The sequence below is a fragment of the Rhea pennata genome, chromosome 6, assembly GCF_028389875.1.
Source record: "Rhea pennata isolate bPtePen1 chromosome 6, bPtePen1.pri, whole genome shotgun sequence".
NCBI classification, from domain to species: domain Eukaryota; kingdom Metazoa; phylum Chordata; class Aves; order Rheiformes; family Rheidae; genus Rhea; species Rhea pennata.
In genome coordinates, this window is record NC_084668.1 from 24479921 (window position 1) to 24552009 (window position 72089).

Below are 72089 nucleotides of genomic sequence, written 5' to 3' on the forward strand. Positions count from 1 at the left end.
TGAACGTGAGGGGGAATTTCTTCCCTGTGAGAGTGATGGAGCACTGGAACAGGTTGCCCAGAGAGGTTGTGGAGTCTCCTTCTCTGGAGATCTTCAAGGCCCGCCTGGATGCAACCCTGTCTAACATGCCCTAGGTGACCCTGCTGAGCAGGAGGGTTGGACTAGATGATCTCCGGAGGTCTCCTTCCAACCTTACTGAATCTGTGATTCTATTGGAGCCTTTGAATCTAGAGGTGAAGTTGGAGATCTTTTTTTCACGTGAGACTTTTTGAGTCGCTCTCCACTGGATCTTTCATTAAATACCAGAGAATAATACATCTAATCTCTAATCAGTGGTTTCATTTGCCACTTTCAGTAAAGTTTGGTGTTCTCTCTGATAAGATGGCAGATAAAGTAGCACATAGAGGGGTTTAATAAGTTGCAGCTAGGATTTTGGGTCAGTGCAAATCAATGTTGACCACAAGAAGAGTAGTTATATTATCTAAAGTTTACAGTAGCAAAAATGATGTAGGGAAAAAGCCATCAACTTCTGTGTACAGAGAGCTGGTTTAACAGAAATAGCTGACGAAAAATGCACGTTATTATCAATACCTAATTTCAGTTTCTACTCTTAAATTTGCCTCATAATGACACTCAATAACTCTCTTTCTTTTAGATCTCAAAGCGCATATACCAAATCTAAGCATTTGCCCCTTTTTCTCTAAATTGAAGATACCTGAATTGAACATTTTCATAAAGTCTTTTGATACTCAAAACACTTACACAAGCTTTATGTAAAAATATAGCAAAACACTACCTCCATTTGACCCATTTCTCAGTGCCCTACTCTATTCAGGGGGTAAAACTCCTTCTGAGAGGCACAAATGGAATCTAGGAATTCTTAATCTCAAAATTCAACATGTAATCCACTGACACAGCGTGGATCATATATTTTAATGGGCAGTGTACATAGATATAAGTGTACTACTGCAAGCAGCTAATGGATTTACTCTTTTAATGGAGGAAGTCTGGGCTGTTAATCTGAAGGCACTGGGTTCAAACCCTACTGATGATCCAACATAAATTGTTGTTTTATTAAGTAAAGACTTAAATATGATTGATATAATTTAAGCTATTTAATCTTCCATTGTAGAATGATTAAGATTCATCCATCTGTTCTATAATCAAAGATGTTAATAAAGTTATGAAGCTAATAGTATAACAAGTGTTTCTACTAATCTCAAATTGTTGGCATAGTTCTCATCTGGGAGCAGTGAGGGACACAGCAGGAGGAACAGTCCGTCTCTATTAGGAGTGATTAGTATAACTTTAAGCTATAATTACTTGGATACATTCACACAGGAGACTGCTACCCAGCCATTAAGCATCCTTAAGAGGATGATCTTTTGTACCAAAAGGTCCAGCAGTTTTTCTAACAATTGAGAAGTTTATCTCCACCAGGTGCCTGCAGGATGACTCATGCATAGGCAGTGTCTCAGATGGACTTCAACTTCTTTTTTCTTTTTTCTTTTTTTTTTAGTGGCTGACAATTAAAAGAAAAAGATGATATATCATATTGCCAAGCTTGCTCATTTAAAGGGATACCTAACGGTTAAATGCCATGACAATTTAACTAAGCTGAAGGCACCTTGTGCTTAGAAGAACATCAGCATATTATCTCAAAATGGAAAGGCAGCCTACTATCACCAAGACTAGTACTCTTAGAGAATCACGAACTTCGCAGTCTGTTTGACACTGACACTTTTTCAAGTGACCTGGAATGAAACCAATGGAAAACACATGAAATCTCAGAGGAATGTTTTCTATCCTGGAGTTTGAGAACTACATTCTTATGTGACTGCTAGGAACAATTCCATGCAGTATAGGTTTGGCAGCTCATGGCTATATTGATTAAAACAGCAAAACATTAACACTTTATACTTCATCATGGCAATGAATTCTCTTTGTCCAGTGCTAGTGTACGTTCTTCCACAACCAGTTCATGCTTACATATAGTTTGTCTAAGCATTCTTGGAAAGAGCACTGAGGTCTAAAAGTTAGGAAAGCCCTATTTTTTCTTCTTTGAAGGTAAGCAAGTAGGGAATCCAAGAGGTAAAACTGATAACTTCAGAACTGCATTTGTGAAATAAAGCAGGCTATGAGTCTGCAGCAAGTTAATACCACAGTGCATAGATGAAGAGTTTTGATAGTCTTTTCTGGTTAAAGAGTCTAGGGGTCAGTTTCAATTTTCTGAAGATAGCTCCTGAAGAAAAGGTGCTACTGCAACGTAACCATGTTTTGCTAAATGAAAAAACACTGAAGAAGGCTTTGAATGCACTTCTGTGATATTGCAAACAATCATGTCATTGTAACTGATGAATATTCATTTAAAATCATGCATGTTCCCCGTGCTCTGCTTCCCTTTGATGGAAAGCTATATAAAACTCAGCCTTTTAATGTGTTACATAGATCTTCTTCTAATTTCCCTTTTAAATCTCAGATTGGCCTCAAATGGTCTTTTCTTATCTAGCTCAACCTTTAAATGAAATAGATATTCTTTCTCTCTCTTTTTATTTCCTTGTTAGATACAAAGCCAATACCATATATCCTTCTCAGCTTTATTCTTGCTACCCTAAATAAGGCTTGTACAGCTGGAGCATGCCTATGTGCTGAAAACTGCAGAGACCTAGAGGTGACCTAAAATGTTTACAGTTTTACCAGGTCTTTTGCACTGGTGACTAAGAGCTGCGTGTATTGGCTGATGAAAGGATCACTTTCACTTCTATTGGTGCTTCTGATAAAATTCCAGATTATATCTGGAATTCTTTTTAAGCTTGCATTTAGTTTTACTGGATTTCAAACTGCCTATACAGTATTCCTGTCCTGTTCCATACCAAGAATGCCTCCCAACTTTGCATCAACTGCAGGGTTCATTAACACATCCATTTGTGGCAATGCCATCAGGAAAATATTGAGTCAACTCTGTAAAACCAATCAGTCTTTGAACTAGTATCATTCTTCCAATAGCTTTCCAATTCAGTTCAGCTAATTATCTCCTGTTTAGCCATTTTCTTACTGATCATTCTTTTGCCAATACTATACTAAATGTTTACATTAGGCACCTTACCAAAAACTTTATTAAACTGACAGTTCAACAAATTTTAAAGTACCAAGTTCACTTTGTGTAAAAGATGAAGATATGTCTATATTTGTTGGAAGCAAGAGTTTTTCTGAAGCACTCAAAGAGATAGTATTTTTACTCACAGACCCGTACTTTATTTTTCAGGTGTTCTACTTCTGCATTTTTACCTTTTCTCAGGACTGTACTCTACTATTTCTGGATTAGTTACTATAATTTCTATCTGCCACCAGTTACTTAAGTTGTCCCCTGCTTCTCTGACTTTATTTTATTCTCATAAACCTTCACCAGCGAAATTCCAACCAGCTCTGCTTTATTTTCAGTAATGACTCTTACCTGTGTTTCCATGGCAGGGGCTATTCTGTCAGTAACCTGCACTTTAAAATGATCTAAATAATTCCTTAAATGCAAAACCAGAAGCTATGACAAAGTCATTACATATTGGAGAAACTGCTTTTCAGACATGCTTACTCAATGGGAGAACAGAATGATTCCTGAATTCCAGAATTATTACCTCAGACAGCATTTCCCCCTGAGTGAAGCCCAACACTCATATATACATTCATAGGGAGAAATCTTTCAGTCTTCTTCAAGTACACAACAAAATTCTTTAATCCTTAAGGGTCATGTGTAAAAGGACAAGCTGTAAAGTCTTTATCTTGTGGCTGTGGGAGAACGAAGAGTTCCTGCCTAATTTGTGTAGCATTATGTCCGGCTCAGTAAATGGCCTTCCCTGTCTCCTTAACCTGGGGAGACCTTTTATAAGGCTCCAGATACAGAACTTTAGCACTGAATTCTTGGTTTTAATTTCAGAAAAAATATGTTTCTAGTCATCATGGCAGAGAAGAATCAGAAGATGACAATCACGTACTCACCTGAAAAAATAAAACAGAAGATGTAGAAAAAAGAACTCACGTTTGATTGCTCAAGTTAGAATTGTGCAATTAAGAAATAAAGATAACAATAAGGATAAGAAATGAAGAAATATAAAATATAAATATACAGACTCACCTAGAAACTTCTCCAATGTTTTCACGAGTTTGCTGACCTCTGACAGCTTAAAGATTTCTCCCTGTGAATGTTCACATCCTCAGAGTCCTTATTCTGTTTCAAGTTTTTATTTATTTTGCCTGAGAAAAGACTGAACAGAAAGTGACCGAGGACTACAGTTAGTTTTGATATCTTATTTACTCAGTACTGAGTTACTTTCAAAGAAAAAATATCCTTCTGAATAGTAAGTTTTTGTTTTTTTCCTGCTTACCTCCCTCTCTTACTGCAAGCTCCATCCATTATGCCCCAAAGAAGGTTTATCTCATGAGTAAAGAATGAACAGTCACCTAGGAAGAGAAATAAATGGGAAATTTTTTATGTCCTTTTCCACTAACTGTGGAGTCAGCAAATGGTACCTTGCATCATTCTATCACAAATCAAATAAATTTAGAATTCTGTAGTGATATTTTTTACATTTTACATTTTAAGTCACTTATTCTACTAACAATTTTTTATATTTGAAAATTCTCTAAATTGAAAAGTTTTGGTAAGAATGTTAAAATGAATGGGAATTAATTAGGCCTCCCTACTGTAAACAGGTAAAACAAGATAATTGCAATTCATGCAACATGTCAGCCACTTTCTCCTGTTCCACAGTAAGCAGCCAATGGGTCTCTTGTAATATTATGCAAGAGCCAAGACCAGCACACGCATCAAAGAAACATGCATGAATTGAAGTGGATAGAGTACAGAGTGTAACATGACAGTCAGGTTAAGCAAAGATACCTCTGTGGTGCCACTTTATCTCTACTGCTCTGTTTGACTGCTATTGAGAGAGAAACACTGTTTAAGAGAAAAAAGATGCTAATTCCACAAAGCTGCAAATGCTCCCTTGTCCCCCTTTGCAAGCCTGTGACAAAGTGCTATGTGTATATCAGGATTTTATCATAAATTTTCTTTGTATTTAGCTTTTATTATTTTAGTAAAACTAAAATTTGTATCAGGATACTGCAAACTTGTTATGTAAGGTTAAATTCAATCACTGTATGTCCTATCGGAAATAGCTTTTTATATAGCTTGCATCCCACATACTTTATCACAGGAACAAAAGCTTTCATAATTTCTTATCTATTTACCTCAATATAAGATCATGAAATGTCAAGCATTCTCTGGATCTCTGTGCACTGAGCTACGGTCTGGATGAGACCCTTAATCCCGAAGAAGACAAGTAGTCTAGTCACTACTCTGCTTAGTCAGAATGAGATTGTAGTCTTTTGTTCCAGCACTACTCTAGAAAATAAAAATAGAGTAGTTTATTCCAGAAAGGTCTTGATTCCCTAGTGCTTTCAGCAGAATCTTCAGTGATAAGTTTAACAGATCTCCCTGTTATTACATTCCCTAAGTTGTCTTTTAACTCTACAGGTTTGGGCTGAGCTAAAGCAGTTAAGGCTCATGGTCCCGTTCAGTGTGTGTGATTCAGCCAAGGTGACAATTTAATATAGGCTCTAAAAAGCCAACTGGTCAGCTTTACTACCTATGCATTGAGAAATCTCTGAGAATTATGGCCTCCTAAGTAACCAACCACGCTCTAAACAGTAATCAAGAATATTCAGTTCATTAGTAAACTTCTGGTTCATAAAGTAGTTATTGGTAGTATGAAACCTATTTTCATTTCATCAGACAGAAAAACTTCTTATTGCAGTGCATTACAATAACAGAAAATTTATCTATAATCACAGCTTCATGAATATATGTCAGAGCCATTCTGAACAGAAAAGTTGCTAATCAGCTTACATTATAAAAACTAAATATTGAAACAAATCACTGACCACTTGGCAGAGTTCTCACTTTATTTCCAAAAAGAGATTAACTGGATTCAAGGTAGGCTCACAGACAGACTATTCTAAATTGGACCAGAAATCATCAGCCACCTACAGTCTGAATTTGACCCCATTATATTAAACAAAGAGCCCTGAGAAATAATTGAGCTGGGAGCTGCAAAACAGCCTAAACCCCTGCTGGCTGACAGTGTCCAGCAGAGAACAAATGAACCCACTACTAATGCTAGTCAACAGCTTCTTCAGAGGATTGAACTTAACCTCTAAAGAAAAAAACAATATTCTGCCTGGTCCTTAAGCAACCAACGTGATGTAGAAAACTGGCCAAATTCTCAGCTAGTGCAGATTGTTAAAGTTCTTTTGAAATCAAAAGAGCAGGGACAATTTAGTTTAAGATCTTGTCATCTTCTCCTTGCAAATCTGAACAAGTAAAAAGAGCAGCAAACTCCAACATTATTCAGTGTGTAGGATTCTGCTTACTCATGTAGGATTTAGAGATGGTACAATTCTTTGGCAGTCCCTGGTGCAAAGACAGAGTGCCTAAAACCACAAATGCATGATTATCTTATGTTTTCATGCACACAAGTTGATGAAGCAGGGGTGCTCCTTTCCAGGCAAATATGTCGCCTCTTATGTGTCACTAGCTCATCAGAAAACACTGTCACATAGGCTATAATTTAGTCCTTCTGCAGTGATGGGAGCTGCCTGAGGTATGGAGGCAAGATTTTTTTTTTTTTTTTTTTTTTTTTTTTTTTTTTTTACTTTTGCATTTTTAACATAGCAGAAGATTATGTACCTCCTGCTCTAGAATAAATTGTGTGGATCTACTGCTATTTCTTCTATTTCTTTTGCAGGCATAAAGAGGAGTACTGTGAATCAATCTACAAACACAAAAGTGTTGATGACTTCTGGCTATCAGCTATAGCTGGTGACATTCATGCTGAAAGTTAATGGAATAAAAACAAGTTTCCCACCTAAATTAGCTGGGGTAGAAAGCCTAGCTGCTATGTAGAGAATTAGAGAATTAAAAAAAAAGAGAGAATTAAAGAAACCATTCCCCACTGAAAACCTTCAGCATACAGTGATTTTGTTCTGAAGACAGCATCTTCCAAAAATCCTTTCATTCTTTTACAGAAGTCAAAAAGGTAGGTAATTAAACCAGAACCTTAAGGTGCTGCTCCACGCAAGGCCTGGTCATGCCACTCCTGTGGTACTCGGACATGTGCCAGCCCTGGGAGCAGGACAGAACACAGAGCCCGTGTAGCAGTGCTTTCTGCTGAGCTGCTGGCTCAGGAAGGAGCAAAGCTGTCCTAGTCAAATGCCTGGTGACTGTACGCTGAAGGTGAGAAGATACTCCTCAACCTGGCACAATTTCAGACTTCAGTCCTTCCACCATAGGGACCTGAAATACAGGGTTTGCCTTGACAGGGTTTTACATTTGGGAAGCAGGTGAGGAGCATGGAAATCCTAGGTAGTCTGAATAAAGAGCTTCTATGTGCTGGAAGAATCAGATCCTCTTGCATTTTGCTAAAAACTCTCTCTGTGTTTAGAATGTAATGGTGAAAATTTTTTCACCATTAGTTTCACCACTGATTAGTTTAGCCTTTTCACGTTCTTTCAAATGGCTGCCTGAGTACAGGAACTTGCAGTTTAGTTCTGAGTTGCAGCAGTCTGATGCAGAGACTGCACATCATCCACAACGTACGCGAACAGTACACTGATAATTCTGGTACCACACAGCAGGTCACTCTGATTAGGACTCTTTTGCCATACATTGTGTTTTGTCTTTTTTCTGCAACTGATCAGGGAATCTCAGAATTAATTAAATCTCTTGATGCACTTGGACAGCTTGTGGAACAAGTAGTAAGGTATTAGAGACACTGAACTTGTTCACTTGATTTCATCTCTGTAACCTGAGCTCCAATTTAATGCTGTATCTCCTACCCTCCTGAAGATTAATTACTGCACCAGTTAGCAAGTCATCTCACCTTCTTTCATATGTGAAAAGTGTAAGTCATTAGAAAGGTAACTCAGGTATTATTCTAGCTTTATCTGTAACTGGTGAAAATTCAGTTAAAGATTTAATGTGTAGCACTACAGCACTTTTCTTAAAACCACCTTTGGGGCCAAGTCAAGCTTGATCATGTTACAGATGGAGGAATATGACTGACATTTAAATTCTGCTTTCAGTTGTCTCAGTATAAACACAGATACCTCACTCCCAATATCAAGTTTTCTGGATTTACACTTGTGTTTGGGAGCAGACGTTAATTCTTTGGATTTTTTTTTTAATATATAATAGCAGTATAGAAATGAGGGACTTATTGCTGGCAGGGCATTGCCGAACTTATCCCGTAATTATAGCATGCGTGTTCTTCCTACTACTTTGCAATGATCTGACACAGTGAAGGATGTATTAGTAGTTCAGAGAAACTGCACAATTATATCGTAGCATTCTGATTGCAAATACCACTGCTCTAGGTCTTGCATGTGCTTAAATAAGACAAGATATACAGAGAACTTGAGCAGACTCCATGTTACGATAACTCTGGCATGAGGAGGTCTGGTGCAAGACTACTAGTTGGCAGCAGAAATGTGTTTGTGCTAGAAATAGAATTCTGGCAGAGAAAGCAAGTACAACAGGCTGAAAACATAACAAGGCAGAGACACTGGAAAGCAAAGCAGTATAGACACCCGTCAGCCTAAGAATGATGTTTTCAAGAGGCTTTAGTTTGTGCACTGGAGAGTAACTTATTTGAAAAGTTAGTAACCAAAATAACATTAATTTCTCGGATACAGAGCCAAGCATGTTTTCCTGTGAATATCAAATCTTTTAAATCTCATAAATTTTCAGAAGTCCGTAAGAGGTGAAAATCTGCCCTTAAATACAGCTTGAGTTTAAGATAGTCTTAAAGGATTTAAGTCCAGCAAACCCAAACACTAGCCGCACAGAGAAAGGTGCATGTACTAGCCCAGGCGAACCTAATTCTGCATCATAGCTTCCTCATGGTCATTTCCTGGCTCCCACAGACTATAGCCAGTTTTTTAGATGACTACTTATAACCTTAACACTTACCACAATTACACACTTAAAAAAAAAAAAAAAAAGCCCAGCATTCCTTAAATGTAACATAAAGCCAAACAATATTGCATATTGCAACTGACAGCGCTCACTAAACTTGATCTCTTGCGTAACTGCATTAAGATTCCTATTTGTAGTACCTAAAATATGGTACTTATACAGTCTTTTCATAACACTGGCAACAGTGATTCTTTCCTTGAACCCGTTGTCCTAGAAAGGCCAAAAGTGGTTTCTGGATTTGTCCACTCGGGGTTAATGGATTTTTACAATAGTGGTTTCAGAATCCAATCTCCACATTGTTTCTCCATACAGCTCTAAAAGGACTACTTACAGCACTGTCAGGAACAAGTAGCTGATGACTCCAGGAACACTTTGAAGACAAGTATTTGTTTTCTTAAGTTTCTTAGGTTCCTTCAGTTATACCCCCTAAAAAAGAAAGACAGCAAGCACAAGCACCGCTGTCTGCTTTAGTAGGGCACCAGGTTGCCTGTTACAGACAACAAGCAACAAGTCTTGCATTAATTCAGATGTCCATCCCTTATCTTGACATCTGAAAATGGCACCTTCTGGCAGCTTCCCCTTTGGTATTGTCTTTCCTTTAAGGATGATGTATTGTGGCAATTTTTTTTATCTACTAGGACCACCAGCAAAGTAGCAATCCTGTTTTTTTTTTCATTGACAGCATTTTTTATAAGTGATTTGGGGCTTTTTTATTGCACAGTAATATTATGTCTGAAAAACTAACATGTGCCTGAAGAAAAAAAGGAATGTTTGATTTGTGTTGCCTGTGTGCATTAATAAGCATTTGAGAGTTTTACATTGCTGAAATGCTACTATTTTTGAACACAGTTAAAACAGTCTTTATCCTAGCGTTGTTTTACATTTAACACCTTAGGTATCTAACATGTCAACAAATGCTGGTTTTGACATTCAGCTCAGCAGGACCTGTGGCTGTGAAGGAATTTCTAGTTGTGTAGGAACCCTGAAAGAAGCCCTTTCTAAGCCTAATGTGATTTTTTTTTTGTTAAAAATTTCTTAATCTGAACAACCTTTTCTGAATTCCACTGTTAACTGTACCACATTTTTTCTTTCTGTTAAGAAATGGAATGAGATAATCATGAATCTACTAAGATTTTTTTTTTTTTTTTACACATCATGTGATACAGAACCTTTCCAAAACATCTTTAAAAGGCTAAAGTCGTGAATCTACTAATTAATGTATTCAATAACAATGGCAATCTAGATGTTTTAGAGAACAGAGAGGAAATTATGTGATCTTCTGCACTACCTGTAATGTTACAGGAAGTACCTTACTATAGGAAACCAGGAGGAAGCAAGCAGTAGAAAGCTTTTTTTTTTTTTTTTTTTTTTTTTCTTTCCTGTCCTCGTCTTTGCAGCAGACAGAGGCTCAGAGCAGCTGCTCTGGCTCGTTCTGGTTGTCATCTCTAACAGGAGGAGCAGGAGAGCAGTAGCTCTCCGAACCTTCCCTCCCTGGGGTAAGTGGTAGAGGCTAATTAGGCAGTATATTTAGTTAACGGGTGTACTAAAGTAGCTAAGGAAGAGTCTTGTCATTCCTTACCATCTTAATAATGAATCTTCTTATTTTATCTTTTCTAACGTCACACCATTATTGTAAATCTATGCTTTGAAATGAAACAATACAAAACTGACAAAGTACTTCATCTTCCAGGTGCAGACGTCCTCAAAACGGGGGTGCAAGGCTTCTCCCAGAATCCTCAGGTATTCAAGCACTAAAAGGTGAGCAGGATAACAGTGCTTTTCCCTTGAATTCTAGAGCCCAGTTTAAGTGCTGGAAACTCAGGGATTTGTGTGGAAGATGATGACCAGCATGGGTTATGAAAACTTTGTACTGTAAACAAAGTAGTGGGGAAAGTGCCCCAAAGCTGAGCGTCACTGGATTTTTTAGCTTTTAATCTTGTGCCCTATGATGGTCACTCAGCTGCCCTGCTTTTTAAAGGTACACAAAACGCAACACTGAACAAATGCAGAAGAATAGTGGAATAGTTTTGTGCTACGTTGAGCTCTGTGAATAAACAGCCTTGCCGGGAGCACTGGAAGCAGGTTATGTGGTGCATAGCAGTGGCTAGGTTAATTGCAAATGCCTGCCCTTCCTGGGTGACTGTGGTTGCCAGGGATGTGCGCCAAGTAACACATGATGAGAGAGCAGCTACAGTGGCCCGTGGTATAGAAAGAGATATGACTCGGAGCAAATCCCACAGACATGTATGTCCTGACAGTGCTAAAGCAGGTCCTAGTTGCCCTAGGATCTGCACAATTGCACAACAGATTACCACTGGTGACAACCCACTGCACTTTCATTTCTCCCATCTTCTTGATTTTACTCTTTCCCTACTGTAAGTGCAAGGTATCTCTAGGTAGCATGCCCCTTAGCGAAAGGAGAGGAGTAAATGACCTTCCTTGGTGGAAGAGTGCCGACACAAACACGGGCAGCTGACAGCCTTACGTACCCCATGTCACTTGTTAATCTAGTTACCCTGTTGCTGAGGCAAATAAAGCAGAAGCAATCTTAGCATTAAAGGTATGCTGAAAAAGTCATTACAAAGCGTTACAGACAACTTTTTCCTTATAGGCAGGTCTAAGAGGACGTTTGAATTTTAAATCCCTAAAGAATGAGAAATTATCTTTCTGTATTTAAATATAATGGTAAATGCTGGTCTGCAGAGATTTGTAAGTTAAAGCTTTTGATGGAGAAAGCTTTTATTTTCCATCATCTCATGTTGTCATGCTGCATTTTATCCTTCTGGAATGCAGTGTACCTCTTGAGATGAGATAGAAAGCATGGTTTAATTCTTCCCTTTCTTACAGGGCACTCCCCGCTATCCTTGTCCCTCCCCAACCTAAAATATCCTTTTCTTTTTGGTTTGGTACAAGGTTAAGTAGTGATAGATTTTTTCCACCCCATGCTAAAAGGATTGTTACACTTTTATCCAAGGTCTTATCTGGTCTTTCTCATAATGATATTATCATTAGTATATAGAAATACTAGTTTCAGGGGCTAAAGGAGAAACCTATGTTTAATCACTGTATTCAGTTCTCCGTATTTCTTTGTCCATAGCTTTTTGTTCAGACCTTTTCTTCTCAGGGATTTGTCATAAGTTAACTCTTTTAGAATGTTCTACCAGATCTGTTCTTGCAATGTCATTCAGATCACTTGAATTTGTTACCAAAAAGACACTACTTAAAGTCTTATTTCCTTGGACTGCTTCAAAAGTTTGCTTTAGAAAGACTCAGACCATGGGGTTTCCCAGCTATATCTTCCGCCAGTCCTCTTAGACTGTGACTCCAGGAAACCTTGTGATTAACTTGATATATTGCATTACGGCAAAAATAAATACATAAAATAAAGAAATTGAAGGGAAATTGGTGGCAGCAAACCTTCTAGAAAAAAATAATATCGATAAATATATTTTGTCTTCTTGTCTTTTTATCCCAGTATAGAATTGTAAAAACCTGAATTTTGCGCAAAATCAAAATTCTGGCTCACCTTTCTATTAGCAAAGTGGCTTCTAATTTCTTTGGGTTTTATTTATTACTTTTATCATTTTGTGTCACTTACAAGCTGATAAAATCAGAAGGCATCATCATTAGGCACGAGCACACCTGCCTTTTGGGGAAATTCATATCTTGATATGTACCCAAACATTGCACTAGAGGCACACAGTCAGTGGTTGTGAGCTGTGCCATGATGATCAACATCAAATCAGATTTTCCCAGAAAATTTTGGTAGCTGACTTCAGCTCATTTAGAGATGTGAAGTTCTCCAATACAGACAAAAGCCAACACTAAAGCAGTCATCCAGCCTTACTAAATCTGAGTAAAGCCAGTGTCTTTGCTGGGGTCCCAGCCCTGGAAATGAGGTCATCGGGAAAGCAGATTTTACTAACGGTGTTACATCCCTGCCAGTGTGCATGTCTGACATAAAGGTGAGATTCCAGCCAAACCTTCTAGTATAATAAAAACTGAGGCTAGCAAAGAAATATAGAGGAGACGGTGCAAAAGCTAAGAATAGCGGATGATGTCAGGCGGGTGGGAACCCCTTCCCAGCCCCAAAAGACACATGAGGTAGTATTCCAAAACGCTGGAATCAAGCCACAGAATACACCCTGTAAATTACTGGTCCGTTCAGTGCTGAGGTCCTTTGTCAGGCAATACACCCATTTTTCCAAAAGTTTCAGACTCAAATTGATCTGTACACAGGAAAGTTCTTGCCAATAGCAATGGACATTTTGCCATGAAATTTGCAGTAACACTTGTAAGAGTATTAGACTATCAGACAGTAATGGCTTGAGGACTCTATGTTACATTAGCAATGTTGTATATACGTGCTACGTGTGCTTAGGTGGTTACAGTTGAAAATCATTTCCATTTTAATAAGGGAATGACTACACAGTCTGGCACAATGGGAGTTTTGCCTGAGGTTGGCACAATGAAGGGTCCTCAGAGCGGATTGTGTGCTTAGCCTCAGCGACAGATCTCAGAGGAATTAAACCACTCAGCACGGTTAACAGGTACAGTTGTGAAAGCTCTCAGGCGCCTTTTTCCCTACAAGTAAATATCAACATTTCCCCCCCGCACCCCACTCACTTAAGCAATGCAGTGCATGGTTGTTTTTATTATGGTTCTGTCACTTCACACAGTCCAGTTTTATTTCAATAATAAAAATATAGAAATATAATTAGCATCTTTGTTTCAAGGCACTGAGTTTTTAAATTACCATGTGTGACAACTGTTATGGCAGTGAAATCGTTAAAATCATGTAAATGCTTAAACCATGTAGGCCTGGGAGATTATAGTTTCATTAGAGAAAAGGCTATAAAGTTAGACCTAGGTAATTACCTTTCCCATTAATGCTAGAAAATTCTTTGCTCCACTGAGAAGTGATTGTGGTGCATCATGCCTTCTGTGCTTTTACATTCAAACTGCAGGAGCCTTTATTTCATCAGCACAAACTGCAAGGAAACAGCGGCAGCCTTCCAGGTGTACTTTGCAAATTGGGGTTTAAATGTGGAACACATCAAATTAAAATTCAATATTAATTATTTTGTCTTGCTAGGAGCTTGAGTAGTTTAAAGCAGCAAGGGTAATTGTCTAACTCATTGTATGTGTCTACAGCGAACTTAATCATTATGTCAGCTTCCTAATAAAAGGTTATTATAGAAACAAAGATCCCAATTTTACATATGGTAGGCAAGGGAGAATTCGAAGAGCTAGTCTCCAAGGTAGACTTGAGGTTCTTGACAAATGATGCCCATGCTGTGATCAGATACTTAACAAGAAATCTCGTTATTAACTAGGCCTGTACAGATAATTAGCACTTGAGCTTCAAATTTTAAATCTGGCTTGAGATGTATAATTTATCAAAAGCCCTAGCTCGCTGTCAAAGTCCTATAATAAGGCAGTGCTATTGATGAATTGAGATTAAGAGCAGATTGAAGAGAAAATTAGGCCACTGGTTAGTCTGAAAGGTCTGATTTCAATATTTACAGTACTAATTTGGCATTATTTTGGTAAATGGATGTGGTCCCCAAGTGCTGCACAGTGTAAAAGAATAAACTGAACATCATTATTCTAACAAAAAAAGTATTGTTTACTGTATGCCAAATTTTGCAGCACTAGCAGTCTGGTTAATAAGCTTCTTTATGGGATAAGTGTACTTGTTTTTATTGCATTAATTTATTATAACACATAGAGAATGCTAGGCTTTTAGGCAGAGTTAGAAAATGTAGCTTCTTTACATTAAAAATTATATTACTTCAGACTAATTACTATGGAGTACGCCAATCCGTAATTTAGCTCAGTTTCATTTATATCTTTGAATTGTCTTTCAAGCAATCTTTACACCGGAATGCAGATAAGTACCATTTTATATATTCAAGCTACATAAAAAGAGCAATCTTTTTTTAATGATTGCCAGTAGCACTTCATTGCAAGTGGTTCCAAGAAGAAATGAAAGAGTTACTGTATGCACTCTATCTACAGTAAACTGCAGCTGCAAAGGTGTTAGATACACATTCATAACCCTTAGTAAGCTAAATCCTTTTGATACACACAAGAAAATGTCATTTAGGACAATATCTGTTTTCCAGAACTGTATTAGGTAAAACATAAGGTTGGGATAAGTTCTATTTGTAATTTTTCAGGGTTTGATTCTTAGCCCAGGCATGCAAATCATACCAAAAATGCACTGAATGGCACTATGCTTTACCATGCATCGTGGCAAGTACCTAATAAATGCAGCTGTGTATCATTGTATATATCTTATATATCACATCAATATCTTCCAGCAAAATAACTGTATCAGTTGCTGCCTGTTTCCAGGAAACTTTACGTTGAAAATCCCTTGTAACATGTTATTGGCAGCAGCTCCTTTCCTCTCAGTTTCCAGCTGTCCAATGGGGTATGCCAAGTCACAGCAGGACCTGAGGAGTGTTTGTATTCAACTGTGGCACTGAGCTTTATGGAGATTTTCCTTGTATATTGTGCACTTGCAGACAAGCGGGATTTCCAGGACCCAGCAGGGGCTCCCCAGTGTTTATGCTGAGGTGGTTAGCTAGTTGGCAAATTGCTTTGGGCCAGAAACGTGTGACAGGGTAAAATGTATTGCATTAGCTTTTCTATCAATAACATCTTAACGCTGACTTATAACACAATTGCTTTCATGCTGATCCTGTCTCCTAATTTTAATTTTAGGATTGATTGAATTTTGCAATCAAGTGTTTTTGGAGATACTGGAAAAAAAACAGTTTCTTACTTTCTCATAAATAATTTGCTATTAAAAATATAAGCATCAAAAATACGAACAACTTCAGCTGCTCTAATAAGCCATCGACTAATATATATTTACACTAATTTGGAAGGCATGTAATCTTTTTGATATATAAATTGTAATCATTTAAAGAAGACTTAAAATAATTTATTTTTTAGAATTTACTGTTACGCACATAGTAGAGGGGCATTTTGCAGGACCTTTTGAGTCTCGTAGGATTTTTAGTAGATTTGTAAGAGATCCAAAAAAGGAGGTACTGCAATTCCCAGCAGACAGAAATGCTAATTTATACTTTCATGGTGGTTTTCATTCAGTGACTTCCAAGTGTTATTCACATATTGCGGTGAGAGTCTGATCTTGTTTAAATTCTGAATTTAATTTTGTTGTGCATTAGTGCAATTTGAAATCAGGAGACACTTCTAGTTGAATTAAGACTTTGCTCAGTTTAAGAGGTAAATTTAAGGAGCTTTAGGGTCATCTAAGATAGAAGTGATCAATAGGCTACAGTTTTTAACTTGGTTTATTTAGAAAAATAATGTAGGGGTTATTCAAGTCTTTAAATAACATTTTCAAGTGTACTGAAAGCTAGAAGATATTTACACAATTCAGAATTTGGATAGAAAATGAATATTAGAGATGTATTTTAAGCAGAACTATGGGACACACAAAAAGGCTCTGTCAATTTAGGACACTTTGGAATTCATTAGATAAACGGTGCTTTCTAATAAGCTTAGCTATCCAATAGCCTGATTTTGAACTCCTTTCACATGAGGCATTCCCACCGCTTGTAAGGGGAGCCACACACACATAAAAGATCTGCAGAACACGTTTTTCTGTATTTGAATAATAAAGATATTAATAATAAAACACTTACCATGAATTGAGGTAAGAAATAAAGCAACCAGTGATCTCTGTGGAAAAAAAATAGAAATATTTATTAAATAATTCTGGGCATCTTATATTGCTTACTAAAAAAGAATGTGCTTGGTGGTTTGTACAGTCATTTCCACATTTCATTTTTAAGTGATTTGGTAGCGCTGGTGCAAATGACCACATGTGGGTTAAATGAATTACACAACAGAACAGAAGCAGGCTTAAGGGTTCCTATCGACACAACCAGTGACTAGTCAACGTGGTACAGGATAATAAAACCGGATTTTGCCAGGATAAATTATTTTAGATATTCAAGATTCATTTCAGTGCATTCAGCTATAGATATTATTGTAATTTGTGCACTTTCAACAAGCAGACTTACAAACTCCAGGAGGGTGCTTTCCTGGGCTTGGATTGGGAGGGTGGCAAAGCGGTGCCTCTGTGCAGAATGTTCCCCAGCAGTTGTGAAGATCTAAACTAATAATGCAAAGTTGATAAAGGAGGTACAAGAGCAGGAACTTTAATACTGCATTGCAGGAATTACGGGCGTACATTTGAAAAAAAAATAATTTTAGCTAGAAACCGGGTGTTTCGGATCGCGTGTTTTGGCGTGCCTTACGCTTACGGGCGCGTTTTCGCTTTGACCAGGACGGCCGGTCTCCAGCCCGCGGGAGCACGCCCGGGAGCTGTGCGCGCGGCGAGGCCTCCGGAGCCCCGCCGGCAGCCCCGCCGCCGGCAGCCCCGCCGCCGCCGCCGCCGCCCGTGCGGCGAGCCGCCGACAGGGGGCTCCAGCGCACCGCGGAACCGCCGGCGGCGCGGCGCGGCGCGGACAGCGCGGGGCGGCGCGGAGCGGCGCGGGGCCGGGCGGCCGCGCAGCGCCGGCCCCGGGGCAGCGCCCGCCGCGAAACCAGCCCGCAGCTGCGACTGCGCGTATACCGGCCGCTAATTTTCTCCTGTTGTAGGGAACAGTACTAGCCGGGGGGGGGTGGGGGGGGGTGGGGGGGGGGGTTTCTTTCTTTCTTTCTTTCTTCCTTCCTCTCTTTCTTTCTTTCTCTTTCTGAGAAAGGAACTAGAGCAGCCCCTTGGGAGGGAGGGGTACCGTCAGTCTGAGAGAGGATGGAGACCCGCACTTCAGCGAGATAACAGGTTCCTGATACAGAACGTGATAAAACAACGCGTGGCTTTCGCCTAATACGGCACAGCCTTTCTGTTTCCGTCTGGATTAACAAGATATTTCCGATAGACCTAATACTTACTGGTGCTTTAGTATTCAGGCAATGGAAGAAGGCAGAAAAACTCACTCTGTTATACGTAATATTAAATAATAGTGCCATTCGGTTACATGAACTAGGCACTTGCAATTCATTAGTTAAATTTTAAAGCATATAGGGACTTTGGGTTCTTTCTCTCTCTTTTTGTTTCTTATCTACATGATTCAAAGAGACAACTGTCCTGAAAGCTGAGGGCGTTTTGCAACTGGAATATAGCTCCATAGTCTGTGACAATGTACAGTGGTTGATGAGTTAGTTCTAGAGGCTTCTGAATTTTAATGATGTTGGAGATGATATTGTGTGTCCTTCAGCTTGTTAGAGTGACACTAGCACTCCATAAATCATAATACCTGTGTATTGTAAAATCAATACAAAAGTGCTATCTCAGCGCTAAACCTTAATAAGTTTTTCAGTGCTCTAACAGCTTAAACTTTGCTGTAATGCCATTGGACCTGTAGGTTAGCATCAGAGCATGCTTAATTTGTTTTGTAATAGAGACTTTTCTTTAATGAAGGACCGATTAGTAAAGCTTTGGTTGCCACTCTGGTGATCAGTTGGCAGAACAGCCTCTGCAATTAAACTCGTGTATCTCTGTCCTGAAGCAAAAAAGCAGGCTTAAACAGTCAATAAATGTTAATCCAGTCAGAACCTGTGTGTGCCTTTGAAGGCTGCCCATGAGAGGTTTTTCAAATCACATTTTTTTTTATCTTGTTTTAAATATGGAGGTCCCCATAGAGCTGGTACGTAGTGTACAAGGCCTCCCACTGCTCTTTAATAAGATCTGGCATACTAACAACATTCTGTGTAGATCTGTCATCTTTAGATTTGTTTGTTCCCGCCTGTTCCTGCATGTCTATTTGTATATTTACTGGTTAGGGGGAAAAAAACAATCATCGTGTTTTAAACTTCATACATATGAGTGTAAAAGACTATGTTTTTATACAAAGTATGTTACTACAGATGCATAGGGTTTTTATCATCTACAACTACCTCCCCCAAACTTTTTCCATTATCATTTGTTTCTTTGCGGGGTGATTCTCAGGGGAGGAAGTTTACATTTATACATAAACTGCAAAGCAGGCATGGGAAGTGTGGAGCTGCCAAACAACTGTCCTTAAAACAAGCAAAAAGAAAAGTTGAACCTAATCTAGATTGTTGTTGTTCTCTCTAGGACAGGCTTCTCATGAAACACTGCCAGATATTCATCTCATTCTGTTTTTCATTCTTGTCTACTTACTTTTTTTTCCTATGAACAAAATAATAATAATAAAAAAGCAAGTTGATAACTAAAAGCAGAGTGAGGGTTAGCAGAAAGTTGGCTGATAGAGTTAGGAGGGAGACATGGGTGAAAGAAAGAGGCAATTCCCATTCCTTAATGCTTTCTATTTGAAATGCAGCCGTTCCTATGAACTTCATTTGCATCTATTTTCCAGACTGTTTTCCTATCCCTTCAGCTGCGTGCATAAAACATTAACATACGTAGGAGAGTGCATTTAATGTAGCTTAATCATAACTGGCATCTCCTTTATGTTGCTTTGTATAATTTAGCTTTTGCTCATCATTGGGAGACTGAGTGCTTCAGACAAAAAGATGAAGACACTCGTATGAGTCGTTAGATTAGAAATGAAAATACCTGGCTAGAGCTATAAAGAGAAAAGATGGAGATCAGTCTCTTTTTACAAAGGGCTAAATTCATCATTAGCACACCACTTTGACTTCCCTGGAATCGCCCTGCTCCACGCCAGCTGTGACCTGGGTGGGTTCAGAGGATGTGAACTGTTGAGGGGAGCTTGTAATGACCCTCTGGGCAATGCAACTGGTATGGTACAATCACGCAAAATTTCAGCAAAGGCAGACAAGAGTGCTAATACCTATGATGTAGCATTTTCTGCTATTTCCTGTTGGCTGTCAGACAGCACAAATTACCAAGCTGGCTTTATTTTAACACATGCCAAGAAAGCAATGGGTAAGTGTAGCACTGTAGCATCATTATTAACTGTATTCTTACTGCTTATAGACAGAAATGTGTATATTTTCTCTGTACTTGCTTCTTTAAAATGGTTAAGTTCTAGTGAAGAGTATTACGAGATTTCAAAATACCAATTATACATTTTTAAAACTCCCACTCACTCTTCCATTATCTCAAGCCCTCTTCTGTTGTGAGACCACTCACAGACAGTGGTAGAAGTGATGGTGAAAGGCTGTAACCATACCGTGTAAGTCAGGTTGGTTCAGGTTCAGTCGGAGGTACGTATTTAATAATAGTTTGAAGCTGAGATACAAGGAGGAATGTGTTCTATCCTATCCTTTGCTATGTCTCTTTTCCATTATAACAGATTGCATCTTCACTTTTGATCATTTAATTCAGACTAATTTATGATACACTCACTTGCCCTGACTTACCTCATATGTCACCTCTGATTTCAGCCCAACGTATATATTTCTTCCTATAGCCTGCATTATGTAGGTAAAATCTGGCTCGATTTATGCCTTCCTTTTTTGCTTTGCTGTAATTGCAACAAAGTCGCTAGCAGCAGTCTAAGCTCTTGTTCAGCAGGATTGTGTACAACCTTGTAGAAATCACAGAGAATATTGTTGCAGAAATACAGAAATCAAAACTGCAGTCTGTAGAGTCTTTTATTCCTTGAAAACATGAGCAGGGCCTGGGAAGAGGCAAAAGAGTCAGACAACGCCTTCAGATAAAATAGCATGAATGAAAGGATTCCAAGTGGAAAAAAAGATATCTTCAAAGATTTAGAAGTGCTTGTTCGGTGCATGAAACTATGGAGGCCACAAGCTATAAGAAATGACAGCATAGTAGTATGGATATTGAATAGTCCCAGTAACTCACAAAAAACATCCATAAATTACATTCCTGAACTATAATACATTAATTGTTGCATTTTAAAATCTTTGTCAAGTTTTTTCATTTATCTCACTTTCCAATTCGTGCCACAGAGATTAGTAAAGAGCTGGGCCATGTGTGCTTGACCCATGTAGTGTAGTCAGCACATTCAAAGATTTAAGAATATAGTACTTTATCCCAATAGACTGTTGCATACTACTGAAAGTGAGTCAAAGGGAGAAAACACCTTTTCAAGCAAAACAGTACCCGAAGTATTCGTCATCACAAAAGACTTGTTATAGCATAAACAAATGCATGCAGCCCTTGTCATGCTCACATATGTGTGAAAAAAAAGTGAGCGAAAGCGAGGGGAAAGTGAGTGTGAGGAGGGGCAGAGACTAGCCATGGCCAGGGCTGCGAACCTTTCCATAATGTCCTTCTAGGTGTTCACTGATGTATATGCCCACGTAGTTCTGCAGCATATTTAAGTAGGAGCTAAACCTGTAAGAACTGAAGTTAGGATAAGCAGAACTGACATTAGTTTCTTAAAAGGGATCAGTAAAACCACAGAACTAGCTGTGTAGAGTCAATGGGAAAGCAGCAGGATTAGGGAGTGAAACATTCCCTCTTAGTTAACAAATTCAGTTTATGTATTTTAAAATGTGTCTGATTACTGGATCAGCATTTTTTCCTGGAGGACAGGAGTTGTTTGCTTTTGCCAACATTGTCAATATTTTGCATAAAGGAGAATTGTCCAGAGAAGGAGGGACTAAGGTGGGGAGTTAGCATGAAACACTAAGCACGAAATTTTGTTAGTTTTCCGCTAGATGCTGGCCCTTGATGAACATCTGTGTGATTGCAGCTTGTGTGTGACAACTATTGCAAATGGAAAAATATCATAAAAATTTTACATGTCCTCGAGGTCACAAATGGAATTCACTTTCTGCGTAAGTAGGGATATGTGTGTGTCTCCTGTGCTCCCTTCACAGTCTTTTGGACTTGCACACTGTCAGGTGTGCCTCACACCAGCTATTCAGGGAGGGTGCTGCCTCACCAGCTAAGAAGAGTAAGAAGAAATTTGGAAGAACCCTGGTGCGAACCACCACAGTCTGGACAGCCTCTATAATTGTGAGAGACTTGGAGAGTCTCCCAGAAATTTAGGAGCCTTTGCCTGTTGTTTCAATGGATTCCCAGGGTCAGCCGTGGGTGGCTGCAGGAGGCGAAACTTTAAGTAGGCTATAGCCTTATAAAATATCAGCAGACACGTAACTTGAAAGCCTAATGATCAGTTTACCTTAGCTTAATTGGGTTTATGTGTTCAAGGATATCCTGGTAGGGGAAGAGGCTAGCCACTGTTTTAGAAAATTAAAGCTGGAACGAGTCTGACTAAGGGCCTGAATCTATCTCTACCTTGATGGCCCACTTTCTTAGCGGACTCCTTGTACATAAGAGATGGGAAGAGCACAGAGCTCTTACTTGTTCACCGGCCATCAGCTTTCTTTTTTAGGTAGTGACAAAGCACTGTGCTCAAGAAGCTGGCGAGCTGGCTCAGTGCTGCTTGCTCAGTCCCTTCTCTCTCAGATCTCATCCACGCCTGGCGAAAATGAGCTTATGCTGAATAGATTTTTGAATTGTCTTATAATTGGTTATTCTACTACATAGTATTAATTTTCTTCTTCAACTGTTCATTGATTGAAGAATACTGGATGTGGATTGTTAGTTTTCTTCATGACACTCATACTGAAGAATTATTTGGAGAATATTTTAGTGCTAGTAGATGGCATTTTCCCTCTCCTATATATTTTTAGACTATTTTTCTTATTTGCTTCCTTGGAAGAAGCAATGCTAGGCTTCTGTGGCTTGGATTTTTGACCTATCTCTCTGTATTTTATTTTTTTAATCAATGGTTATAAAAATGGAAAAAAAACCAAAACACACAACAAACAAGTTAAACTATGTTAGGAAGACTCAGGGAGGAAGACTCCCTGAAGAAAAAGAATTGAGTGAACAATGTCCATCTTACCAGTCTTTCTAATTTCCTTGTAAATACTTCTAACTTCTGTCTCCATACTGTAGCATTTCCAGGTGCTTGGCTGTAGATGTCCAGACTCTCTGGGCCTATCTGCAGATCATAGCAAAGCTGAAACAGAAACATTTGATATTCAATTCACTTCAGAATTTTCAGAATAGCTGGAGTGTGTACACACTTCTGAATTTATGCACTGAGTATATCCACAATATTTATGTTTAATAAATGAATGTTTACCATCAATCACTGTAAGAGATCCCTCAGTTGGGGCTGTGGTACAAGCCTAGGAAAGGCTGACATTGACACTGCTATGTACAAAGTGCACAAAGACATTGATGGCTTCTTTATCTGATCATTTAGTGGTCTGCATACTCCCACAGCTCTGGGAGACACTGATCCTCTTTTTTGGAGCAATACTTCCAAGGGCTTCAGGAACTAACTGAACAGTCTTTGGTATTTTACTGAATCTTGTGGGGCCAGTACTGTTCCCTTTCCTGTCAAAGTCAGTGCTGTATCATTTTTTTTGTGAAGCTGCTTGATACCTTCCATGGAGTCAGGATTACGCCATGTAAAGGAAGGTCAATGTGCAAATGCAATAACCTCACTTTCAAACTACGATTGAGAAGGTTTAATTTAAAACAAGTGTCACAAAGCTGAATATACTGCTCATCTGAAACCTTCGTATTTTAACAATTAATGTGTTGCAAGAAAGAATGTAACTACACTCATTTAAATACTGATTCATTTAATTATTGTCTTCCAAGAAGTAGCAAATCTAATTTTAATGAAAAATTGTATTTTGGAAACAATCAGCAAGCCGCACACAACCATGAGCACAGCCCGACTTGCTGCTGGGGTGAACCATGGCATGCCAAGTTTCAGCCTGAAGCTAATTTTTTACAGCCAAGTTATAAAGGGGGTTTTATTGTGGAAATGCTGACAGAACCATAGTGGTGTTACTGGCTGCCTCTCTAATTAGTCTAAAGAATGGAAAGTTATATTTTGCAATATGTGGTAAGCACTATTGTCCTGATGTTGCTGGTTTATGCCAGAACTACAGGCTTAATTTGGTGTTGCATGTTCTATTACAAGTTTGAAAAGGCGACTTTGACTCTTTTACTGTCATGAAATGTTAGCACTTTCAGGCAACAATTGTGATTTGTACTTTCATTTATATAAATATTAAAAGGTGCAGTTTGGATTTGTTTTTGGTGACAGTAGCAGATCCCTGCTGTGTTCAGTCTACTTTGAAGAAGATGTGGAGTCCACATGGTTTCTTGCATGTTTTCCAGAGACTACTTTTAAATTCTTTCAATAAAAGTTACTTTTATTCCTGTTTAAGTGTTTTGTGGTAATGTTTACAGAGAAACATCCTGCCAGCAGACTAAAGTAAATAAAAGGCAGGACACCAGTAACATAAAACACATCATTTTACTACTGTTCTCCCACCACCTGCACTCCCCCATCTCCGCCAGAACTCCCCGTTTATAATTACACCTACCTGGTCTGGCTTCCACTGTTCCTACTTTTGCGGAGCATGGCAAAAGTGGAGGAGGCTGTTTACCCTGTTGCCCTATCACTTTGTACGGCCGGGTAGTATCACTGTGGTCGAGTAACTTCTGTACTTAACCATCTCTTCAGCACTGATTAATTTTTTTTTAAGCTAAGATTCTGTTACTATGCATATTAGCACCATGTTTACAATCTCTTGTAAGAAGCCTGCATCCCACTATACTCTCTACCGTACAATACTTAACAAAAGAACAGTCCTTTCCCCAAAGGTAGGGAAAACATAAGGGATATGGATAGCTGCAATTACAAGATTACACAGTTTTGTGACATACCATGCATGTCTTAAAAACACGTATAATTATATGAAAATAGGTAGACCCACTGATTTAAATGAGACATCTATGTGATTAAGGACTGTGCTGTGCTTTCATTTTGCTAATTTGTTTAGCTTTTTTTTTCCCTCCTAATACAGTAGCTGTGGTATCTTGAAAAATGTTATTCACTTACAGTTGCTATATAATTGCTGTTGTTGCTATTGTTAGTCTGCTAGGGCTAGGTAGATTGTGCATGAGAGGAGGATTATATTAAGGTTCTAAACACACGTGTATATTTGTTTTGAATATACTATTATTCCTTAAAGTGCTTATAAATCCTTATTAATTATTATCATGTCAGAATAAATTCTGATGTTTACACTTGAAATTAAAGCATTGCAATCCCTCTCTTCTTTCAAGAGAAAGCAGTGTGTTCATAACCGTGCCTTCTATTGCAGTCAACATCATGCTAGTTGGCATTACAAGAATTAATCAGGTGAGAATAAGAAATTAATCTCTTTTTTTTATTTCACTCTCTGCTTTTTACTCCCAACCATTTGGAAGGAAAGCATTTGTCTGGTACTTGGCAGTACCTGCAAAGGGTACCACACTGAATTTAGCATGTCTGATAGGATTACACTAAGAGCAATAGCAGATTATTTTCTAAATGCTAATCCTTAAGGCAGAGTTTTATGTTTTTTTTCAACAATGCAAGGTCTCCATTTCTTTCTTTTTTTTGTACTTTCTGTTTCACCTGCTATGCAGGAGGCAACATCTCACGAATGACCTAATGGGGTGGTGCACTGAGATTTGACTCAAACAGATCTGACTCGACAAGCAGTCCTCAGAATTAGCTCACAGTCCCTGTATGCATTCAGATCTACAGCCTACAGTAGCTCCATTAGTCTGTTGAGCAAATAGACTGGTTCTGATTGAAATTACCCTTTTTATACTCTGACCTTCAAATGTCTTAATAAAGCAGAAAACTGTCTGTCCACTTGTCCTTCTGGCTGCAGTATAGCAGAGTGGCACCAGCTGCTAGGCAATACAATACTAAACTTAGCCCCAATGCAGTATCAAGAAAAAGTGACACTGAAGACCCTGGTTCTTATTTACAAAAGGCCCCCCTTCCATGGCCACTGTGGGCCTTCTGCACCCCAGAAGGCCCTCAGAGTAAACAAGAATCCTGCCAATGCATTACTAAGTGTTCAGTAATGCGAATCTAGCATCAGCTCCAATGTCTGAATGTGATGCACTTAAAAATCTACCAAGAATCACATACTGCAACATTCATTCCAACATTTTTCACTTAGATAAACACATACAGATGTCTGGCCACTATTGAATTACGATGGTATTCTTTAGAGCTTGGAGGAGGCAGGAATGGAATCCGAAAGAATTTCTTCAAAGGGTGAAGTAATTGTGGCAAAGGGGAAAAAATCTTTTCTGTCTTAATCTGAACTTCAGATACAAAGTAGGTAGTCTCAGTGATAACCACTTCTAGGGCACTTGTACCTATGATGTCTCATACAGAGAAAAAAGAAAACCACTTGTCTTTGAAAACTAAATTATTCTTAAAGTGTTTTATCACCAGCTGATGTTGAGTAAGTAAAATCTACTAGCCTAGTAAGTAAAAGAGAATCCAGTGAAATAAAATGGATTATTTTACATTTGATACATCAGGCCGAAGTCTGCCTTTCTGTTTCCAGAGTGGATACAACAAAATACACAGGACAACAGCTTTCAAAGACAATAGGTCTAAAGATTTTCTTTCAACCTAGAGATATAAAAAATAACTGTCATACTACATGCAAAAAGACTGAATCAAGCAACACCCATTTCCCTGACAGAGTTGCTCACAAAAATAAGTAACATTTCTGTTTAAATTATCTTTCCTGAAACCCAAGATAAAAGGTGTAAAAACAATTAATCAGTCTATTGTGAAACAAAATAAACTGCAAAAATATTAGAAGTGGATTCAAAAGACTGGTAAAAGTAAAGATAAAAGGTACAGACAGGAAAAAAAGTTTTGTGTTGTATTACCATGAAGCTGATAATTTGATCTTACTTATTAAACATTTTCATTATTAAAACTAAAATATATTGTTGTTTTTCATGACAATTGTCAAGTGCTTTTATTGCTTTGCAAAATATTACTGAATTGCACTTTGTAAATCTAATCTGTGTATAGATTTTGAGGGTGTTTATGCACACATACTCATAAGCATGCATAATAATTCTGAACTCTACCAATTTTTTCTTCATGACCTACTGAAGAATAAATCTCAAACTTCAGCAGAACTGTTTTTGTTAATATAGGAACAAGTCGCAACTTAATATATCCAAACATCACTGGTCTGGAAATCCCATAAGAGCAGACCTTCTTGTGAGATTTCTAGTAATTCCTTGTTTCGGTCATGTGGAAACGTGCAATAAGCAGCTTTCCCATGCTATTTACTCTTCCAGATGAAACTAGTAGAAATAATAATTAGCATTTTTACTATAGTGTGTTTTCAAAATAGATGAAAAGTGTGGTTAAATAAGCACTAAGAAACTGTCTGAAACATTTTAACATATTAAGAAACTGTTGATGAAACTTTTTTAAACATGGAAAAGGGATCTAGTTCTGTTTCTTTCATTTTCAGCAAAGGTTCAGCTTGGCTTTTAGTTGATCCCAACTCACCACAGATAAATCTGTGAGGAAGACATGGTAGATATATACTTAAGTTTTCCTTTGTTCGCCTATTAGGTGCAAACATTTACGTGGTAACACTGCTAAGAGGAAGTTCTGCATGGAAGAAAAATGACCAGTGAAAACCAAGTCCCGGCAAGTAGGCTGTGTTTTAATTGTCCAGATACAAATACCAGCACCGGTATTGATCCCGGAGGTGACATCCAGCTGGAATTTACAGTAGGCTCAGACATACAACATTCACAATAGCCTCTGTGAAAGGGCTTTGTGGCAACGAACGTACTGTACCAAGAGGGACCTGAGGGAAGAAGCGTCGGCTTCTACATACCTGATAGCTGTCACTCTTGTTGCTGCCTATGACTGTCTGAGCAGGAACAGGGTCTGTGACAGCCTAATGGGTATAACCGGGGCGTCCCTCCCACGTCTTCGCAGCGTTCTGACCAAGAGGCTTTCTACTGCTTGTTGCTCCTGCGCTGCAGCAGCACGGTGTTTCTTGCGCCCCTAGCAGTGGGGGCAAAGTCTGTATCACAGCTAAACCTGCAATCTTGTCTCTTATCGTCTAAATGAGGTGCATGCTTTGAATGGGAAATTGAAAGAGGTAAAAATGGTGCGTGGAGAGAGCTGTAGACCTCACTCAGATGGAGGCAGCAGCATGTCTCCTCTAAAAACGTAATTTCTTGTGCACAGGACAAAATACAGGCTTCTCACACACACAGTGCGGGTGAGGGTGGACCGAAAGGCCTGCCTGCCCTGCTTGCCATCGCCAGCAGCCTCCAAGGATATGCCTCGAGCTCCATTTTCCCGTGGACCAGGGCCCTGGAGAGAGCACTGTTTGCACCTTTCTGAGGCAGCGGTGTGGACAGCTGCTCAGCTTGCTCTCCCAGACCTTCCCCCCGCAGCTGTCTTGTCAGTGGTCCACAGCACTGCAGGATCTAAGGACCTTCTGCTTTAGCTCAGAACCCACCCTTCTCTCTGCGTGGCACAAGAGACACCAGGGGAGAAGGCTGGGATGCTACTAGCCTTTGGCCTCTGTAGCTTCACTTCCGAGGCCTGCGAAGAACCAAAAAGGCAGTCTGAGCTCAGTACAGAAATAAGCTGCCTTTTGAAATGCTCTGAAGCTTTGTTTTTGGAGGTATATTTTCTGTTTTCACTGGTATCAATCACACATAGCAAGAGACTTTTGTGGACCCAAAATTAAAGCAAAGCAGGGCTGTTATATGCTTTTTTTCTTCCTTGAAAAATTGTTTTGTACCTGAGACTTCTCAGGAAGGAAGAGCACGGTAAAAATTTTATGTGTATATTCGAATGTTAAAAGCACTGTAGTAACAAGCCCTGTGGTTTTAAATAAAATATAAATACGGAATCTTATATTAGGAGTGATATAATAGAGCCTCAAAGGTGCTCTCTAGAAATTAAGGACCACTAGACTCTAACCTAAACAAAATGCAGGGAGCTAGGAATACTAGAGGGATTAACAGCAACAGCATTGCATATACAATGAGTTCAAGTGATCACAGATGAGAGATTCACTCATACACAAAATGGATTTGGAAGCTGCACATAGCCTTGTGTGTGGGCCAACATCACAGCGAAGTTGACTGGACTGAGTGAGACTGGGCTGAATGCACTCCTCATCATTGAGTGAAGTACAGGAGATGCAGTCACTCCACTCCTGTGCCAACTTCCCACTATCTTTGTGTGGCCCAGCTTGTCCTTGACCTCTTGCTCCAATGTCCTCCTTTAGAGACCTAGCGTCTCTGAAGGACTCTGTACTCTACGCAGTGCCCAGGTGTGAGTAGGCAAAGGCTGCTGTATCTCAGGAGGCCACGGGCTGTTCTTTATCAGTTTCTCCACTGACCACACAGGTCTTTGTATTGATGCTTTTAGGATGGTACAGCCTGTTCCCTGCAGTGTGCCGAGGCTGTTCAGTAATCTTTGTGGGGTGGGGACAGGAGAATGTGGCCCTCTACCTCCATGGCAGCCCTACTGCACTAAGGACAATTTGCTCACATTAGGTTACACTTAGAGTGCAGTTTGCAGCTGAAGGTTTAACCAAGGTCACAGGGAAGCATTTAAAAATGAGTGGAAGCACAATGTTCCCTCCAACATTTATCCCTGCATTTTATCATCACTTGTAATGGATCTAATAACAGCACTGAGATTATTAAGCCAATGTTTAGCTTCAGATCTCAGAGCAGGAGTAGAAAACAGGGTTTGGAAGCATGTGCAATGAAGCACTGATGTAGACGTTTGAAGGGGAGCATCCCTAAATTCTCATGCTTACTATGTGAATCCTTATGACATTATTTTCTTGAATTTTCTTGGTCCTCTGACCCAAGAGTCTCTTGCCTATGAACTATATTTTGCATATCAAATTAAGTAAGTTTAATTCTTAAGTAGGTGATTTGTTACCCAGGAAGAAAAAAGAGGAGAAATATCATTCTGTCAGCCATGAATAAGGATAACCAGCCTGCCAGAGATAACTTAATCAATTTTAAAAAGGAAAGAATCGGGACTAGTTGAATGTGCTTCTCATTGGCATGGTATCATCCTGAAGCAAAAATTTTGGTTCCAGTAATGTTATTCTGGATTTGTGCTTATGTAACTGAGATCAAAACTTGAGCCAAAGTCTAATAAACCTCCAGAGTGAACCAAGCACAGGAAATAAGAATGCTCTAAAAGCTAAAGCATATCTAAGAAACTTCCCTACCTGCAAGAACAAATGAACTATTTCATCTTATCATTAAATCTTCTAGAGTAAAACATTCTGACAAAACTGCAAATATGAACAACGCATCTCCCAAGCCCCTCTCCTTAATCACCCTAAAATCCAGCCCCGCTCCCCAGCCAGACTCCAGAGAAATACAAAAATGCCCTAAGCAAGAGGTACAGTGTAGGAGAGCCTTGAATGACTCATATTGACCCTAGCAATAGAGCACAAAATGGAGTTCCCTGATCAGGTCTTAGCTATTATGCCCAAATAACATAATACAACAATATGAATTTATTGGCTTGGGACATGAAGTAACATGATCATGCTCATACAGCTCTCTGTGAATATGGGTAGAACACAGTCAGCACAGTTATCTCTGCCCTACGTGCCTCAACATGCAAGTTCAAGATGCAACGTGGAGGGCAAGTAGTTGAGTTCCCCCCCCCCCCCCAGTGATCTACACCTTATTGACTTTCAGCTTGGAAGTCGCTCCTAAATCTCTTGGGTAACTTGCTAATTTTACTCTTTGGCAGTTCTCACCAGTGATACACATTAGACACATAGCTGCACTGTAGTTGGAAATTTAACTCACTTTTTGTAATTGGACTGTATATTGTCTAAAGTACACAGTGCCATCTGCGACCTGGTTCTCCCAGCTTACCCTTTCCTTATCATTTATTCCTCTGCAAAGGCATTGCTAAGTGTATATAATAGCACACCATTCTAGTTTGATGGACTTTTATCTACATTTTATATTCACTCTCCTCCTCTATAAATGAACACAAACCACAGAGTTTTAAAGAGTCAGGATTACATGGAATAATTATTTAGTGCTACACATGCCACTTTTACTGACTGATATTGTAATTGTTCTAACCCTGTGTTAATCAACAAAGAACAGACAAAACACATTCCAATAAGTGAAAAATTAATTCCCCCCAAATCAATAAAAAGAGGTAAAGGCTTAGTACTGTGCTTTCTTTCTATTCCTTTGTTAAAATTTTAATGACGTGTTCCAAACGTCTAAAACATTTACCAAAAACATGGGAAGCTATAATCTGCATACTTTTCTTTTAGGGCTCTTTAACAAGCCTTCAAAGAAGTCCCAGAGATGTTAGTAAGCCCATTATACGCAATGAATCTTGGCATAAAAGAACAGCAGAGCAGCAGCTACATATAAGACAGCACGTACAATAACTTATCTCAAATGCAAACTAAATTCCCCTTGTTTATCATGTATATAAAGCACCACTGTTCGAGATTCCCTCCAGAAGCGCTGCTCTGTGTGTAATATTACTCACGGCATAACAAGGTCTTGTTCTGTCATTGCAATTGCATTTTTCCTCAGATGATGAAGTGCAGATGTATAGAGATAGGAAGGCTGTCCAAAGAAATAAAAATATCAACAGGTTTAACAAAAAGTCTGGAGCAACTGAGTGCCACACAAGAGCTCTTTGAAGTGTTTAATTAAATCACCAAGCCTGATTGAAGTTCTTAGCTGGTAGAACTCAGCATAGCTCTGCTCACCCTGCTGAGAATGTGTTGATTAAGAGTAACTCGAGATAAGACTATAGCAGAGAATGTACAAAACCTGCTATCTACTTGGATATCTATTTACACTACAAGCAATGCCAATTTGTACCAATATTCAGCTACCTGTATCCAAGAAAAAAATCCACATGCCTGTATCTGGGACACTGCTAATTCAAACTGTGAAAATGGCCCATTTTAGCACAGCCCTATCTGCTTCAGCTATGCAGAAATCATTCCACCGAGGCTTTGAGGCAAGATCGATATGTCTGTACATCAGAATACAGCCCTGGAAATTATAGAAATGCAGCAGCAGAGAGACTGCTGATTGAGGAACTTCTGCCTTCAATGCCATAGGCACACATTTTTAGGCAGGCAGTGCTGACAGTGGGGTCTGCCAGAAGTTTATCTCTGGTTTGTAAATGTATTTACATGTAAATACATAGAAACCTTATCATGTGTTACATTTGCACATTAAATATTAATAGCCCCTGAACAGTTTATTTTTATTTCAGTAATCCAAGTTTCTCTGTTATTTTAGACAATGTGATTGGAAAACTGTTGGTTAGATTATCATCCGCAGGCTGAGGTACAAGTTTACGCAGGTACAGTCAAAATCACGCACTGCTTCCCAACGTGATTGTGAGGCAGAGCTCATCCAGGTCAAGGAGAAGGGTTACATTCCCCAGGAATGCGGTGAAATCAATGTTATTTGAGAATATGTGGCTTTGCAATTAGAGACGTTGCTGCTCTGAGATGGTCCGTCAGGCACATTACCTTTCTGATGACTGAGGAGTTGACAGACACTGGATATGAGACCCGTCACCAGTGTTGGTGACTCCTCTGGAAGTCAGTTCCACATTACAAGGAAAATGGAAACATTTCTTTGTCAGGTTGCTTAAGAGAGAAAACGGCAACTTACTGAAAGTTTTTGGAGGTTTGAAAAGTTGGAAATAGTGCCTGGAGAGTAAGAGATCAGTACCTGGAGAGAAACAAGTTGCTCAAGGGTGTACAGCATCTTTTGCAGGTTTCTGCCACACATCACATCTACAGCTAGTGTCATAAAGCATATGAATTTTGTGTATTTGTTTACAGGAAAATCAGATGGCCTTTATGTATGTTTATATTTCCAACTTCTAGTATTTGATATCTGTTTACAAACACAGGTATATAGGTACTTGTACCTACATCTGAAAATTTTATTCACAGAACGAGTTAATTTACCTCAGCATGACTTCGTGTAAAACCCCTCATGAGGAAAGGCTCCTATCCTTAGTTCTCTTTGGTGTGAAGACACCTACTTTCAGAAGAAAATCTGTTATAATTTAATTACATCAAATTTGAGCATCAGCTGACAGCCTTTCAATCATTTTATATTTTTATATATATTTTTTGCAAACCTCTTGCACAGCCGTTGCAAACCATTAAAAACAATACCACGGAACAACCATATAGGGCAGAGGAATCAAACAGGAACATAGAAAATTTAAAATATTTCCTCAAGACCCATGCCACCTGGATATTTGTTACCTCTTGTAGTTGAAAGATTATGCTATAACTTGTGTACAAGCTGTGTTGGTTTTCTGTGGTAGGTTTTGCATATAACAGCAAGTTTCTGGACCTTGTTAGCTCAGGGCAAAAAGTCGTGCTTTGGAGTAGTTGCCCCAGCAGGAGGATAAAAGATGATGGCTGGTAATTACAACAGTTTTGCACTGTTGAGCAGATGGTCTTGCAGATAGATTTTGGCTGGCATTTACAGAACATCACTACTGAATCTCATGATAGTGTTGGAGGACTGCTGCTAGAAGTGGATGGAGCTGCACATGTGCAATAAAAAGATTATGAGTAGAAGAAACAAATAAAAAGAATCCCTGTAGCAGAACTACTTCAAAAGCTGGTATTTTTTAAAAAAGATTTAAATTTAATCTTGAGTAACCTGCAGATTTATTTAGCATTTATCTTAGCAAAGGGATTAAGTGCTATGTGGTATCAGTTTTCAATTTCTGGAGAGGAAAAAATGGTCTTTATAGGGCCAAAATCAGAAAAATGGGAGGAGATTCAGGGCTGGACGGGACAGCAAAGTAGTACAAAGCTGCGAATATTTCTAATCTGCATATGATTGACAGCAGATTGAAGAAAGTAGGACAGCAACAAGAAAAACAATGTAAATTTTGTTAAAAACTGAAGCCAGCTCAGCTTCTCCTATGATTGACTTGGTGATCATAGATGCAATATAGTGAGCAAAAAATAGCATTTGCATCATTATAGAGGATTCCAAATGTTTAAGGATATTAACTAATCATTTATGAACTTGCCCCAGGATGGAAGGACATTATTTACTTCACAGCACAAGTGGAAAACGACTTGCTCAAGCCGATGCAGCAACTCAGTGGCAAAAACGTGATTATGACTGAAGACTTCATGCTCTCAAAACTGTGCTCAACCTCCAGATAGGATTGTGGATAGGACCTTTTAAAAACGTTAAGATGTAAAAGGCAGAATGGTGAAAATATGTTACAGTCTGGCAAATCTTAGCAAAACAAGCTTCTTCTGAAGGCTTTCCAAATCAGCCTATTCAGTGTATAGCTTTCTACAAATTCTTGTATGTCAAACTGTGAAAAGGTGATTTCACAACTGGAGCTAGACTTCTGATTTGACCACATTCTGGGCTGTCAGCATGTCTGTTAATGGAAGGATTTATTGACAAGAAGTGTTCTAAAAACAAGGCATTTACAATTAGATTAGAATCCATTCCCCTTCATTTTACCTATGTGCAGGAATGCTGACTTTAAAAATCCTCATTTTGTTGTGCTGGGTGAATGGTTCTATAAAAAGCTACAAACCTATCCCTATCGGCAGGCATCAGTTTGCAGAATCAGACCCGAGTGCTCTACTCGCCCGTTTCCAGAACAAGGAAACAAACGCTACACAAAGCGTCAGATGCCATTTCCTGTGCAATACCAAGGATGCTTGGTGCAATAAAAGAGACTATGTTGTTACCATATGCTTTGCTTTTAGATCTTGGTTCCAAGGGGGAAATTTGGCTGAACAAATTATAAAAAAATCGTAGATATTTCTTAACACATTTAGGGCTATTGCATGCCTTGACTCCCACTAAGGGACTGAATTTTTCTGTAATATTTCAAAACAAAGCTAGTGGTGTTCCCATTATGCAAAAGAACTGGGTAAAAAGACTGGAGGGAGGTTGCTAGGAAGACATAGCATCCAGATAGGGATGGACAAATCGGCACTCGTTTGCATTTTGAAAACCAGATTAAAAACAAACACTTCTCTCAAATTACCTACCTCTCCTTTGCCCCAAAATATGACCTGAACTAGAAAACAAAAGGCTGAGGAATGCACAAACAAGGGCATTGCTAGTCAGCAGTTCTGGAGTGACGTGTGGCTCATGAGAATTTCAAGTGTGACCCCAGGGACCACATAGACAGTAGGACTATACTGAGGATGCTGGTCAATATAGGTTTCCAGAAGGAAACCTATTTAAGTCCCCAAACTGATACTGCTAAATCAGATAGCCATGGACATCTACTACCTGTGACTTGTGTTTGGAGCTCCTTTCTTTTTGACTCTCAGAGAGATGCGGGTATCTTCGGTGGTATTCAGCCATCTAAAGACTTCGGTGTGCATCTCATGGCACCCGGAAGTTTGTGCAGTCTTATTGTAAAATGCTTCCAATAATGTATTTCTAAGTGCAGCTTAGAATAAAAGTGTTCTTTCCTATCCCTTCCCGTCACACATATTTGCCCAAAGTCCTGGAAGAACAGAGAAAGCATTTTCTCCCAAATGCACACTTCTGGAATAAACATTTTGTTTTCCAATAGCTGGACTGCCCAACCTGGGGTATAATTTAGTCATCCATTCAGTCATTTAGAGAGCATAAGCTAACCTTTGGTGATGCAAAACTTGAAGAGGAATACAGCAATTAGCATGGGGACTTCCTAATACTGCTCTGATTTTCTCGTAGTCTGTCCTGTCCGCTGACAATCTGAGTTCATTCTGTCTTGCTTCTTTTCAACCCTTTTCAGGTGCCTTGAGAAAAGAGCTAGAACTGATGTGTGTTTAGTTTTCCTGGGAAACTATAAAGTGAAGAGGAAGAAACACAGTTTAGGGATAACACTTTGAGTGCCATACTGAAAGGTAGCACAAAGAAAAAGATGATAAAGAGTCCAAAGGAAAATAGGATAAAGGGAAGGATGAAGACACCTTGCTTTTGAAAATATAAAATGAGATCACCTTAGTTATGACGAGATCCACAGAAATATTGTAAGTATGTTCATTGCCTTTTTTGAAGAAACGATGCTTGGTATATCAAACCTTAGCCTATATTTCTAATAAATCAAATGACAGAAAAACAAATGTCACTTATTAGAACATTGAGGTTTACTGTTCAAGTGATTAACTGAGAATCATTTGTATGATTAAATGCTGGAAAATAATTTGCTTTCATTGTGAACCTATAGCATAGATCTCATTACACAGAAGTGCTGCATATTAGTTGAAGCAAATTAACATTCAAAGACTTTCTAGAGTGGCTGCTAATCACAGGCTGTTAATTACTGTCATTACATTCGACTGCTGAGGAGACTAACCAAGGAATCATTCTCATGATCTTGGTATTTGAAAGTGATCTTCACCAATAAAAACACGTCAGACACACAGAAATTGCAAATTGCTGAATTTGCTGATGCAGTTGAAAATTCCGCTGACTATAAGTACCCGTCCAGTGATAGATGCATTCTTGACACAGTTTCAGTGTTTGGACTTAGGAAATAATGAGTATCAATGTCCTAGCAAGGGAATATGCAAAGATGAAGGAGCCCTTTGTATCCTTAATTAAGGGAAGGAGTAGCAGAGCTCGTTCACAGATAAGTGACTGTACATAATAATCATGTATTTATATGAGGGACTGTTATGCTATATTACTATAGCAGCAATTAGATTTTCATGAAGCAATTTTAATAAAAGGCATACTTACATAATAAATAAACAACTAATTTCCATAGCATATTAATTATACACTGCTTAATGATCACCATGCTAAGCTAAACATATAGGGACAAAGTTTTATAAATGCAAATGTACAACTACATACTTACAGGTGAACGTATTCTTTACTTCTAAATTGGGGACAAACTTGCATGAATTTTAAGGTAGCTGAGTTTGTTATAAGCAGGCTCATATATGTTTTTACTAGAGAACGATCCAAAATCACTTTACTTTAGAGCCTTGGTAGACCAGGCTAGAAACATTCTCACCAAGAGACAGGAGCAAGTCCCTTTGGAAATGTCAGCCCTCCAGTCAGAGAGTCGTAAGCTGAAGATGTAGGAAGTCTGTCTTGAGGGGTCCTCTAACGTCTTTTCTTCTTCGCTTAATCTTTAGCGGATCATACTAAGTACTTAACAGTAAAAAGAACAGGGAATCTCTGTTTCCATTTGTATGGAAAATAAAATACATCAGCATACTTTGTAAAATACATAATCTGCCTATAGAGTTTAGAATGAATATATTCATGTCAATTTTTTTCACATAGTGCTATGAGTTATGCTTAAAACATTACTACCCCCTAGCAAAGCCAGATATTAATACTTCTTAACAAAAAATGAGAGTTTAACTCTTCTTCATTTCATGAATTATCTGTAAACAGGTAACCATTTTCTTGAAGGTATTCATTATTACAAGTGATTGTGGCATAATATACGAAAATAATCCTTAATTAGTTGATTGTTCATGAAATAATTTGTTGCAGGTACTCAATACTCCAGTTAATGGCATGCTGTAAAAGCCAATATTTATTTTATTTTATTTATTTATTTTTATTTATTTATTTACAGACCAAAGGAGGATTACTGCTCTTCTGAGAACCTTGGAAAGGTGATCACCTAGAGACAACTTATTGGGAGGGTTTTGCATGCTACAAATGCTTGAGAATTCAAAAACTCAATTACATTTCAAAGAAATACAATCTCTTGTCAGGTGTCAGGTGTTATCAATAACCTTCACAGGAGGGTGTATTTTGGGAACAATGGCTTAAAAAAGGCATGTCAAAGCAGGATATGAATCCAGTAGGTCCTCCATCTGAGCAAATGAATATTCTGCATTGCTTATGCCTGAGTGATGAATAAAGATTAAGATCCAAATCCTGCCCTTGGATGTGCATATACAGTTTCTGTTGTGCCCCTAATTAGATAAATAGTGTTTCTTTTCTGTAATTGATTAGGAGTCTCTTCAAAAAGAGTCTTTGAAATGAATTCTCTATTTTCCTGGCTAGGAGGAAAACCTACTACTTCACCCACAAAATGTACTCCAGGACCTAATGGGAGCTGAGCTGAAGAGTTGAGATGCTCAGCAGTTTTCCTTTTTCTTCCATGTATTTTTTTTTTTCCTCTATAGAGCTGGAGCAGTAGTTAAGTAGTAACTTTCAACTGATCTCAGCAGAGAAGGGTCAGCTGATATTGGCGTGATTTGACACCATACCTGAGGTACTTTATTATCTAGTCTTTTTGCTCTGTAAGCAATATTCATCCTGGCAAATTAGTAAAATCTGAGGAGTAAACATAACACAATTACACTTGACATCTTTTATTTATGATATTTCTATAAGGCATTGCAAGCCTTGCTGTATGACACACGTAACTAGAACCTATACGAGCCTGATACAAGCTGTTGCAACTTCGTTAAGGGCAGGAAAGTAATTTTGGGTCATGTGAATGCAGTTTGGCCTATAGAGATGACATTATCTACATTGTTTAAAAGAGGTGCTCTACCAAAGTAATATTTTTAAAACCAAAAAAATGGAAAAGAACAAGAGATAGATATGAATAGACCTTCTTCACAAATGCCATAAACCCTGAGGGTTAGCTACGACTCCTTAATTCCTGCTGAGGTCAATGATTAGATAGCATACATTAAGAAAGTGCATGGCAAAAACACCTATTATATTCATATGAGATGAGACTATATTGAGAAAATAGCTAAATACAGAGATCCTTAGGATGTCTGAACTACCTGTTTTTGGCAGGTTATATAGTCATGACAATGCCAATCCATTGTAATTATTATTGACTTGGACAAGGATTATGAATTGTCAAGTTTTTCTAGGCTTACACACCACAGCCACAGCATTATTTAGATAAAATAATTACAGAAGATATCTTGTAAAATAATATTGCTTTTTTTTCTTAGGTTTATTGGCATTTTTGGTTTGCTATGAGAGAGGTCAAAAAATCCTTACAACTTTCTCTGGTGGAAAAAGGATGGTTTTAAGCAACTTGGCGAGCTCTAGTTACTAAGTTTCTTTTTATGGATTTGCCTTTGTACATCCCTGTTATATTTCAATGTGGATTAAAAGGGTGTAGATAAGCATCCAAGGAATGGAGTCATTACATTTCAAATCCTGCCCTTCCTGAGAGCTTCCACAAACCTAATTCTGAAAGACACTTGAAGGAAAAAACTTCTTACCTGCTGTGTTTCCTCCCTGCTTACCACAGAACCACTCTCCAAAGGACCAGTGTCCAGTCTCTCTCTCTCTTTAACCTCTCCTGCAGGAGTTTGTAGTAATGATGATTTGTAACACGCAGTTTTGGTAGTTTTGTTGTTGCTGCTTTTGGCAGTACAAAGTGCTACTAAGTAAATGTATCAGAATTCAGTTATAAAATCACATAAATCAGATAGACTAAACCCACTCCACTGCACAGAGGCAAAACCACATTTAGCTACGGCTGTGGCTCAACAGCTTCTGGACTGGTAACCGCTGGGAGTCCAGAGGCTATTCACAGATAACCACAAAATCAGCAAGCTTGGAAGGGACCTGTGGAGATCATCTAGTCCAGCTTCCCAAAGATTTTGTGGTGCTGGTGCCGCTGGGGCTTGAACCCAGGACCTCCAGCATGTAAAGCAGATCTGATAACCTCTATACTATCCCTCCTCCACAGAAGACACCATACAAAACCATACAGCAACCGTAACAAAAAAAAGCAAGCCTTTTTTAGCAATAAGCTATATTCACTCCATGAGGGTCCACATCTCTGTCAGGTAATGAAGACTTCTAAAAATTGCAAAATGCTGAAAGCCAGTGTTCTAGATCATCCCTGAGAGAAGTTTGTCTCTCCTTTCTCACAGAATCTCCCGAAGAGTTCTACATGGTCAAGGCTACTGACTTGTTATGTCTATAGCTATAATTTTGTTCCTTACATTTAAACTTTCTTTGGACAAATGAAATAAGACCTTTTTCTGCTAATAAGATATTCCTTCCATACTTGTACCTTTGATTTCTTCATCATAAGAAGAACTCTGTAATTTAGTGAGGGAGATAGTACTCAAAAATTTCATTAAATTTTCCCTGTTCTGAGCCTATATTTCCCTTACTTTGTTATGTTTTCATTACTGGTGGATGTAATATCAAGCTGCATTAGCTAATACTTACTATGGGCTCAAGTATCTGAAATAATTCTGAAAAATTGAGCAGGTACTCATCTTGTTTCACTCACAGCTCTATCACAGGCTGCCTGTGCTGCAGAGAGCCTCATCCCTACTAAAGACCTGGCAGGGAAAAATAATCCTTTTAAAATTACAACACAATCAATCAGGCTGGACTGTGATATTCAGCCTGATATATGCCTGGTCATCAAGGCATTTAATATTTAGAAAAAAAAATTTTTTTTCTTTTGATCCATCCTTTATTTCTGTGGAAACTTTGTCCAATTAACTTACCTTGTGTATTAAATGAATAAATTACCCAATAACATTTAAAGCTCTGAAACTTTCTTCTTAAACACCAAAAAACATACTATTCAAATGCCCAGTTGATTAATTATAAATTAAAATGGAAGGTTTCAAGCTTTAGAAAGGTCTAAAATATGAAATATATTTGCATGTGTTGAATGGTTTCTTGATTGCACTGAAGTCTCCATTGGAGTAGTCTCCTCACAGAGTTCAAGCAATTAAGCACTATTTCTCTCTGAATAACAGTAAGTTATATGTCCTTTTAGTTAAATGTGATTTTTACTGTGATCTAATTATCCAGATTGTTCTCAGTAATAAATCTGTTCCCACATAATTGATTAAATAACTGTTTGCCAGTTCATCTTCCTAAAATATGTTAATACTTGTTATAAATGTGAATGACCTTGCAGAATGGAAGCCAAGAGCAATGTATAGTAACATGGCAAGTGAACAGACATACAGAATACACACCTGCCTTGTGCATTCTTTATATTCCAAGCAAAATCTGGCTTAGAAAACATGGAGATCTTGCCCAAGAAAAGGCTTTAGCCTTTGCCCAAGAAATGCTTTAGCAAGGACTCTGAATAGAGAAGTTTGGAGACAGAGAAGATCAGCTGCAAACACTCACAAAATGCTTTGGTCAGCTCAGGGCACTTTCCGAACATACAAGTCAGTAACAATTACAGCGGATTATGAAAAAGCAATAACAGATAGTTAAGTCTTTATATGATTTAAGGTGAGCTGAAGATGCAGGGCCAGATCCTCCCTGTAGGCTCGTGGGTTTCAGATTAACCTGAGACCAGAGATAACTCTGGTCAGGCATATTCTCCTGTTTCCTAGGGACCTTTGAGTCTGTTGTTGATGGAAGATCACCATAATGACCGGGAGGGACCTTCTGATGCTAAGACTCCTCTGTTAGTATAGATACAATAACTCAACTGACTGTCCTCTGGCAAAGACATTTCACTGTAGCAATGCTTTTGATTTTCAGGATACTTTGGGTCAGATTTCATGCTTCCTTGATTAGCCTTTTCTGAAAATTACCTTGCAAGAATCTGAAGGCCACAAGTGCTGTCTGATAGTGCGAAGTGAGTTAGAAGAAATGTCAGTCTATGTCAGTATTTCCTTTCCAAATGCTCTAGCTTCTTAGGAAGGGAGTATAAGACGCATGATACTTGCAGAATCATCTTTCCCCAGACATACTAATTCTGGTTCCAGTACTCAACTGTTCATGGACTTGTTGAAGATTTTCTCTGGATCACTGAACTTAACATTTAGCATTTTGGACAAACCTATATGAATTTGTCTAATCACTTTTAAAACTCATTTAAAATTTTGGCCTCCAGGATATCCTGTGGCAATGAGTTCCTCAGGATCTTTGCCATCTGTGCTTGAAAGAGTTCAGCCAGCCCAAAGAATCTGATCTACTGATTTGAAATAATTTTGCTTGAAACCAACTCATAAGAATAGAAAATAATAAGAGCCTTAGAGAACCTATCATATGATAGCAGTGTATTTCAAAGAGGTAATTGACATTAAAGAGCTAAAAACAACAAACTGTTTGCACAGGGTTTCCAGGGTGAGAATTATATGTACACTTTAGGAAGTAAGAGAAGTCAATTTTCACATTTATGAATGAAAACAACTGTGTAAAGCCAGGTATAAAAGCAAATAAAGTTAAAGGTTCCCTGCTGCAACATGGCAAAATTAGTGTAAGTGCTTTCAGCACAGAAATAACAAACATGGCTCAGCACTCCTGGCTATAGTGAGAATTTTGGTTCTGGGGTTCTGCACAAGCTGAAAATATTTGAAGGATATCACAGCGAAAATGAATTGCAATTAACTAGCTAGATTATTTTAAAGCAAAAAAGACCTGAAATTTCATTTCAAATGAAAATATTGGAAGAAAGTCTAAGGATAACAGGGTATGTGACAATCTGAAGAGATTTATACTGTAAGATATTAAGAAGAATTTCACAATAAATCAAACCTTGACTGGATATTTAGACTCAACAATATCTTTTTAAACATGATTTTTGGAAACTGGAATAGCAGAAATAACCTATAAGTCAAACAGATGGGGGAAATGGGTTATTGATACTGATTACAATCAATAATTACTCTTTTTTTTAAATCAGCGATCAGATTATTTAGCAATGTAAACGGTGATACTAAGGAGACACCAGAACTGGAGTTACACTGGAGATCACTAACAATTATGTCATTTTCCAGTGGCACATGCAATATGCCTATGTATGGAAACAAACAAAAGACTTCGTTGCCAAGAAAGGAGCACAGTCCTAAATTATACAAACTTCAGAGCTACGTAACAACGGCACTTGCCCGCAGCAGCAGCTTGCAACGATGGGAGAGAAAAGGGCCAAAGCGTGAGACAAAGGCAAATACAAGTTTTGAGGCTACAGCAACAGTTTGTCAACATCTCTGTCAACTTTTCAAGATGCAATTCTTCATCTTCATAATGAGATGCAAACTCAACGCATGGCATTTGCTCTGTGGTGGGCTCACTCTTTCTCCCCAAATACCTCAATGACCCTTAGTTTGTCACTGGAAAGCTACCAATCTGTCAGTCATGACTTCTGATGCCTCACCAGTAATTCCTTCTTTTACCTTCCAAAGGCGATTGCTGAATCCTTCCCACTAGCAGCAAATCAATCTCTGCATTCTGTGAGATTCACCTACTGCTTTCAGGGCCTCCTAGCCAAACTCCTCCTCCGTGCCACTCCTCGATTCACTGGTAACAGTGTTCAGGAGCTCTTTGCCAGTCCTGCTTTGCTCTTACTCTCTCAGATGGAGCTTAGCTAAGATTTCGGTTACTAGTTACTACCTTCTATCCTAACAAGACTCTTTCCCATTTATTATGGCAAAAGAAAGATCGAAAGGAAAACATGAACAAATTGGAAGGCAGCATAAAGAATAAAATTTCAAATATGTCTGCAGCACATATTTGCATGGCAGATACCTCACAGTTGTTTTGAAATCCTGTTTCCTTTTCAAAAATCTCCCTTAGTGTTATAATAGCAAATTTATGTAATTATTTAAAACAATTCCTTATAGTTTTGCTGCCTGCAGAGCATACCAAGAACCCCACTGTCTGAATATGAGTTGGCTTAGTCTTTGCTCGCTTCCATAATTAGTGGACACCTCAAGCAGGGAAAGGAAACTGGCTCATCCCTTTCTGTCAGCTTATTCCCTTCTTTTAACTCACTTTTGCAAGCTGGTGTGCTAGAAAGCAGCAGCAATCCCCACCCACCTACAAAGCAGTGAGAATAACTTAATCCAATATTGATGTCAATCTACTTTACAAAGAAGAGCTGCACAACTGGATGGGGAGAGAACAGCGGAAACTTGCCCACAGCCACGCAGGTGACAGCGGCAGGGCAAAGCACAAAACGTCCCGCTCCAAGATTTAGCTCACGATCCCCCAATGCTGCAACGCTGGGCTTGTTTTCTTTCAACCCTCCAATGCAAGTCCATTAATAAGGTGACAGCAACAAGAAAGTACAAGGGAGTTTTATAGCTCCTTATTAGTCCTGATGAACATGTAGACTGAATAAGCCTCTCCATGTCTATGCAAAATCTAGAAGGCATATAACTAGTAAATTCAAAACAGTGTAAACAGTACAAATACATTTTCTCAAAACAGGCCACATTTCATCTAGCAAGATTACTTTGGACTTAGGTTTTTCACATAACTTTTTCCCTTGCTCTCTTTTTGTCCCAGTAATTCTAATCAATATGTGTGTGCGTGTGTAGCGTGCGCGTATTTCATTCCTCTTCTTACTACAATAGAATATGTCATAAATGTATGCCTCTCTAAAATTAGAAAATGTGTGCGATGCCTCTTCTGCTTTGAACTACAGGCCTGCAATATTGAACAGGCAAATGTTTTCTGGTAGAAGCAGTATTATTCTCTGTGGCTGTGTGCTGCTGAAATGTTTATCTTAGCTCAAGTTGCCTGGCTATTGCAAAGCTACTTGAAATGATTCATGGGTCTGACAGATGTCTGGTACAGCTGGATGTGTCCTTGATTATCCCAAAAGTCTGGACAACACTGTCATTCACCATTGCCCAAATTATCTCTGTATTGACTGCAGAAGCCTCTGTGACAGTGCTGTAATGGCTAATTACCCAGGATACCTTTGATACTTACTTTATGATGGTTTAGAAGAGTTAAAAAAAAAAAAAAGAGAGAGAGAGAGAAACAGACAGACAGACAGAATCGGAGGAAAAACATATCAATTAAAGTTATATCCTATTCTTCCAAAACAATATATGCTTTAGCCTACATCAGACTGTGCTGCATAGGCTAATTAAATCCAGGCTGTCCTTTTAAAAGGGACAGATTTTCAGCAAAATAGATAAGGGGAAAATGTAAAGAATCCTGACAATGATAAATCATGGACAATAGAAGGAGCTATTAGCCAGGAGAGAACTGTATGTAGAACACACTTGGAAAAAAAAAAAAAGATGATGAGCAGCCATTTGCCTGCTTTATATGTTGCTGGAAAAAAGAACATGTTCTGCTTAGCAAATAACAAAGAGAGAGGCATGGGTAGTGATGCTAAATACGTGTATATCTATCTTGTAAAACTGTCTATGAAAGGTTTAAAAGCAGAGGATTTCCTTTCCCCCACATATTTTGAAAAACATGGTTTCTGCAAAGTAGAAATATATTAGGGAAAGGAGCAAAGGAAGATAGGATACAAAAATCTCATTTTGAATTTTAGTGAACATGAGTTTTCCCAAGAGAGCAGACAAAACACCACAAGAAAAGCCTTTTACAAGAGAGAATACAGTAATTTGCCACATCTTGCCCAAGTCGGCTGGAATGCTACTCCTGTCCTAATTACTAGACTAACAAAGCTATTCTCTGCTATTCAGGACTTCCTCTACCTTAATTTCCCTAATGCCAGAAAACAGTCTTTCCATCCTACCAAGAACTTGAAGCTGTGTTACGGACTGACTTTGAGTCAGGCCAACTGTGACATGGAAATTCTCCGGTGTTAAAGACAACATTGAGGAAAAAAAAAAAAAAAGTGCCATGGCACCCAGATTATCTAGAAGGGCCATGAAAAGGGAGATGTCGTTTGGTGACATCACTTAACAGGCATGCCACTTCTTAATGACAGCTTAGATGAAAAATTGCAGCAAATTTCTGATTTTTCTGGCTGCCTCTCTCTCTCTTTATCTCTTTATAACCCAGCCTAGATCTAGACTGGAAAAGCCTGTCACCCTTTTCCACCTGGGTTTCAAATGATTCAGAAATTATCCAAGATCCAGAATGGCAGGTTGTTCCCATGAAGTTAGTGATGAAATTCCCCTTAGCTTTGATGGAAGAAGGATTTACTTTCCAGAACATAACTTTCCCATGTATGTCTATCTCCACTGCATCCAGTGCAGGAACAGGGTAGGAACAGTGACGTTCTGCTACGGGCAACTTTTGATACTGTCCAAATTCCAAATTAGAGTTTGGTGACCCAATAATTTGGTAATACCAGAGTAGGAGAAAAGAAAAAGAAAAAAACACTTTTTTGATTAGGCATTCTTCTTGTGTATTCATTTGTCCTTGTTATCTCTTAATATAAATCATTTATTTGTAAGCAATGTAATAAGTTATTGACCAGAACACTTAGATGTCACTTAAAAATTTTAGGTAATTTGCTCTCTTACAAATCAAAAATGAATGGCTGAACTCCAGCAACTAAAATATGTTGTCCTTCTTTTTTGTCAAGTTCTTCAGAGCTTACAATTTTTTTCAACTGTTGTAACTGTTAAGTGAGGTCATTCACTAAAACATATCTATTCATGCAAAAATGACATTTAGAATGTTTGCTGTTTAAAATACAAGGCTTATTAGTTCATCTTATTTGGGTAAAATATCACATCCTATTATTTGCATTTCTTACTGTTGCATATTTTTTTAAATTAGAGTTCTGCTATTACTTGAAATTCAAAATTTTTCTTTTTATGACTCCATTAATATTTCCTTACCTTTCATTAATACCAGAAGTACGCCTATTTGTCAACCGCTAGTATACCTGCAGCAAGCAAGAAAAAAAAATTCAATATTTTTACCAGAGCAACTGCAAGCAATCATAGGAAACTTCTTTGCATGTTTATAGCACTGCAGGTAAAAAGACAACATATTAAAAAAGTGAAATATAATAAAAAAGACTATTAAAAGTGAAATATCATTTCCAGTCTCAGTGATCAGGCTTTTGCAGGCTCAGATATAACTGTGTGTGGGCAAAACAAAGGTCTAGTTACTGCAATGTGAACTAAATCCTGACTGTTGTGAAATCTTGCACTAACTCAGCTGCAATGCAGGACAAATGTCTAGGTAGCATAGTCCCACTGATTCAGTGCAGCAAGACTGATGCGCATCAGCTAAGGACCTGTCTTGACAACGTATATTTGAAAACAAATCTAAGCAATAGAAAGGTTTCGTTTGAATAAAATGGAGTCTAATTCAAATCACGACGCGTGTTGATTTGTTTCTCTAAAATCAATATCTCAAACACTAAGGTTTCCAAAAGATTATTTGCTTGGTTCCTCTCTCCTGTCAGTAGTATGTGGTACATCCAAGCACATATCTGCATCAATCCAAGACCTGCCTTCTGCAATTTTACACGTGACACTAGCATCCAAAGATGTTGGGCTGATGGGTGATCAGGCTGGAGGTGTACCAGTGGTGGAGCAATTGTAGCCCTCAAAAAACCTGGAGGTGCATACGATGTCTTCAGCATACTCATTTCAACTATTACTTTGAATTGGACCTAGTTTCTGTACAGTATGAGGCTATATGTAAGAAAGCATGAAGCCATGGGCTCACAACAAAATAATGGTGATGCAAGAGATATCTTTGTTTCCTTTCCACTAATTCTGGTTTTAGTTTTGCAGCATGTCAATATATTTAAGATACCTAGTGGGGCTGAGTGTAAAAATGAAAACTGTTGGTAAAACAGCAAATTAAAATTCAAATACTTTTTTTTCTGGTAAAAATACAGAATCTTTCTCCTGTGCTCTTGCAAGTTGAGTGGTCAACAACAGACTAGTTTTTGATAACTGCTCTGTCATCTAACTGAACAGAACTGGATGTTGGTAGGAACACCCAAGAACATTTAACCCCAGTGATACTTGCTGACTTAGATTTTGCAGTGCCTTAGATTTCAGTTCTGAGCTTCTCAATGGCTTTTGAAAAATCAGATTGCATGGTACAATAATCAGTTGCTTCATCTGTGGTCACACATACCTTATGCAACAGTCTTGAGCCTCAGTCTTGCAAACTGTACTGCAGAACCAGTCCTTGAACTCAACAGGTGGGAGCAAGACATGGGCTGACGGAGCGTCCCAATGTGGAAACGTGGAGGCTGTGTCTGTGTCTGAAAATATGAAAGACCTTCTGGAAATCTTTTAACAAGCTTGATTTTTTTTTAAAAAATGCTCAAGTACTGTGCATTTTATGCAACTCATCTAGATGCTCAAGCATTTAAATAAGGAATACTCATAGTCTAAAATATTGATTTTCCTGTACCACAGAACTTCAGAATTAGGACATTGATGTGAAAGTGCTCAGTTATGAGTACACAACACAATCTGTCTGCAGGACCAAGAGGTAACATGGGAAGTGCTTCCATCCTGGTCTGCCTCCTGTTCCTTCCTGGGAGTAGACCCTGTTGCCTGTGCAGCATCTCCAGCTTCAGCCAAAGCCAGGCTGGTTAGCAGGAGAGGGTGACGTAGAGCAGAGCTCTCCCCCTCCTCATCCCTACAGCCCACTCTTGGTCACAAGTGTGACAACAGGGTTGTGGAGCAGAGATACTTCCACAGCAGGTACTGCCCCCCACACTTCAGTGCTTTTTACTTTTGCCCTAAGTTACTGTTTATTTTTAAGATGAATTTTATTTTTAAATCCTGTATCTGTTGTACTGGAGAAGAAACGCTGCATAGACTCACCAGCAAAGCATCCAAGGAGTAGGTATTCTTCACTTTGATTAAATAGTGGTGGATCTTTGGGCTAAGATTTTCAAGAGACCACATATTTTAACTTCTGGTACCTGAAGCACTTCAGATGAGTTTTGAAAAGAAGGATCCGCAGCCCAGTCTAAAAATTTTGTATCTAGGACTGTCAAAATTCGTCTCTCAAACTGAAGTTCCTTCTTCATAGCCGCTTTCAAAACATAGGCCCCAATAAAACAAGCAGTGTGGTACAGACTTCGGACACCACAGAAAACTGTTATTGTCATGTTATTTTGCAGTTAATGACTGAGCAGAGTCTTTTCAGTAGTCACTGTCTTGAGCAGAAACGTTTTCCAAAACACATTCGCTCTCCCCAGCAGCTCTCCAAGTTGGCTTTCTCTCCCTCTTGCCCTTGCGTCCGACGGCAGATAATGGAGTTAATCGCTATACCGCAGGCCCTGGAAGTGAAGGATTACAGAAACATTGCCTTTACGCTTGCAAGGAGTTTCTAAAAAGATTCTTAACCTGATCTGAGGCATTTCTCACATTTATGCCTTAACCCAGACAGCCCTGGATCAAGACTATCCCACTCATGACCGTGAGCTCAGGTTTTGGATATTTAATAGGTTGTAGGGGTAACAAAAGTACTTAACCTGCCTAACAACCTTTGTTCTGGGAACATGGCAAATAGATATAAAAAAATGTTTTGAGGAGGAGAGGGAAACCTGGCTTTGCAGAGAAGTGTGGTGCCCCGCTCACATCCTGAGGCAATAGTTGTAACGAAATTGTATGAAATTTATTTAATGCTTCTGCTGGAAAAAGTGAACTGCAGAGCTTGAATTCACTCATCACCAACATACCAGTCCAGAAATGTTAATTTTAATCATAACTTCCTTTAGCTCATAGGAAAGATGTTATTCTCCTAGGACTTAAAGTTTCATTACAATATTCTCTTAATACCTTAAATTAAGTACTTGGCTGGAGTTGATAGAAACATTCATTTTATGCAAGTATGTAATACCTGCTAGGATTTAAATATCAATTAATCACACAATTTTTGCTGTCCATTGTTTTTGAAGACTTTTTTCCAAGTATATAAAAGGTGCTTGTCAAAGAACATTGTACTGGTTACTCAGAGCATTCATAATTTTTTTCCTGTTTGCTTTTGAAAGCTCTTCTGTTGGGGCAGAAAAAGTAGAAGGAAAAGGACCATTTTGGAAAATTTGTACAGATCCCCGTATGCATCTCAGTATTGCAGTCACTAACAAGTCACTGAAAGTTTCTTAAGAGCTGTCAGGCACGTTTACAATTCCAATGATTAAAAGTTGCAAACATATTATAAACTTCACTTATGATATTTTCCAATAATGCAAACAGCCTTTGCAGCTAGGGTAACACAAATTTCAACAAGAGACTTTGATTAAATCTAATCTGGTAAAGAAATGAAATCGTAAGCATGCTTATTTCAACCAACAACAAAGAAAGCAAAATAATACATCAAATCCCTGAGTAAGCAGTCACAAAAGACCTTTAAATAACTTAACTTTCTACCATATTTTATTATCCTTTCCTGGTTTTATAGCATTATCTGGTAGAGAAATGCAGGGAGATTTGTAAAACACTATAGCATTTAAGTCATTACATTTTATAGCTAATTTCTAATGTGGATTTGATTTTTTATGAGCACAAAAAGAATCTAATTTGCATTAGTGACAGTAACTAGAGAAATTTAACACCTGGCACTAGTTGTACCAGAAATTGAATATTAGCTACTTGGGTGCTAAAAAGCACATTCATACCTTCAAGGGGGATTTTTCATTTATTTATGCTGTACTCTCATGTTTATCATTACAAAAGTGTTCTTACATCATGATGGAGGAAAACTCTCAGGAATGCAAAAATACTGTGCACTCGATAAAGGGAGTTTGTAGCAACAGCAGCAAAATGAATCATTTATACACTAAAGAACACACAAATCCAGAAATAAATCTCCAATGAGATATAAAATTAGAACAGCAGCAATGCACAGACAATTCATTTCCACAAGTGCTTTTTATTTATTTATCTTTCCATAGATACCGCTGATTTCTTGGAGCAACGCATTAAATCAAAATTAAACCTCTGTTAAGAAAAAAAAGCTCAAACCATAGCTGACATGAAAAAGAACCACATTTCTACATGAGCAATCCACGTATTTATAAAGTGTGGAAAATTAGGAGCTGCAAAATAGGCAAAGCTGCTGTAAAATGATATGGGAAGTGACATTTTACATAGCCAGCTACAATTAACACATTGATGGCATTTTGCTGGGCTCCTTGCAGTGATAATGCTGTTGTCAAATGTGTTTAGTGCACCAAATCTCCTGGAGCCTTCAGCTAGGCAGCAAGCTTTTGACAGATTGAAGCTTCGGAGATAGGCTATCATGACAGATGGAAACTGGCACCGATGTTCAGCTTTCGCCGATCACAGGGGACCTGCCCCCCTTATTCTTCAGGGCTCCGCTCTGCAACCTTCCCCCTTCTGATGAAGGCAGGGGATGGCATTGTTAAATAGTGCATCTGTGAGAGTTAGACTACTCTGATGAAAGCATAAGGCAGACGCTCCGTGAAGCAAAAGACAGCCTCTGCTCTAACTGCATTTTAGATAGACTTGAGGAAGACTCCAGGGAGCTAGGATAAAACTTTGCTAAATTCCAGACAAAAGGAAAAAGCCCACACTAACCGCTAACTCTTAGCCCTTGCAGACCTGTACTCGCCGGCTGGTGAAGCCGTACGTACGCGCTGCCACGAGCTGTCGTGTGAGAATCTCCGTCGGAGCCTCTTTATTACCGTTTCGATCATTTGCTGAATTTGGTTGGAACCCCTCCCCCTCGCACATGACAGATCTCCATCCAAAAAGCAGATTCCAATAAGCGCAATAGGGAGAGCGCGAGAGCGAGGCTGTTTTGCTGTGAACATCCAGCTCACTCAGAGGCTAATTCAATTATTAGCAGAGGCTGTTCTTGCAACTGGTCTTGATTCTTGGATGCAATGTTAAAACCAGGGTGGGAGCTTGTGTTATTGAGCTTTACACAGCTGGGCATAAACAGGCAGATAATACTGTTAATTAACCTTTCACCCCCCACACACCTTTGGAAAAAAGCTTTTTCTTTTTTCTTTTTTTTTTAAATCAACCTCAGGATATTTCAAAGGCATTTGTCCTGACTATATTTGCTTCTCTCTATCCCTGACAAATTCCTGTTTGATTTCTTTAAACTGGGATGTAGAGCTTTCTTTTTGCTGTCTTAATCTTCGATTCCACTCTCGCTGATATAGTATTTGGAGCAGCATACTGCAGCCCATTTGAGGTATGATAATCAGCTGATTAGCTAGTGAAGTCGTTTTCCCTGAGGCTCTTTTGTGTGCAAAATCCTCACACTCAATTGACATGTGGACATCATAAAGCTGATGAAATGCAATTGTAATGAACAAGAGGGAGAGGCATCTGCAGCAGTCTAAATGAAAGACCCTTCCCTCTCGACATGCTAATTCAGAAAATCTGCTCTTAACTTGTACTCCCCCTGGATCCCAATGGATGTGAATCTCCATGAATGCATATTCAAAACAGTGCATTAGCCTCAGTTGCAAGTGAAATTTGAGCCTGGATGGACCAATTCTAATTTCAAGACAGATTATGCTGCATCAAACGTAGTAATGATTTGACAGTTCATTTGTGACGAGAGTCCTACAGTCAAGCCAGCTGCAAAGCCCCATGTACGAGGAAACAGGAAACGTGTTTAAGAAACTAATACAATCATCTTTAAAACATCTTATAGCAATGGTCCTCCAGCTGCAGCTTTGTTATTAGCAGGTCAGATTTGCACAGCCAAACCCCACCTAGAAAGGGCAGCCCAATATACCAAGGTCAGTAAAAATTATTTCCAGGATGGAACAGATCAGGGAACAAGATCAAAGAATGGCTTAGTTCCTTAACCATATTCTAGGTTAAAAATAAATAAATGAATAAATAAAGGCTTGTTCTTTGGAAATTTAGGCAAGCTATCACTCAGTCCTTGGACTGGGTGCCTGAGTGCAGACTACTGTGACTACTTAGAGACCTGTGGCATGGACAGGAAAGTGCCAGGCTCTGCCTGTATGGTGGCAGCCTACAGAAAACCCACAAAGACTTCTGGTTCTTCTCCACCAGCTTCCAGTGTCAATTCTGGGCTCTGCTGCCTCAGAGTGATCTGAATTGTTAATTGGCTTTACCAGGTGGACAGCTTATACTTTCTATTTTTTTTCATTCCTTTGTGTGTATTTTTCAGGGCAGTAAAAGAAATTCATATCCATATGATCCTTTTTTTTTTTTTTTTTTTTTTTTAAGTAAAACTTATCTCCAGAGATTGAAAAATCTTGATATAATCTCAAATTAGTTTAAAATACACGAGGTATTTAAATATAAAGTAGAAGTAGTTACAAGCGTACAGCCTTTGCTACACAGAGGTTTAAGAACTAATTAACTTACATGTTCTTTGAGCCAGAAAACTCGATCCAAGCTGCAGGAAGAGTCACTGCTTGACAGGATCTTCACGTCATTCAGGAGAATTTGTGCTGCAGGGCAGGAAACCCAACCTAGAGAAGAAAGATATTTAGAAGGGTCAAGTCTGTGCTACACTTTTGTACAAGCCATGTTTTCCCTGTTACACCTCAGAATGGAGCGAGCTGTCAGGCATGCTGCTATTTGCTATGCTATTTCTCTTCTACTCCTGGTTGTTTTTTGGGGGACTGAGAGGAAGAAGTCAGCATCTGCACTGGTTTACTCGCTTTCTTCCTTTATCCTCCTAAGGGGAAAAATGGGAGGTGCAGTGAGCCAGACATCTTGAAATGGCACAGCTCCTGTACAGGATGCACGGAGAGGTCTTGTACCTTGATTTGCCAAGAGCCACCCAGAAGTGGGTAATTTCTTCCACTTGGTTTCCTGTTGGCTCGATTGGTTTTCTTAAGATCAGCTAGTTGATATCAAAGCTGCAGCACACAAGATTTTTAAATACTGCTCCCCCCAAGAGCTTTGGCTGCTGGGTAGCCACTTTCTTTGCATTGCAAGGTGGCAAACCTATCAGCAGTGGATTTATGCATCTGTGAAGAACTCCAGGTTTGGGGTCTTTTGAGCCCTTGGCATAAATGGACACAGTAGAGAAAATTATCTGTCCCCAGTAATGAGCCTGCAGTAATGAGTCTCCCCTCTTGGAGGGGCAGGGGAGCATCAGAAATTTTACTAATTTGCTTTAACATCTACTTTTCTAAAAGCCCACAAAAATTCCATAGGTGCTATGTTGAGATACAAGTAGCTGTCCTGAGGAACATTACCAAGAGAGGTGATTACAGACCTTTTCTGCTTACAGGATAGTTGTGGCTTTAGCTTTTCATTTAGCTTCAGCTCTCTATTACTAAAATAGGAATATTATAAAGTCTATATGGTACTCAGATACCAGAGCCCAGTGCTTACTGTGGGCAGTTTGTCAGTGATCGCGAGCATCACAAACCTTGTGTGGTCAGACACAGACAGACACATGAGAGTGCATATAAAACCAGCATTTATAAGCAATTCCTCTCTTTCCCTAAACCCAGTATGTGCTTTTTTAGAATAGCCGCTTTTTGGATATCATCCAGTCAATATCCACAATGCATTTTGAGGCCTAGGGGAAGGGGAAAAACAACAGCAGAATTGCGTTATATTTAGTTCTATTTAGTTCTCACTTAAATTCTCCTGCATTTGTCAACAATAATGGTTTGACAGTCACATGGTTCCTTCCCTCCTGGTTTCTGCTCCAAGTACTTACTGAGGTTTAGAAAGTGGGCTGTTATTGTCTTCTTTCCAAGAGTCTGGAATAGTTATATGGAATCATTAATTACGAAAACTATGATCATTCTAAACATCAAAGGTTGATAAGATAGTAAATGTAGTTGATGCTATATGTCACGAGTTTGGATCATACTTTGTAGTCTCTTCAAGCTTGCTCATGTGTAGTATAAACCAATGTCATATCTAATAAATTACTGCAAAGAGAAGACCTCTTTGATGACTGTTGTTTCAGAAGGTTACAATGATGTTGAACATGGTTGGGTTTTGGGGTTTTTTTGTTTTTCACTTTTTTTTTTCATTGAGTGCTTCAATCTAGTTTGTCTATCCTTAAAAGGTTAATGAGTACTGTCTGCTACAGAATGCCAAACTGATTTAATTCAAAAAATGAGAAAACATTCTTAAAATGTAATCAGCTGTCACTTAGCAAATGGCATACAACAAGATAGTGTGTTTTACATTTTCTTTCCCAAGTAGGGCTTCTGGGAGGTCTGGAGAAAAAGTCAGCTGTCCTTGAGCATGATGCATTTCTCACCAAAGTTGTTTTTGTCTGGGAGATGAAACATCAGTCACTGAATATCCCAGTTTCTGCCCCTGTGGACAACGGCAGCCTCAAGCTGTGCTCGTGCGGGACACTGCTGGCTCCCTTACCAGACATAGCACCTCACCTTTTGCACGTCCCTTCGGTGTGTCCCAGAGCTTCTTTAGGATTGCAAATCATTTGGATCCCAAAAGGCATCATTGAGCCTATCGGTGCCCAGAAGCTCCGCAGCCCCAGTGGCAGGGAGCACAGTCAAGGGGGGAAAGAGCAGCCAGCACCGCCCCTCGCCGGAGGACAGCCCATCGGCGCCGCAGCAAGTGCCCCATCACCCCCGTGCCCGAGGGGTCTGTGTTCACTGCCGAAATACACACGAGGTTCAGAAAAACTGTCCAGTCCCACATATACTAGAGCCCTCCAGGAGGCCTTGCTCCTTTTCTCTTTCCCCACCAGCATCTGCTGCAGAACTGTTTGGCAAGTCCATGTTTTACAACCTTGGCAACTCCCGGGAATAGTCATAGAAATGACATCATCCTTTCTAAGTTGAAATGCTAATTAATTTTACTTTGTTAATAGAATGAAGACCATAATTTAAAATAGCAGTGATCTCAGCCCCAAAGAGATGTGTTTTACAGAGCTTCAGACACGATCATTTTCTCTGATTGTTAAGTTCTTGTGACGGAAAGTGCTCTAAAATGGCTTCCAGATCCACTAAATTATTACAATACTGTGCTACTGTGCGCTTTTCCCTGTGCACTACACTTCTGAATCTCTAAGGTGTTTAATACTAATATTGTCTGACGTAGAAGGCTTTTCATCTATAAACATTACAGATAGGTGAGCAATCTGTTTCTTTTGTAGAGTGGAATAAAAAAAAACCTCAACGCATTGGGTGACCTGCCAAGGGCTATGTGGAGTCCAGAAGACTATCTAGTCTTTCTGCCTTCCTGTCCCTATTTTCCTGCAGCCTTCATGCTCACACTACACCATGCCCAGAACCAACCTCCAAGAACATTTTTGAAGCAATCTGCAGCAAATCGTTCTTAGAATGCAAGTTACTTGCAAATGCTGCCGGAAGGTGATACTGCAGCCTTACAGCACCGCTGCTTTAACTGCCTTATCTACGCCCTTTCTGCAGCTCTAAGTTCTGCAAGCCCCACAGCACAGTGCAGGAGTTGAATGCTTGTGACTGAGACCAACATGTGATCTAAAGGCGTGATTATCACCAGGATTTTTTAAAAGTCTTTTTTCCCCCAGTTGTTTGTAACAAGTATTGCTGTTACTGGCAACAGAAGCAGCCCTTCTCGCTTATCTCTGAATGCACAGAAGTAATAAGATAGAAGTAATAAGATGTGTTTCTTCTTGGTGGCTGGAATAAACAACTTACTGTATGTTCTGCTAGCAAGAATGCTGCGAAGTTTAAATTGGGCTATCTGTAATTAACTATGTTTTTAAGAGTTTGTAGGCAGGGCTCCACCATATTAACAGTTTCACAAGGAGGAAGCAGAATTTAAACAGAGGAAACACACACAAACATGTTCTTGTTATTTTCAAAAGTGGAATTGCAGTAAACTTAGTGATTTTTTTTTTGAATGGCAGCTTCCCTTGGACAATACCTAATTAATAATTAAATTAGCAGAAGCCCAAATAAATTGTTCACACAAAATTTTCAGGAGACAATGTCACCTGAAAACATATTTATCCTGTGTTTATCTGTTTAAGTGTATGTATTTAAGTCTACCTTTTAATTATTTCAGGTCACCAAGATTAATATTTCCTCGTTAATCTTTTACGTAAAAACGTAGAGAAAGTTCTACATTTCTCTGTAGAAATTACTTGCCACTAGCGGAGAAGCTTTCTTGCATGCCAGCTCTATGCAAAGAGCTACCATGAACAAGCATTTTTGCTCTAGATCTTTTCAGTAAAGTTCTACTGTTGGCTATTCTTCAAATGCTTTAAGCAGATATATGAAAAAAATCACTGTAGATTTCACATCACACTGTACAAGTGTTGGAGTAAAACTTGACAGAAGAGCAGCAGGTCTAATGCTTACCAGAGCGTTTTTCATACTCTTTAAAGACTATAAAGACCAAGAGGTCTTTGGGGTGAGACATCCCAAAAGTCCACTTTGCCGGGGCACCGGGGCGCTCTGCAAGGCCCCTGGAAGAAGGTCTGGGGATCTAAAACAGTAGAACCATGCAGGTGGTGGCTGAAGGTTGGTGTCAGACTGTAACCTCTCTGGGGCAAGTAGAGTCTGGTTTAAGACAGTAATTTTCCTGCAATATGAAGGAGCAGTTATTAACAGCTGTAATATTTAAGCAACTGTTCAATAGCATGCTGGCTGAGAATAATCATTTTCTAATTAATCAATTGATATTTTGTTCAAGATCAACGACAACAGCTAGGTGTCACATCCTTCTTTGCAGACCTACTGGATACAACGTACAGTGGGCTCTAGTGAAATACAGCAGGATTCACAGGCAGAGTTGCATTCCTCGGTCAGAAGGTCGATAGAAAGGCTCCTGTCTCTCTTGTTTTCTATCACCTCTTTAATGTGTTTATTGATACAGTACTTAAAATTTGTCATTAGCTCATACATATTCCTAAACCCTCTCTTTTGCAGTTTAAAGTACCATGCCAACGAGAAACAAAATTTATCACTTTTCCGATCAGACAGCAATGCTTAGAAATTATAGCACAATGTGGTTTAATATAAATCTGTTGATTGTTTGGGGACAGTACTTCAGATCATGTGGAAAACGTGTATTTATATAATGATTTTCACATTTCTGAAAGGATTTAAAATTCAAGCTTATTTTCAATCACCTATTTCAATGATGAGCAAGAATCAAGAAAATGAACGATACAGTGAGACAAACAGCCACAGTACTGGGCTGTGCCCGCTTGCAAAACATCCCATTCCTCCCTTCCCTGCAATGCCTTTACCATGGCACCTGCTCAGCTCCTCCCACGCTATCAGGCTTATGCTCTTTTCCAGTATTTTCAGAAGCAAAGAGCCGCATGCAATATGGCCTGATTTAGCTGTATAATGCCCTATAAGCTATCCTCTGGAGACTTACATTTGGTACTTACTTGAAATTCAGAGATAAACTGCTGCATATGGAAACTTTTCAAAATAAATTACTCACTCCCTCAGTCATATCTAGGAATAACGTTTTCTACAACTAACATGAGAAGCAAAAGGGGATCCCAAGTGGTCTTGTGTGTACTAGACAAGCTGACAAGTATGTTGGGGGACACTGCCTCAAAACAGCAGCTAACTGCTGCCCTTCACCTTGCATGTGATGCAATTGTACGTAGGATGCATCCGCATGGCCCCTCTCTTCATTCAGGTAATTTCTTCTTCCCTTTGCTTAGCCTAGGCAGAACTTCTTCATTTAGCTACGATTCTAGAAGTGACTCAACGAATCATTTAACACTCCTTTCCTGTGCAATCAAAAACACCTAACAGCCACTAGCTAACAAAGGTATGTACCTTACTCCTGTCCCCTCTGGCGGCTTAGAGAACCAAGGTCAAAAATAATGCCCAAGAGCTAGGCAAGTATTTCCTGCAGTCCGAGGAAAAAGAGGGTAATCAGAGAGGATCATTGCAAATGTTGTTATCGCATCAGGACTCTTCATCTCTGAAAAGTTTACCTCATCTCGATCGAGCTTTCTGCAACTGTGCTGAAAATCATTTTGCCTCATTTTCAAAAGGAGTTGGCTGGTTTTGCCATCAGTCAAAGGCGGAGAAGGGAGTGCATTCCTGGCAGCCCTGTCTGCAATGGATTAGTTGCATAGCCTGAGGGACTCGTGCAAACACCACACCAGACCACAGACGCTCCACTGAAATCTATATATGCCAGCAGTGAACTCTTTTAATGCCAATAATAATATGAACACATTTAACTGTTCCAAGATACTCACCACCCTGGCTCAAAAGTGAGTCTACTTTCTGTCTACCAGTACAAACTGTGAAATCAAGGAGAAAAATCCCCAAACATTTAACCCTCTAATGAACTCCAAGCTTATTTCTGGACTTTAAAGAGAATTAAAGAGCAAACAGTGCTGCCTGAACTCTCAGTAAACTAATCACTGGCCCAGAATTTGCTGACTGTCTGAAGATCTCTGCCGTTTTACTGACCAAGGAATGCTCTCTGCTATCTTTCCTTTTCACCTTATATGAACCTTGAAATGAAGCACCTCTAAACTGCACCTCTGACAAAGAAGCTGTGCTCTCTGCTGATGCTCTTGTTGCTTGTGAAGAGCTCCACAAAGACAGCAATAATGGCAAGAGCTATCTAAAGTTCTGGTTTTGTCCTAATGAATCACTAACTTGATGGGTTTCTATTCCCTGGCCCAAAATATCATTTTAAAGTCCAGAATTATTACATACCTTACAGTGATTGCTTTTACTAGCAGTAATATTTTCTCAAAGCACTTTGACTAATATGGTTTCCTTACTCCCCAGCACTGCCCAGCATAAATTCCGTGATATTGAAATAACTATCCTTTCCCAGGTGAGGAACCCTACCACAGCTGCCTGCTTTGGGGAATTATTGCAGAAAAATCACTGAAACTATCAACCTAGTGCACAGCAGCAGTAAGAGAGGCAAACAAGATATCAGGCTGTATTAGCAAGGGGATAGAATACTAAACAAGAGGTGATGCACTTTCTGTATACGAATCCTTATTAGCAATAACTCATATGGCGCCTATCTAGACCTCTTTGCAGGGCTGGGCACAGTGATACAGGAAGCATATTACTGCCTTACAGAGAATATACCATAAGGCAACAAAGATAATACCAGGTCTCTAAAATCTAAGGTGTAAGAAAAGGTTAAGGGAGTTGAATTATTCTCCCCAGAAAATAACAGCCACAGATATGACCTAAAAGAAATTTTCGAAATTACGGACAGGGCCTGATAAAATTGTTAATGACACATTCATTTAGAGCGGCAAAACATTCATAAAAGGAGAAGCTTAAATGTTATAAAACTGAGATTAAAGAAGAGTTCATAGAACTGAGCTATTTCATGCATAGATCCTTAAAAGCAAATGCATATCCACTCCTATTGAGGCCAACAAAAAAATCGTCATTGATTTGAAGGTGGTACAGCTATTTTAGAATAATTCCTGAGAAAGACAAACAAAAAAACATTGTGCAGGAGTTAAAATTATGTTTTGCTCTGCTATTCATTTCTGAGCTAAGAAGAGCGATGGAGGAGAAACACTCAGAAGAAAAGGTTAAATTACAGTAGAACAGCTAGGTGACATTTCTTCTTTCTGCCTGGGAGATCACATCTTTAAGGAAGTTCCTAGGTCTGAGTTTCCCTGGGCAGGAAAGGAGAGCTGAATCTGTCCTGGAGGGAAAGCTGAAGGCTGTAAAACAGGATTTTTCTCTTTCGTATCCCCTATCATTTACAGATGGGGAAGAGAAATTGTTGGACAAGAACAACTTAGACAAGAAACCAAGGCCACAACGCCGTCCTGCAAATGCAGTGATTGCCGAGGGTGATCCGGCTTTGATGAAAAAGGGGCCTGTCACTGCACCCTCTCCTGCCTAGCGTCGGGAGGGAAGGAGCTTTTGTGGCCCCCAGCTGAGGAGAAATACTGGTGACCGTCAACCCCGCCTGAAACACGGGTGGGGAGAGTGCATCCTGCGTGCTCTGCGGGGAGGGAAATGTTTCCTAGAGCTCAAGCAGCAGCGCTGGACGAGCCAGCTAAATTCCCTCCCAGAAAGCGCTGCAGCAGCAACGCGGTGCCTCCCGACTCCCCCTAGCCCACCTCCTGCAATAAATGTCAGACTGCAGCCGTATTGGGCATAATTAGCCTATGATAATAAATTACCCACATTTTCAGGAAAATATTAGAGACCATCATTATCCGGAATAGAGCTGCATTCAGCCACACAACCCTACCTAATATGATGGATGGAGTAGTCATGTCCACTGAATACATTTATCTAGAATGGAGTGATTATTTCAAAGATGAACACAGTCAGAAATAAGTGCGTATGAATCACATACTACTACACACTGGAGAGCATCAGAGTAGCAAGGGTTGTAGGTCAGCTGACCAGCCCATAGCTTTTAGCTGGTAGATTATTTCAGACATATACCCTAGGATTTTAAAGCTCAGTCTCAAAATCCCTCTGAATTTAAAAATGATTCTATGTTTTCTCTTAGAAAGAAAAAAAAAAAAAAAACTGAGATACAGGAGGTCTTTTTCCCTACCTTCAAGAAGATCTTGTCTGTTATCGATTCCGCTATCCACCCACAAATGAAAGCTCAGTGCTGAAAATACCATACAAAATCACATTGTTAAAGTAATTTTGATAAAACAGCTAATCTCTATATGAAAAAGAAAGCAAACAGTGAAGGAGTGCAAGGAGTCGCTCATATCCAACTGTCTGCAAGATGAAACACGAATCACTACAGTGGAAGAGTCTCATCAGCTCTGCAACAAAAATACACATTCATTTTTTCGTATTTTGCTTTCTAACGGTATTTTTTACTTTTCCCAACCATTTTAGTAATGCAATGGAAACTATTCAGAATCATGGACAAGGTTCACAATTCTGTTTCCTAGCAGCATCCAGGCATCGACAATGTCACATCTTTTTTTCACGTATTCTGCGAGTGCGTAGGATCACTTTAGACATCAGACTTGCACACCTGCACGTGAAGAGTGTGTACAGTACCTGGAGACTCCAGAGCTCTCTGAATAAAATTATTTGCCTCAAACAAGCCATGTGGATATCTAGCTCTGTGTAAATTTTTCTTTCAAAAAACACAGCAGCATAAAAATGCATTTTCTACAAATTCCTCTGAATTCTGAGCATGCTTTGTTATACATTTGGAACAATGTATAGGATCTTTTTCTAGTCAGATATATTTCTTGATATTTCCAAGTAAGATAAGGAGAAAATTAATTCAGGATTGGGGGGATGAAAAAAAGCAAAACAGGACAGAAAAAGAGAATAGAATGGGAAAGAGGAAGTAGGAGCCTGATTGTTCATTTGTTTAGAGTTGATTGTTCACCTTCTGGAATAAGAAAATTTAAGATGGATATTTCAGGTATCTGTTTTTATTCCAGCCTGAATGAAAATTAATATTGCAACTTATTAGTTTGGAAAATGTGAAATACAGTAATATTAGAAATTTCTACTGAAGTCACTTACGTAATGTATTATGAAACTTCAGAGGATCCACGGCTCAAGTACTTCTCACCCCCGACTCCCAGGGTATGAGGCTCTCAGGAGCACACGTTCCTCTTGCTCGGGAAGACGTCTTTTCTTCCACACATTTGTAGGTTGTGCAAGATTGTGCAAAACTACATCACTTGGTGCTGTATTGGATTAGCACTCGAAGGAGAGGAGCTTTCCTTTCTAAGTTATTTTCCCTGGATAAATGCTGCTCCATGGGGTGAGGCGCGATGGAGGCAGTGGGAGCAGGACTTCTTCACCTTCCCTCCATAGCCAGCAGTAACACCACAAGAGGAGCACTGCCAGTGCCAGCGTGGTGGGATACAGCCCTCTGGTTTCAGTCAGCAAATAAGTAGAAAAGACAAATGGATTATTGAGAAGTCCTCTGGGTTTTCAGCATCTCAATATCTCTAAGTACTACAAGAGAGAACTTTACAAAAAGAGCTTCTGTGTAAAAAAGAATAGTTTAAGAGTACTTTTCAGGACTGTCCCCAGCAGGCAATTTGCCTCTTGCGTGTAGAGCCATTTCCAAAAACACAAATGCACACCTGTATACCCTGCCTGTTATGATATAGAAATAATTCCATGAACTCAGTGGTTAAAAAAGAGAGGTTGCTGGATTATTAACACCAGCCAGCACTCTCTTTGTCAAGGAAGAATTAAGTCAGCATTATTTTAAAAGTGTTGAAAATCTTCCATTATAAACTTCATAAAAATGAACTGAAATGTGCAATAAAGATGTAATGATCAGCTGCTGTTTTTCTGATAGGAATTTGACTCAAATCCCAAACCCCTGAAGGTACAGACAAATGGGAGACTTGTTCAAATTAATTTGCTAAAAGAACAGGTAATCACGGAAATTATCCCAACATTTGATGACAGGAAAGCCTATGGTCATGCACACCCAGTCACCCACACATCCTGTCACTGAAAACAAAGGATGCATATCAGGATTGAATTGCTAGGAAACCATTGCAAAAGGGCTATTTGTATATACACAGGTAAATTAATTAGTAAATAAGCAGCAGCTTATATGATGCTGCTGCATCCTCACTAAACTTATAACAAAGCCACCGGGGCATCAGGTCAAAGACATAATTTTTTTTGTTGTCATTCTGCAGGTATGTTGCAATTATTCAATGTAATGCCCTGGCTAAAGGGCCAGGTGATTTCGGCAAAGGGCATTGTCAAAACTCCAATTGACTTCAGTAGCAACAGAAAAGGGCCTTAAGCAGGCAGGCAGATTTTCTTCCATGTCCTGTAAGACTGACGAGTTAGCACAGCCACTTAAAAAAATTATTTGTAATCTCTCTTTAAAGCTGTTACTTCTTTATGAAATTTCTCATCCAAAATATTTGCTGAATATACACTAAGATTCTCAAAAAACTGCTTTGTGGGGAGCTCTTCCTAGACAGTAAACATTAAACATTTTCTAGCAAGCCTCTCTTCATGTAGTGAATAGCAGGAAGCGTTTTGTTTGGGTTGATGAGCAATGATATAATTTTGAGGAAAATTTAAGGTTTGAATTACTAAAGTGGAGATTTAAATTTTCAAAAAAATAAGTATGAAAGGGACTTTCATCACATATTGTGATGTAGATAGTGTAAATGTGAATGAAAGAGGCTTTGAAAAACTTTAAAAATTCTTGTGCTTTTTCATGTACCTTTTTTCAGGCTGGAACAGCTGTAGAGGAAAGGAGCACAAGAGGTGTCATCGAGGAGCAAGGAGGAGTCACCACCCATTGCCAGGGCTTCGTTATACGCTGAGGGCTTTTGATATATGCTAGTCAGCGCGTTTTACCTCAGCCTGGTTTGAGTTAAGGGCAAGTTAAGCAAACAGAGCAACAGCAAGGAGCTCTTCACTGAAAGGCCTTGCCACACCTGGGCTTTAGCACGCCTGATGTCCCCCGCATCTCCAGAACATCACTGCCCACGTCCAGCAGGCCACGGAGCAGATCTCTATCTGAACTGTACGGGCCAGGTAAAGAGCAGGCACAACGAGGGTCGGGCCAAGATGAAGTTTCCTCTGGTTACTGGTGGCAGACGCCCAGATTCGAGCTGTATTTCTCTTTTGATTTCGGCTGTGTCGTTTGAAGGGGTCCTCTGAGCTGCTTTTTGGCCCATAGACCTATCAGTCACAGTGCTCATGCCACAGTGCTTAACAAAGAGCGTTGCGGGATGGTTGCCTTTTCCCCCCGCTGTGCACGTTCAGTGCTGCCTGCCTGCTGCTCTCCTAGCCTTGTATTCCTTCCTCCCGCAAGTCCTCCTCCTTCCTTTGGGCAAACCGTACAGTCTCACAAGTCATTTGCACTGGGCAAGAAGGGAGCCATAAGGTGATGCACACCTGGGGGACAGCAGGTGATCTGAGGACTTTTGACTATTTCTGCTGAACCACCATCATCTGGCACAACGGCTACAGTAGGTGACAACTTCTATTTTGCATCTCTTTTTAAAGATATTTAATAGTGGCATGCAAATATTACATATATCAGCATAGAAAGCTTTCCTATGGAATTTGCTCACAAATCTCTTTCCATTCAAAAATGATTTTCTAATGTAAAGCAATTATATACAAACCTTTAAGAAAGTTGTATTTACTTTGAAATAACACTGTTATCATCGACAGAAAAGATAATAATGTCCTTATGTCTAGATGGAAAATATCCTGTGAATGTCTTGACATTTGCAAAGAATTAAATTGGACCACAGTCAACTGACTACACAAAACCAGAGAAAACCATAGGTACAAAGCAGCCTGTCACAATGAGAATGGGAAACTTACTATAGCAAGAAGCTGCTGGGTATTAATTCCTGTTTATCTGATTTGTGTTGATTACAATTAATACAAAACATTTAGGAAAAAAATGAATAACGTTAAAGATGACATTCAGCAGAAACATGAATCACGGCTTTTAGAAGTTTGATTCAGCTCCCAGTAGCAGAATTCCCTTTGATTCAAGATAAGATAATCAAGAAAGAATGATATTTCCTAGTGACTAGTTTTTTGGAGACAGTTGTCAAGTTATCTGAGTTTTTTTTAAAACCCGTGTTTATAATGACACTTTTCTTTAGCTCTGTATAGACGTTATCTCTGGAATCTGACCTTTTTAATTAAGAGTAGAGCATAAACTCTAATTCAGCCTCTGCTGAAACTACCAAGGTTGCAATGGCTTCTAACTCAAATCAGTAAAGTCACCTCACTTTCACTCAAAACTTATTTTGGATTTCTTTGAAGCATAGTCTGAGATTTCAGGATGGTCAGATGAACTATTTGGGTAAATCACTACATTTTTCAGAATTTTGTTAAAGCTTGAGGCAGGTCTCATTTCCAGTTATAGCATCAGGAAGAATGAACAGGGGATGAGCTATAAAGAGCAGAGTTCTCAGCTGATTTATATTTTCCCACAATTGAAAGTAATTTAAAAAAATGTATCAGTAGAAAATTTAACGGAGAAAAGTGTTATAGAAATAATCGGCACATTTGTGGCAATACATATTTAACAACTTCTGTAACTTAGCCAGTTCTGTCCTATATGTATTTTCTAATTATACATGTAACATTAGGAGAGTAAATAATTTTTTAATTGTACATTATTTGTGGCCAAAAGAAGTCCTACCATTGCTTAAGAACATGAGAACTACCAGGCAGGGTCAAGACCACAGGTCTATCTAAACCAATTTTCCTCTCAAGCAATGATTGCTGGAGGATGCTTTGGAAAAAACAGAAGAAACAAGATGCACACAAAAAGACTGTTGGTGTGGTACACCTTCCCAGGCTCCAGCGAGCAATCTAGTACCAATTTCCTAAGGTAGAAGATGTATCTAGTCCACTGTTTATAACTGCTGGTGAGCTGCCTTCCACAAACTTCTCTAACTCATTTTAATTTTCAGTCTGCCCAACTTCAAGCGACTGATTCCCAGACAAAGGTTCCTTTTTGTGGCTCCTGCTTCCTTATGCTTCCTCCCGAGACATCTTCAAATGATCACCAGATCAAATGCAGCTAAAAATGCTGCTATTTTTTTACTAATAAAGCATTATAGTACCTACTATGGTAGTATAAGCAGCATACCATTAGGTTTCCTAAAATGCAAGCCTGAGGAATTAATATATACTATTAACTTTGCCTCTTCTGTTTAAAAATACATTTCTGCTAACATATGGATTTTAAAACAGAAAATGTTTTCCACAATTTTAATCCATTCTATTTCTTGCTAATCCAAGTTTATACTGCACTCAAAACACGAGCATATTTTTGACCGTGCACATAAAATCACTCCTTTATTAGGCAGGCTTAGTGCTCGTCTAGTTCCTCACCTGATCACAGGAAGAGCAAACTTCAGTCGCCACAAACATTTGTATAGCAAAACTTACTGCACGCTATTTCCGCAAAGGAGCTGCGCGAGAGAGGGAGAATCGTGATCAAAGGGAGTTCATGGTTCAACACAACTAGAGTCACCAAACATTGCTGCATCATCCACCCACTGTGGAAAAGGCGCGTACTAGCATCACCGCCCTCAGAGAAAGGGGAGAACGTACCCGTACACCTGACTTCGCACACCGAGAAACTCCAAAGTAAAACTGACTTTTAACACAGCTTGTAAATCGCATTAGTACAGCACCAAAAGGCATTGGCCATAATACTGTGTTTGCTCTTCTTTGCAATAAAGAAACATAAAAGGAAAATAAAGCAGACCGCAGGCATACCTATATTTTTGTCTAAAGAGTACGTGCTGCTGGAGTGCTTGTTACGCAGTCAGAGATGAGAACATTCCCCTCAAATCTCCCCAGTGCCTAAACTTACTGCCACCGAATCCAAGGCAAAAAACTTCCTTTTGCCCTAAGCCAGCAGGGGTTTAGCGAGCAGGGGCAGCCTCTCCTCGCCCCGCTGCCTCCAGGTCAGGCCGAACCGAAACCCGCCGCTCCTAAGCCAAATCCAACGCACTAGAAAACACTGGAAATGACTTGCTAACAAGAGTGTGCGGGAATAAATTTTCAAGGACCCACGGGGAAAAATTTAAGGTAGTGGCAAGCAAACATATAGCAATGTCAGTAAAACTGGGGAACAAACACAGTGAAACTCAAACAGCATCCCCCAGAAAACGGGTCCCGTTCTCAAAGTTTGCATTTTTCTGCAGCAAATGCACAAGCAAAGCATTACTTGGTGTTGCAAACCACGCTGTGCAAAGGAAGTGTCTTCTGTTTCTCTTTTACAGCATTTCCAGTGCTGCCTTTTTGTCTTTGGAGGTAGTCTGCTATGTAAACGTCCTTCTGCAGCCTCTCCAGAATAAAAAGGAGCTCTTAGGAATTGAAATTCTATTTATATTTATCATAGCTGGATAAGAGTAGCGTGTGTTTATTTAAATACTCTACCATTATTTCTTCTTAACAACAGGCAGCTCTGAAGTGCAGTTATAAGTCTGTTTACACCACACAGATATCAAATTGACTTGCTAATGGTAACTTTTATTCGGTATCCATGGGTTACTGTGTCATGTGATTTGACATCAAGTACAGACAGTGCTGATTAGTAGCATCCAGTTCTGTCCATCTCTGTGCATCACTGAACCATCTGGTCATTTATTCACTAATAAGCCCCTAATGGCCCAAATATTCACCGGCCTGTCATTGTGACATGGCATAAAATGCCTACATCTTTCAACTTGCTTTGACATGTTGCTTGTTTCACATCAAAACCCGTCATTTACAGGAAAAGAGCTCAGAGGGGTAAAAACTTGACCTAATCTGCAGTGTTAACACAAAGACAGAGGCTTTGTTATCTGGTAGCCTGACTGAAAGCATGTAAATGGGCATGAATTCATTTTGTACATTTTTTCATTCTCATTTTACAACATTCTTTAAGTTTGGTATCATCCCTAACATGGGTTTTTAGGGGGGTTTCGCTACAAAATTTCTTTATCTGTTAATATGTAAGGGAGTGCTTTAAAGGGAGCTCAGTCCTCAGAGATGTTTTTCAGTTTTCTGTAGGGAAAACACGCATCAACAAAACCATAATGCAGAGCCACCGAACTTTTCTAAACCATTCTTTTAAAAATTAGTAGGATTGATAATTTTACTCTCTCCCTTTTTCACTGTCTTTCTTTGCTGAGGCATCAGTGGGCAGTATATTTTCTGCCCTAAAGGATGGGAGATGCATTAAGTATTTGCAGAGTTTTGTGTTGTCTTTTGCAAAATCTTTCTACATGAGAAAATCTCACAGTATATCATCACACAGCAAAGTCAAGCACATTATTACTTAAGATTCACGAATGCTTAGGAACTGAGAAATCTCTCTCTTCAGCCCTATCGCACTAAATAGCTGGAGAAGAAAGAGGTCACAATTAATGCTTTATTTTTTTTTTAATCTTACTGGATATAGCCACAGTTAAAATAGTTTAAAAAAAGCAAACACCCATTAAACTAATTGCTGTTGAAATCTTGGTTAATACATCATTAAAATGTGATTAAAGCATGATGTAATTGATTGTAACTAGAACACTTAGGGTGGTTTTATGGCTCTGCAGTCATTGGTGTGATGGGACACATAATTCACCCAGTATGTTAGCTGCACTCGGTGTGTGCCTCTACTGGAGCACCAGCTTCGTGCAGCAGCAATGCTCCGCGCAACAAAAACTTCCATTGTGTCACTTTCTGGCCGTAATTCTACTTGTAAGGCAATAACTAAAATAATAATAATATGATAGAGCACTATTTTTAAACAGCAATAGTGTTTAAAATAATCTTTCATTTTTTATTCTGGGCTGGTGTTATGTGTATGTGCGTGTGTACATATATATATATATATGTATATATATATATATACACACACACACACACACATATATATGTATGTGTGTTGCCAGTGGTAGTTCCTATTAATGACAGGAACATCATCCAGAATAAATCCTCTGCCTGTGCCTGCTAGTAAATTTTATCAGAGAATTCAGGTCAGCTAATGAATCAATTTGAATGTTGGCATCTTCACGCTGAGATCCAATCAAGTTTAAAGTTCATTTAAAGTCAGTTAGGTTACAGTACTCACAATCAAACCCATAAACCAGTCTTAGGATACATATACAGGATTTAGTGTACACATTCAAATGTTTCTAGTTTTTGATTATTCACTTTGCCAATCTTTGCTATATTATATTGTTCTCAAGGGCATCAATAAACACATTCACTCCTGTCTTATAAGCTTGAGAACACCTTCTGCACTTACTCAGAGCCCTCAAATCTGGGGATGGCTGGAAAACAAGGATTGTGTTTTGTGCAAAATGTCAAGGATTTGAAACTAATCCCTGTTCAACGTTAAAACAAAACCCAGAGCAGAGCCACGTGAAGCAATACTCAGACTGGTATCTTTCTAACCCCTCAAAAGGGCATCTTACTTTAATGCTGCTGTTTATTCCTCTGGCTTTAAAGAAAAATGCCACCTTACACATGCAAAATCTTTTTGACAACATTTAATCAAAGAGGAGAATTTCTATGAAAAAGAGTCCGCTTTGATGACCTGTCATTTTTGGATGGAAAAAGCAGTTTTGTCAATGCCACAAACAATGATCAATTCAGGATTTATTACGCTTTATGGAAGACAGACTTAAAGGCGCCAAAATACTAGAGGTTCTCAGCCCTTTATAGGCTTAGCTTTTAAATTTTTTAAAAGACATTGAGCATTCCTCAATTTGATATTTAAAATAATGTTACTTACAATTGCTGAGCATTAGTAGTAGTTAGAGAATGAGTCTTTCAGATCTTATTCCTTTTTTCAAATTTTGAAAATTAAATAACTAAACTTGTGTAAGTTGAAAAGTCTCATTGTAGCAATTTCAGTCACACTAACAGTTCTGAAAAATGTTTTGATAATTTTAAAATCTGTTTTCTGATATTAATACTTTCTGAAACTTAATTTTCAAATTTTTTATTTTTATTTGGAATGCAAATCAAGTTATTTGAAACTTGGTTGACAAAAATTTAGTTGAAAAAAAGTAGTTCAGCTAAGGAAAGTCAGTCTTTAGTCAAATAGAAAGGGTTGAAGGGAGCCATGTTGATGGTATTCAAAAAATATTTTTAGTGTGGAGTAAAAGCAGGAATCATAACCCGCTCTGTAGCCCTAACCTTTCTCATGAAAAACGTTCTGTTTGTCTAACTGGCATTCCCTGACAAAAACCCCGGTCCCACTCAGCATCTAATAAGACTGGGCTCACCACCAACTCTCAAGGAATAATGCTGATGGAATGAGAAATAGAGAGAAGTGTTTATTTCTGAGATTTAGAGGAAAGTTTCCTCCGAGGAGTTATGCTGCTATATTTGGAACATGATTTTTAGTGTGATGGGACGCAGGGAAGCTGAAACGTATCTTGACCAGCAAGCTGCAAGACAACCATAAACGTATTGTCAGCTGCAGTATATTACAGGATTTGCACAAATCTCTAAACATAATGATGTTGTCAGTAGCAGGTGCACAGATACAAATGGAATAAATTATATTTTTAAAAGTAGGGTGGCACGATTCTTTTCAACCAGAGTAAGTGTGTCATGTTGCAGAGTGATAGCTAGTATGTGGTAGTATCTGCTGTCATCAATTGGCCACATTTTGAACTTTTTTTTTTTTTTTTTTTTTTTTATTGTGCAAAGGCAAGATCATATTTGACATTCCCAGTTAATGGCAGAAAAATAATGGTACTCAAACCATTAATGCTTAGGTACTTCAAATACTGGGCCATCCCTTCAAACAGATCCCCTTGAATCAGAAATATCAAAACACTAGCACCACTTATTTTGGTAAAAGCAAAACAAAAAAAAAGGGAAAATAATTGTTTGGTCACTGCTAAAATTTGAAAGCTAATCTTTCTCCAGAAAATGCCTTTTTGATGGATGATCTTTTACGCTTACCAGAGACAAGCAGTTGCAGCCTCTAAGTGACTATTTAAGAAGCTAGCTAATAAGTATTAAAAGGAAATCTTATTATTACCTTCTCATATACAAGATAACAAGATTGCATTTATATAGCACTATTTGACCAAACACCATACATTAATCAAAAGGGTAGCAGATGTTACTCATATATTTCAAACAGGTGAAGAAAATGTATGAACAGATGACAAGGGGGATTAAAAAAAAAAGTTACGCACTGAATCAGTGGTTTATCCTCGATCTCCCGATTATGCGTCTGCTCTCGACAGAGTACCTTTGGCAATCTTCCCCAGACTTCTTTGTAGAAGAGCTTTTTAATTCCTCGCTCTACAGAATAAAGTACCACCAGTATCTTAACTCTGGTAACATTACAAACTGTCTCTCTACAGCAAGTAGAGGTATTTTTTTAATACATTTTTAATTCAATATAGTAGCAAGATGATGGTTCCCAGCTGCTGCTGAAGAAATATACCGCTCATACGCATTGAAGTAGTAGCATTTTGCTACTATTCACTTAGAAAGAATTTTATATAACAACAAATTTTAATACTCAAAACCAAAAATGCAAAATATATTCAACAAGCTTCTGAATACTTTTTTCTTGAAAGCACCCACATTTTTATGTGTAGAAATAAGTATTTGTAAAAGTGATACTTGTACAACCAAAATAGTGAGCATTAACACTGCACTGCAATCTTTTAGTTTGGATAACATTACGATGGTATTTTTAACACTCCGTGTAATTACATCCCAATTCTATAAAGACATTTAAGCATTTGCTCAACTTTTCATAGTGAATATTTCCATTGATTTTACAATGTATCCAAGTCTTTCAAATATTAAGGCCTAAGCACAAAGCTAATTATATGCAAAGAGCATTTGTATCTCTTCTGAAGATAACTGTCCCAAATTCGAACCTAAAAAGACTCACTGTATGCCTAATTATTGACTTTTTATTAGTTTACTTGGAAATACAGCAGTAGAAATTTAGATCTCCATATTTGCTACTCAGACCCAAACTGCCTTTTTTACAGAAATTTTATACAGAAGTAAACACTATTAATGCAACAGAAATACTACTGGTGTGTTAATCACGCTGCATTGAGAAAGTCAAAATAGCGCACGCCCCTGTTAACACGGGGCACTGTAGCAGCATAGTGCATGCACCCAAACAGTAGAAGTTTTTGGAATTCAGATCCATTATTGCTTCCAAACAATTAAAGGAAGATCTCTAGTTCAGTAAATCCCAAGTAGGATCAGAT

The 72089-nt window shown here is 38.9% G+C and overlaps 1 long non-coding RNA gene across 4 annotated transcripts; it reads left to right on the top strand.

Moving 5' to 3' along the window:
• Window positions 1–10429: 10429 nt before the first annotated feature.
• LOC134142405 (uncharacterized) lies at window positions 10430–46855 on the top strand. Of its 4 annotated transcripts, none has more exons than XR_009958865.1 (5): window positions 10430–10524; window positions 10719–10786; window positions 37468–37507; window positions 38027–38115; window positions 42590–46855. It is a non-coding gene; the product is annotated as an uncharacterized LOC134142405 (long non-coding RNA). The 4 variants fall into 4 exon arrangements; XR_009958863.1 differs by lacking the exon at window positions 42590–46855 and adding an exon at window positions 38819–40681; XR_009958864.1 differs by lacking the exon at window positions 42590–46855 and adding an exon at window positions 39755–40681.
• Window positions 46856–72089: the final 25234 nt, after the last annotated feature.